The 63,156-nt window shown below is 41.6% G+C and overlaps 1 protein-coding gene and 1 long non-coding RNA gene across 2 annotated transcripts; both read right to left on the reverse strand.

Moving 5' to 3' along the window:
• Window positions 1-10,085: 10,085 nt before the first annotated feature.
• LOC103374595 (uncharacterized) lies at window positions 10,086-11,575 on the reverse strand. Its single transcript, XR_521137.1, has 2 exons — window positions 10,735-11,575; window positions 10,086-10,596 (listed from the first exon to the last, which is right to left on the reverse strand). It is a non-coding gene; the product is annotated as an uncharacterized LOC103374595 (long non-coding RNA).
• Window positions 11,576-33,173: 21,598 nt separating this feature from the next.
• st8sia1 (ST8 alpha-N-acetyl-neuraminide alpha-2,8-sialyltransferase 1) lies at window positions 33,174-50,010 on the reverse strand. The gene is made up of 5 exons (XM_008304709.1): window positions 49,217-50,010; window positions 48,453-48,597; window positions 40,975-41,084; window positions 38,374-38,466; window positions 33,174-37,811 (listed from the first exon to the last, which is right to left on the reverse strand). Exons 1-5 carry the CDS (start codon window positions 49,393-49,395, stop codon window positions 37,331-37,333), a joined length of 1,008 nt encoding a protein of 335 aa, XP_008302931.1. The 5' UTR covers window positions 49,396-50,010; the 3' UTR covers window positions 33,174-37,330.
• Between the last annotated feature and the right edge of the window lie 13,146 nt (window positions 50,011-63,156).

The following is a 63,156-nucleotide window of genomic DNA, read 5'->3' on the forward strand; positions in this document are numbered from 1 at the left end:
TTTAGCAATGAAAAGTGAAAGGAATTGCAATTTGAAATTCACTAATTAAGTTCTGTTTACTAATCCCAGTCAACAGTTTGTTTGCTTGTTTGCAATCATTTGCATCTCTGTGGATTTGACAGACTGCTGCTTCTAAATGTGTTCAACACAGAAAACACGAAGAATCTGAGCTGTGCAGAGAAACAGAAGCAACGTATTGACTGAAATCAACGCCGGATGGAGTAAATTTAAAGTTCTAACTTATTGATCTTTGGAGTGATTCTCATGTAGACGTCTGGCACAAAACAGACTCAATAAATCCTGACATGGAGCCTGCTGCACACAACACACCTCAGCGAAGGACGGTGTAAATCCTTGCCGGAGTGTGCGAGTCGGCCAGGCAGAAAATGACAGCTGACACGGACAACAGCTCGGCTGAACTACATCCAGATATAGTTTGCGGCCACGCCCCCACACCTGCATCCACCAATCACGGAGCAACACAAGCCGTGACTGACGGTCTGCACCTCTGACCTCGCGGGCAGTTACGAAATGAGGTCTGACAGAGTCCACAAACCGGGCTAGAGAGCAGCTGTAGAAGTATCGAGCAAGATTGTCGATGAGTCACTCTGTGCTTAGAAATTAATACAAGATTGGTCAAATCCAGGAAGGATGGCAGCTTTGTGTATTTGTGTGATCACAAGGAAGCAAATAAGAGCTGTGTGACTCCTGCTTCCTGCCTACAAAGCAGCTCAGTATTTACCAAAACATCCACGAAGAAGCACCAAAAGACGAGCAAATTAAGAGAGACCAGACAGCGAAAGACGATTAACTTTTCTCTCTGAAGTGCTTTGACTGAAGCTCCTCTCGCTCTCCACCGGGTTCGTCTGCTCATGTCCTTGACACAGTTAGATCGACGTCACTGCATGCAGCAGATTCCAGCCCTGGACACAATGTCAGTGTCTCACACGCAGACACTTTCTACCTGATCGTTTCCCCCCCAAACTGCCGGGTCAACGGCCGATAACGTCCTCTGCTCAGACTCTGCAGAGAAGCGGAGCAAAAAAAAAAAAAAAAAATGGGGAGCCGAGGACGGAAATAGATGTGGCACAACATCCCTCAGTTCCTCGCCTCAGACCGTTTTGACTAATGAGCCAGTTCTGCAGAGGGGTTAATTCCCCAGAGGATGCACGGGGTAACGTCAGTGCCCCCTTCTCCTTGCCCTATTTCTCGTTTCCGTGTGCTCGTCTGAGTGTATTTTAAAGCTGACATGAAGCGTTCACCCTGCGCCGGGCATGGCTGGTCGCTTTTCTTTTCGGGTCATAATTCAAACCCCTAACCGACGGCGAAAAGTGGACCAGCTCGCCGTCTCGTATTAATAACCCTGGAAATCGCAGCGAGATGGAAACCAGAAACTGGAAACATCAGCACAAAGTCAAACTGCCGGCTTTAAAAGCTTCAAGGAAACAAGCTCGTGGCCACGTTTGATCTCCAGACAGCGAGAATAAATCTGGGAGGCTCTAAAGTAGCACTTTTGCCTTCGCGGTTACCAACGCTGAGGTGCCTTTGAGCTGATCTTTAACCCCAAACTGTTGCTGTGTGACTGCCATGTCGAAGGTTCCTGGAATAGAACGCTCATGCCAAGCAGACACTTATCTTGGACAAATAAAGGTCAGACAACAAAACGTCCAGTTGCAAGGACAGTGTTGCACATGAGACACGTTCGCTCGCTGCCAGGTGGCACGACAGACTGTCCTGGATGAAACTGGGCTATGGTTTACTTCTGTTTACAAAGAATGCCATACAGCTGCATTATCCAGGTCCAGGTTTAACTCATTTTCTGAAAGTTTTCAGAGCATCGTCAAAATTGAACACACTGAATCACACAACTTCCAATGATACCCGTTACCTTAACAACACATCTACAAGGAGTTTGTGTTGTTGTTCTTGGTTTATCGCATCAACAATGATAACGCTCATGCTCGTAACATCTTTAGATGGTTGGATCCTTTTTTGTGTGTGGATGTTCATGTGTGATTTTGTGACGTATTTTGGGATCGTGGACTCCAGGAAAGCAGCAGCTACTTTGGCCTAAACCGACGGGGATTCTGATAAATATTCCATCTTTTGACCTTGTTAACATGTTCAGTTGGTGTTTTTCATATGCAGGAAGACACATCATGAGTAAGCAGTCAGTGGCCTGGCTGAGCATGTTGAACCCATGAAAGTGTCCAAACCACAGATTCAGACTTTAAGGATTTCAGCTATAAAATTACATTTTTATACGACAAACTGCATGGTTTCATTTTGGATCCTGGATTCCATTTTTTTTTCTGCTGGAATACCACAAATACATTTCTAAATAACGTATATTGCAATTTATTTTATTGCTTTACCGTTGCTCCTTTTCAGTCAGCCAATCATATATCAGATCGAGTGGCATTTGTCACCCTGATAACCCAGAAAATGGAGGTATGTAGTGAAAGAGTTGTATTTTAACCCTTTCCTAAACCTAGTCGTGTTATTTTGGTGCCTAAACTTAGTCAAGCTTCCATTAAAGCGTGATATTTTCGAAACTCTAACCAAACGGTGAGTGAAAACCAAAAGTGAACAATGGGTGAAAGGACAATTTATAATGTTCCCAGTCTCTTAGGTTAAAATCCTGCAGCACTTTACTACCTTACACTGACTTTGTGTCAAACTGGAAGCCTTTTCTGTAACATCATAGATGACAAACTATTTTAAAACCTTCAGGTTCGTTGATTTTTGGGGGATTTTATGTATATTTTTGTAGGGTCATAGCTTTAATCTCCATAAATATTAATACTTCTTCGAGTCTTTGCCTTAATATTTATTATAATCAAGTGAAGTTGTATTTTATATCATCCTTTGACATGTTTTGTTGAGTGATTAGTGAGAGAAGCAGGGGCAGTCAAGAGGAAGCTACAGCGTAGAGTTACATCGAAACCATTTTAAAGCAAAATTGGATAATTTTCATGGAAAAACAACAGTTTTTCTCCCCATACTTCTTCAAGTGTGAAAACATTATGCAACACTGTTTGTCTCCATATAGCTCAGCAGTAGAACACTTATTTTTCTCTTTATATGTCTTTAGGATCAACAACGAAATGTGACACTGTTCTCTTGCAGCCCTTCAGGTGCAATAACATGTTATCAATAACTTTTTGAGTGTAGTGCCCCACTGCTATTCTGTATAATTTTTAGTACAATTCTACAGATTGTGTGTCCTTCCATTATGTACATTATCCATCATGTCATACTCGTATATATTCATGTCTATTCATTGTGACTCATCCATACATGGGAGCGCTGCACATAGTCTTTATTATATCTTAATTTTTAGCCTTATTGTACTTTTTATATGTCTTGTCCTGCTACAACATGTAAATTTCCCTTGTGAGGATGAGTAAAGTCTAGCTTATCTTATCCTGACTTAACTTAGCTTACTTATCTTAAATATGTACTTTTGCTACAAAGACATTAGTTTTTAGGGATTTAATAAACAGCCAGAGATGGGCTTTAACTTTGCCAACATTCAGCTGGCAAGACTTACGCTAAGGACGGGACAAGTGTTTAATATGTGGGAGTAAGCTAACAATAAACATCTTGTTTATTTTTTCATATTTTAAGAAATAAGTAGCTGATTGCATTTTTCTAGTAAGTTGATCTACACTAGATGTAGACAACCCTGAATGCAACACAAGATACATCTCTGAGTGGTTATTGAAGTGCTCAAAATAGAGTCATTCATACATTTAAAAGGGACATTGTGCAGTTCAAACACAAATGCCACCATTTGATGCACTCTAACAGGTTGTAGCTTCAAACTACATTGTCCCTCGGAAGGTCAGAACAAATTACAGATGGTAGAGGAAAGGGAAAAAAAAAAAAACACTCAATAGCACAATCCTAAAACTTCCAATCTGAAAACACCTCTTCTGGACAAATAAAGGAAGAGAAACAGTAATGATAAGCAGGCAGCAGTGTCCTCAGGCTTTTTCTGAAGGAAGGACAACAAAATTACAGCAGCCTGCAATGTCACACCACTTACAAGAAATGATTACGTGTGTGTACCTGTGCGAGTGTCGCTACGTGCTCCTGCACTGCAGGTCACAGGTTGCTTTACCTTGAGGGCGTTTCACAGGAGTGTTTGTGTGCGACTGTGCGGTCGCCCTGAGTGTCGGCGGGTTAACACGACCACCTGAGCGTCCCCTGGCACTTTTCCTCTGTCATTTTCACCGTGAAGGTCACAGCAAACAAGACACGACCTCCTCCTCCTCCTCCTCACCCTCCCTATCCATCTTTCCCCTCCCACCTATACTTCCAGTGAGATTCCTGAGTGTGCTCTTCGATTTGTACAAGGTGCAAAGAAAAAAACTAAAGAAAAATACAAAAACTGCATCGATAAGAGGTTAGTCAATACCATCAAAACTGTGCAATGAAAATGATCTGCACAGAAGCAATGAACTCTAAGTCATCTTAAAGTAAACAAACAAACAAAAAAAAGAAAATATGATTAATTCCTTTGCAGAACAGACTGGATTTTCTAATATCCACAAGTGGTTTCATTTTCTTTAAACTTACCACAGGGACAAAACAAGCTACGTTTGGTTGTAATAAATCAAATTTCACATGACAAATGTATGCAAAAGGCAGAAATAATAAAGAAATGTAATTAAAAAATAAAAAAGTAGATGGCAATAAGATATAAGTAGCATACATTACTGAAATCAAACAAGTAAAGCTGAAATAAGAATAGAATAGATAAGTGAAAAGCAATGCTGGCAATGATGCTGAGGAGGCAATACACAATATCATGCATGATAATGAAATAATCACATGAAATATTTCTCATTACATCAACAATGATAATGAAATATCGCACATTAAACTGAAATGTTACACCTGAGAAATGAGAAAATGAATTACTGCACATGAAATAAGATGCTACACATGATATAAACACTGATATTGCACAAACTCCTGAGGAGTACTATGGCAAATAATATTGATATTATTATGTAGATCTGAAAACAAATCACAAATCAATCACTGTAAAATGTTCTTATTTGCCTGTTAACCACAAGATGGCTGCTGCATGTCAGTCTTTCTGCTGCCACCTACTGTACGACGTCACTTTTAGTGCCTCTTCCTCCGGGAGCTTTTCAGTGTATTTAAAGTGGTTTCCTAATAGTTTAAGCCAGATTAAACGCTAGGTTAATAGCACGTAGATAACCTTTTGTTTTATGTGTCCCTGGGTGTCGCGGACAGCGTGTTTTCCAGGCCGAAACATTTTCAAATCAGGGTGCTAAGCCGACTGAAGCCCATTTTCAGCAGTGTTTACAAGCCCCGGATATGCTTTTAATGCAAATCATTCAGCGTACTGATTACTCACCTACGTCCACCTCCCCCACCACCACCACCACCACTTCCCAAATTCCAGTTAGAAATCACTTTGAAGTTCCACCCCTGAGTGGAAAAAAGAACCCACTGAAATATTTACACTTTAGTCACTTCTCTCAACAAAGGATCTAAGCCAGAATTCCTTCTCGTGGGAGCTTGAATTACCGCCGCTTCCTTTGTTTTGATTCATGTGAGGAACTTTTCTAATCTGATTACTTGGGGGGTGCGTTCTGAAGTTCACACCGAAGGCAGACAGATAGTCATCGGTGGCTGTCAGCTCAATAATTCGCCTTCATGCGGGGAGCAGAGCAGGATGGAGAATTACCTCCTAATTCCCTCCGCACATACTGTAGCCTGACATTTATCCATGATGCGTTTTCACACTTTAAGAAGGGCTCAAACTCACACAAACAAGCCCGCTTGCACACCAGATTCTTTTAACACCTCCAATTAAAAAAAAAGAGGCCGCGTCCAAAAGCCCTGTCAAGAGCCAAATCCCCAAACGCTTGGCCCGTTGCCCTTTTTTCGTCATGTGAAACCAAGTGGCCAAACTTCCTCCCCGGAGGGCCGAGGTGGGGATGGATGATGGTTCAAAGTGACTCTTATTGGGGGGAAAAAGGCACATAAATACCTCTTTGGAGAAATGTCCTTTACACTTGTGAGGACAGAGAAGTCAGAGGTCACAAGTATGAATTCAGTCCCATCATCGCTCATCAGTGCAGCATATGACCTTAGGAGGACTAGCATACTGTAAGGGAAGAGCAACAGGTTGTTTTGTGAGGCTACTACTTCTACGTTGCCTCAGAGGTTTGTGTGGAATAAAGAAAAATAATTTGGTGCATATATAATAGAGACGATGCCCTGAAACTACGATTCTGTTTTACATAGCTGACAAACTTCCTTTAAGATCGACTTTTACCTTGTTGACGTGTCTCTATGATGCTTCTTATAGAATGGAAGACACATCATTAGAGAAATAAGCTTTCTGCTTTGAAACTGCAGCGTATCGATAAGTCTCAAAAACACACATTCAGACTTCTGCTTTCATGGATAAAGAACCGATCCTGCCAACTTACGGGGTGCCAGTTTCAATATCATTATTCTTTAGAATTAGTTTCTGGTTCAAACGTTTCCATTGTTGGTGTAGAGTAGTGTTACAGCGTCTGAGCAGAGTTGTAGGTGAGCTGGTGTGCTTGACCTGCAGCGGGTGGGGACTTTGTGTATCTGTATGAGCATTACTTGATAAGGAACCCAGACTAGAGGAGAAATTGTTCATTCTGGTTGGCCTGAGGTCAGGAGGGGTATTCATGATCTTGGGCATCCAGTTTTTAATTTCAGCAACAATGGATATAATCTGAGCAATGGAGAACAATGTTACATCTATGAATGAAAGCCTAAGGAATAGCAAGTACAGAGTAAAGTCATGGTTTTAAACAGGTTTTAACCGTTTTGCTGTTTTAACAATGTTGTTTTGCTAATTACACATAATACATATTAAAGTATTAAATGACATGATAACAGTAAATAAAATAAATCACATCAGCTGCAAAAGTTTGTATTTTTACAACTGATTTGTTCTTTTAAAATGTTTGACTAAAAAAACACTTTACCTTTCATTGTATTTAAATGTGCAAAGAATATTGTAATTTTACAAAAAGAATTGTGTATATTAAAGGCTGAAGAATGCTAAATCATTTTAACATGTTATTTTTACAGTACTTCACTGTGTTGTTAAAATAACATATCTCCAATGACAAAAAAATGTATTACTTTAAATATTGACTGTAAAAAACAAAACAACAAAAAGAGGTCAAAACCGAATATAATGCCCACATCAAAAACCTGTATTTTTTTTTAGAAATAGTAATTTGTTCTTTTTCAGTCAATTACACCATTCTAGTTCTTTTGAATATTTTTTTAAACATATCTTCCCGAGCATACTGTCAGATTTAGTTGTATCTAGTGAAGAAGATGGGACCCAAAATAGACCCCTGGGGGACTCCACTGAAGACAGGAATCTTCCAGCATTATGAAAAGGACCTGCTGACAGTTAAACCAAGCCAGAGTCACATCACTGATGCCAACAACATTCTTCAAGATGTTGTGGTCTGTTACATTGAAGGCTGAACTGCGGTCAAAGAGGATAATGGCAAACAATGAGGCCTGTTAAATGCAGCCGTGCTACTGATATATACAGCTGGTGTACAATGTGCAGTGAAATTGAAGCAATAACAGACGATCGTGTCAATTGTCCAGATGGACACAGAAGCGAGATAAGCCAATAGCTGGACCTGTTCAGAGCCCTGCACCAGTCACAGGTGGATCGATGCTGTGACAGCCCACAGGGGCCTCCATTAATCAGCCAGCAGCAGTCCTGTCCAAGTCTCTGCCCACACAAGAACACTAGGAAAAACACTCACACACACACACACTGCACCTATAGGTGTAATTGCTGACCATCACACTTGGCAGTCGGATCCACAGAGTGAGCCTTTCAGCCTGACAGCTTCTGAACCCAGGACCTGGGCCCAGCAGCAATAAGAGGCTGAAGCCGATGCGTCACTGCTCAGCAACAACTGTGGCCTTTTCTCACAGCTATCAGCCACTGCATCAGACAGAACCAAGATAACTGCACCCAGACCCTTTTCCACATGAGTTTTCTCCCTTAAAAAGACATGGAACTTTGAGTGTGCTGCTCTTTAAACACACCATCAAAGTTTCACCATTAAACCCCTCCTCGTATCAGATTTAGATTAACTTGACATACAGTAAATTACAGCAAAGGGAAAAAAAAGGGGGAAAAGATTTCAATCCGATTCAGTTGCCGCACAAGTAACCCGAGCCATTTGTCCCCGCCGCCGTAAGACTTCATCTAAAGCATGTGTCGCAGTGTTCCCCTCACTGAAACAAATGCCATGCGACATGATCTAAATGTGGACCACCCAATAATCAACACCTCTTCTTCTGGCAGCCACTCAGAGTGACCTGCAAAAGTTCTCCCTCTGTTCTCTCCAAATCTGCTGTCCACTACTGCCACCATGTGGAAGCTGTAAACACTAACGTTCTGGTGTGAGCAAGCGCCACATAAGAGCAGAGCGTCGCCATGGGTGGAGCGCAGTGACTGGTTTTCTGGTCGGCATAGTTGTGTGTGGCAGGAATTGCATGGGTTTAATTGCGACACTGTGGGGACTGACAATAATTTCTTTAAAGTGCGTCAGCGGCATTCTGCTGCGGTGCTGCTGGTGGATAAGAGACTTTTCTATGGAAGAAATGACCAACAGCTATTGTGTTGATTGTTTTGTAAAGGCTTACAGTCTACTTAATGTCTCCTACAAAGGCCTTACCGAAGATCTTTGCACCTAATCCAGCTAACAGCCCTCATCTTAGGTCAATGTGCACCTACAGTAGTAGTGATAAGGCCCCGTGCTTCATGTGCTATAAAAATATCACAAATATTTAGTCTAAGGGTTAAGAATTAAGAGAACGTGTGGGTGCATTGTTGTATCTGTTATGTACATGAGAGGAACTGAATGTTCTACACATGACACAGACCTGAAACAACTTTGGAGCTGGCATCAAGGGGAATAAAGTTAACAGTGAAACAGGAACGTAACAGTAGAAAATGTCCAACTACTACCGCATGGGCATCATCACTGCCACATGCCGAGTACATTTCTCGATTTCAACTTTACTGATGTAATGCTAAAATTCTTTATAATCTTGCAACCCTTGACTACTTAGGCAGCAGCACTACTGGAAGGATTAGAGCAAGAGACGGCGATTGGTCAATCTGTCCTGTCAGCTAAATCGAAGGGGAACAAACACGACAGACTCAGGATGTTTTGCAATGTTTACAACCAGCCTCAAGCTTTGACCGAACTGTGTCATCACCAACAATCGACTTTACTGATTAGGTTTAGTACCTTAGACTGATTAACTTGTCTTGGTTGTGTAATTGTTGTGTCTCTCTGCCCAAAGACAAAGTGTTGTACTACAAAGCAAGATCAGTAGGTTATCAAGATATGTGGAGACTAAAGTCAGAATTTCCAGCGTCACTAAGGTGGCTCTCTCTCGTTGGGAGATATTTCATGAATAACTGCAGGTTCTTCTGATTTGTAAATTAGAGGCAATTTGTATTTTACATAACATTACCAGTTGAGTTCGTCAGGCCAATTTGTACCACTTTAATACAGTTCCTTAAAACTAAACTGTTTCAGCCCCAATCCGCTGCTTTTTTTTTTTTTTAAACCACCATCAAAAAAAAAGGTATCTGCACATTTGATCTTTTTTTCAATGTTCCATTACTGGTACTGTCTTTACTTATGTTAAATGATCTGTTCCTTCTTTCTTCTTTCTTTACTTCCATATTTAACAGTGAAACTTTATAAACTCCAGTCTTAAGGTGCTGTAAGGATTATTTTATCACTATTATTAAGAAACTATTTGGGTAAGTTTGCATCAGAGATATTAACCTCACACTTTCATTTTGCAATGTCAATTCATAATAGACCTACTTTAAACAAAAATGAAAGTAAACTCACCATAGTGCAGTGTCTTGATCCTAAAACCAGTGAGGAAAATTAACACCAGCCTCATTTCTTTATTGGAAAACAGTTTGGCTCAAAGGCAGTGATGTAATCTTTTCACTAAAGCATGTTGAAAGTCATACAAAGACCACATGGTTGATTTATGATGTAACAGAAGTTTATTGAACAAACTCATGTAATAAATTTCCAAAATCTGTATGAATCACTTAAATAAATCATATACAACTTCACTCACTTTAGCATTAATTGCACAAACATTTATACCAGATTGCAACAAAAATACTTATTTAACCTTGAGGGAATCTGAACCAGCGATGCTGGGGGTGGGGGTGGGGGGGTGCTTTAAATGTCACCTTGTATCAGCCAGGTGAAGACCGACCGCCTTTTGCTCTGCTGCTCCTTCAGCCGAGCTGTGTGTCCTGGCAGGGGTCACCTGGAAAACGCTGAGACAACAGTGACTGTGGAAAGCACTTGTATTCATCGCAACACAATCGACTTGTGCCATCAATGACAATGCAGATCAACAAAATACCTTCCCGGGTTTACCTGGATTTTACAATCCGCGGTGTAGACCGGAGCTGAGGGCGGTTTCCTCCGGGCTCAGGAGCGCTCCCTAGCGGTGGGGAGGCAGCGCAGCGAAGCACCGCTGTGGGATAAATAAAGCCCAACCATGAATCACGCACTATTATCAGATTGCACCACATGGCCTGGGCTACACAACTAAAATGTCATCAGGTGCACACATGACAGTCATGCAACATATTTACAAGGCAACCATTCACACCTTTTTCATATTGAAAAGTCTCTGCTCGGGGAAGAAAGGCCACGCCAGTCTGTCACGTACGCCACGTAGACCAGTTCGTTCCGGTTACCAAGTCAGTGCAAACACTTCTTCAAAGTCCCTCTGCTGGAAATCAAGGCAGCTGTCACAGTCCGCATCCAGAGCCGCGGACACACTGCTTGGTGAAAGACATTCATCATACACATGTGCGGATGTTTCGTGCGGAGCTGATTCAACGTCTGCCTTCATGTCTCCGTACACGTTACTCATCAGGTACTGCGTGGTGTTCTTTGGCGCCATTGAGCCCGCCGCTGGATGACTGTGCGCCCGGGCCTCGGCGTGGTTTCCCGCACCCACGGCCTCCATCTCCTGCGTCGCGTCCAGGTCTCCCAACATGTTAGCCAGGTTAGCTAGCCGTACCCGTCTCTGCACCATGCGCTGGTATTTTCGGATGGCGGCGCGACTCTGCTTCGGGGCCTCGTCCTCCTCTGCGGACACACGGAACAGTCTCCACCTCAGTTTACAGCCAGGTTTCATCGTAGCTCTCCTCAGACAGTCGGTGTTGATGTGCTTCGACCTTGCAGCCATCGTTTCTCTACACATTTCTGACCATAAAGTAACTACACAGGAAACAAAAATGGCGGCTGAGTGAGTTAGTAGTTTTCGAAGTGGAAGCAAAAAATGTCCTCAGAAATATTAAAAAGTTTCTTTAAAGTCAAAAAATAACGTTTTCTAATAAGCTACACTTACGTATATGTAAAAAGTTGAAAACAAAAACAAACATTTCCTAAAATATCGGAGCTCTAACAACACGTCCTGCTCTAAGTTGTCTTTCTGCAAAAGTCCGTTAAAACGTAACGCTCACGTAGAGTTTTATAAGAAGAAGCACCCACAATCCTTTGCGCTGTGATGGTATCAGTGCGGCTGACTGACGGTGCTGCTGCCTACTGGTGTGGAATGAGAGAGTACACATAAAATATATAAAAATATTAAATAAATACGTTTCATTTTAATTTAAACGAGGGTTTAAAAATACGTAGTTATAGAATAAAGACAAATATATCTTTTAAATGTAAGAAAAAGCATTTCATCCCTACATCATGCACTACCGTCACAGAGGTTATAATTAAAAATGGCGTTACTAAATAAGCAAGTCATTGGGGAAAATAAAGTTAGGAAATTCGTCTTTAAAACAGTAATAATAATAAAATAATAATAATTTCAGATTTCTCTAAACTACTAGTGTTGAAAAAATACATTTTCCATTAAACAAAGAGCCAAAATGAGGGAAATATTTGTTTTCTAGTTTCATGATTGTATAATTTAGTGGCTTTGTTTATTTTTTCATAATATTGTTTCATTATGTTATATTAGAACACTTTGGCTACAGAGTATTGACAGTGCCGCTTACACTCAATGTGGCCATTATTTTAAAAATAAATAAATAAACAGGATATGAAAATAAATAAGTAATCAAGTTAATAATATCTTGCACCTCGATTTTTTTCTTTTATTTACTTATCAGGACAAAACACACTGATCAATATTTTTAGAAATGTGTTAGCCAGATGGTAATTTTCTTTTTTTTCTGCAATTCTTTGGCAAGATGTCGTGAGAACCATTCAATTATTACATTAACCTATAAAATGTGATCCCATCATTTTAACAGTAACAGTTTATTAGAGTTAATATAGTTTATAGCTAATCCATAATTTTATTTATCTAAAAATGTTGTATTTGACAACCTTTTATCGTATATTCCCAACCACAGTGGCTAATCGTATAAATTCAATTATTTTTTCAATCTATTTAATTTTTTTTATTTAACAACTGACTGTCTTGATGGTGTCTTTTTTTGTTTGACTATGTTGTAAATAAATCTTCAGTGGCATTGGCCAGAGCAGCCACTTCTGATTCTTAACCGCCACAGCTGCACAAAACAGATAACTGCTGTGTGGCCAGTACAGTCTTTCAAGTGAAAACCACTCATCCAGCTCCGTTTTGACCTCCACATAAGCGACTATACCGGTTGCAACAGGTTTGATTTGTTTTTGCAGCAGTGCCAAGTGAACAGTTTGACTACACAACAAACTCTTCTGCATTTTAATAAAATCTTGAGCCTGAAAGAAAACTGTGTCAACGTCATTTTAAACCGTATCATCTATGTGGTGTATAGTTTCTTATTGAGGTATTCAAGAACATCATGCATAATGCTCACAATCACAGTTAGACAGAAACATTAAGGGGACGGTCTTTAATATTCCAATAGCTGTTAATAATTGACCATTTGGAAGGCCTTCTAAGCTTGTGTACCACTAGATGGCAGACTACAACATGAAATGCATCTTCAGAGACAAACTGTTTTTAAAGTCGCACCACAGAGCTGCATATAGATAAGAGATGTCTGGTGTGTCTAAGTACAGATACTCTCTTGTGGATACCTGTTTATCTTGTGATCCTTAATGGCTTTTTATGAGCATCTTGAATGAGTGATCTCCTGAAGAAGGTCTGAGGCCTGTACTTCATGGATGCATTATAACAACCAGATACTGGACTCAGAGATGGTGAATTGCAGTTTTTTTCTCTCTCTCTCTCTCTCTCTCTCTTGGCACAAAAGCCCAAAACATTCCCTAGTTTCTGGGTTTGCTTCTGTGCTGTGCAGGTCACTGCACATAGAGTACACATTAGTGTTTTCCCCTGCTGGCCCCCGCCTGTGTGTTTCTGCCTGACCCAGAGACCTACAATGGGATGAAGTCATTCAAATAAAACTCACTTTTTTTTTGGCTTTGGGAAGCTTTTACAGCTATTACGCATTTTTTTTTAAGTAAAAGAAAGGGTAAAAACGTTTGCAGTTGGAGGTGTCCAGTTTTATAGACGTCTCTGTTATAAGGCAGTTTATTGGAGAAAATTCTTCTGGGCTGCAGGAGAGTTTTATCTGTGCTTCGTGTTGAACATTTTCACAAAGCGCCGCAGTCCTACAAACACTCCATCCTCAGTACAGTTAACACTGATAATGTTGACAGATTTGCCATTTACATTTTACAGGGAAAGTCAAGAAATGGGTCTCCTGTTAAACAAAAAGCAAGCTTCTCATTTCCAGGCACGACTGTGGCTTTCGAAAGCTAAAACAACCACGATATACTATAGAATACCAGCTGTTCCTTCTCACTGTAAGTTATTATAGACCCAAGGGTGTTGGCTGAAACATCTTTCCCCCCGACGACTACAAATGTTTCCAGATGATTTGTTTTAGAACGAGAAGGGTGTTAAATACGCATGCGATAGTTACACAACATGCCTTGATATCGCCACTGCCAGATGTGAGCTGGCCGTGCACAAACATGCTGCATGACTCACATCAATGAGAACTTTTGAGAGTTCAGCCAAAACACTAGTATTACATTTCTTGTATTTTCAGCTATGTCTAGTTGGTTGTGTGCTTTTGTAATATGCGTGTTTTGTGATTTACATTTGACACCAGAAGTTTAACTACACTGTAAAAAAAGACACATGACCTTTTTTTCTCACTGTCTGACATTAAATGTGACTAAACGTTTCCTGTTTTAGGTCAGTTAGGATTACCAAAATTATTTCTATTTGCTAAATGCCAGAATAATGAGAGAGAATTTTTAGAGATTTTTTTTACTACTTTCTTCAGAGTCAGAAGTTTACATACATTTCCTTAGTATTTGGGAGCATTGCCTTTAAACTGTATGGGTCAAACATTTTGAGTTTCCTTCCACAAGCTTCTCACAATAGTTTGCTGGACTTTTGGCCCATTCCTCCTGACAGAACTGGTGGAACTGAGTCAGGTCGCCTTTTCAGCTCTGCCCGTAAATTTTCTACAGGATTGAGATCAGGGCTTTGTGATGGTCTCTCCAAAACACTGACTTTGTTGTCCCTAAGCCACTTTGTAACTAATTTGGCAGTATGCTTCGGGTCATTGTCCATCTGGAAGACCCATTGGACCCAAGCTTTAACTTCCTGGCTGATGTTTTGAGATGTTGCTTAATATTTCCACATCATGTTCTTTCCTCATGATACCATCTATTTTGTGAAGTACACCAGCCCCTCCTGCAGCAAAACACCCCCACAACATGATGCTGCCACCCCCGTACTTCACAGTTGGGATGGTTTTCTCAGGCTTGCGAGATTCCCCCTTTATACTCCAAATGTAACGGTGGTCATTATGGCCAAGCAGTTCAGTTTCAGTTTCAACAGACCACAGGACATCTGGAATTAGTACCCAAGGATGAACCAGACTTGTGGAGCTCCACAATTCTCTTCCTGATATCTTGGCTGATTTCTTCAGATTTCCCATGTTGTCACAAAAGGAAGCAGTGTGTTTGAGCTGTACGTTAAATACATCCACAGGTGTGCCTCCAATTAACTCAAATGTTGTCAATTAACCTATCAAAAGCTTCCAAAGCCATGACATCATCATCTGGGCTTTCCAAAATAGTTTGAAGGCATCTTAGTGTATGTAAACTTCTGACTTTGAAGAAAGTAGTAAATAATTCTCTCTCTCATTATTCTGGCGTTTAGCAAATAGAAATAATTTTGATAATCCTAACTGACCTAAAACAGGGAAAATTTAGCCTGATTTAATGTCAGACAGTGTCACAAAAAGGTTTTATGTCTTTTTTTATACAGTGTATTTAAACATCTGGTTTCAACTGTATGTAAATTGCTGCTACCGCCCTGTAAATTTGATTCAGCTTCATTATGTTTTGAATAAAGACAGAGGTTCTTAGTTTTGGTTCCTCCTTTGTTTCTTCCAGCTGTCAAGTGAGTTTGCTCTGAACCCTGCGGTTTGTGCTTTGATGTAATCCAGTACAGATGAAGGACGTGCTGTAAACTGTTTTTGCTTGTGCATGCCCGACTGCCCTCCGGTAAGGACAAACAGATCCCCCGTTGCAACTTGATCACCTCGACATGAATTAAATGTTATTTACTCCTTGGATGTTGGAGAGCGTACTAAAGAAAAGCATAGATTAACACTTTTACTTTTTCTTGTCTATTTGGTATGATGTTTAATATAATACCATCTATTGTAAGTCTGACTGGGGTTTGTGGAGCACACATGGAATCAGAGTCAATTGGTATTCTTCAAACCTAACCCATAATTCAGAAGAAGAAGGAGGAACTACAAGAAGAAGAAGAACTGCAAGACACACAACTACTAGAGGAAGAGCCACAAGAAGAACTACAAGCAGAAGAACTACAGCAAGAAGAAGAACTACAAGAAGAGGGTAACCAGAAGAAGAAAAACAACAACCACAACTAGATTAACACAACTAAATGGACCAAAAAAACAAAGGATGAGAAGAACTACAACAAGAAGAAAAAGAACTACAAGAGGAAGCACTACAACAAGATGAAGAACTACACAAAGAAGAGGAACTACAGGGATGAAACGATGAACAGGAGGAGCCATAAGAACTCTAATAGGTGAACCAAACAAACTAGCTACAAAAAAGAAGACGCGCAGGAAAAAGAAGAACCACGAGAACTACGAGGAGCTGAACTAAAACTAGAAGAACCAGAGGAAGACGAGCAACTACAAAGAGAATAATAAGAATAACCATCAGGAGAACTACAAAAAGAACTACAACAACCACAAGAAGAAGAAAAACAGCTACTACTAGTGGGGAAGAAATGGTTGACATGCTTTGAAAATAATTGCTTTTTGTACGTAAGTATGCAAGCTATTGGCAGCTTATGATAAATATACTTTTCTTTCATGTTTTTGTTTATAAAAACCCAATTCTTTCCACTATGAATCACTGTATACACACATTTCCCCATTTTGCAAAGCTCACTGGGAGTCAGGACAATTGCAGTTTGGGGAAATGTTTAATTGAATTCCCACGTAGCTGATGGAGTTTTCAGCTAGTAGTTGAAACATTGATGACGCATTTTTTTTTGGTGAAGCTTGGCCTTGTACCCATTGGAGGGCAAAGCGCCAAAAGACAAATATCTCTCCTGGGGATTTACAGAATGGAACTCTGAGAGCATCCACAACAGAACGAACGCTGCCTCCCATGTGCTCATTTCCCATTTCTATGTCCGGGAATCGGCGTTGGGTTACTGGATGTTGTGAATCACACTTCACCGTTGGGTCTGGAAGGCAGACACGGAGCCTCAAAATGCACTTTGAGGTGCAGCTGCCAAATGCGCTCTGAGGATTTATGAAGATTGCTTGCAAAACCATCCTTTTTGTTTTTGAGGCTGCAGAGTTACATGAGATTATCACTGTTCACTTAATAAATGCATCTCCAGAAGATCGTAAAGTGCCCATCCAACAAGCACATTTTTACTAGTGCCACGTTTTTTGGGGTTTTTTGTCTGAATGAACACGAGAATGAGCAGTGACATTTTTTTTTTCAATTGCGTTTGCTGAAATAAAAAAAAAAAAAAGCATCTATTATTTACATCTGCTGATAAGTGGGCAGACTAGGATATGGCACAACACAAAGACTGTGATAAAGAGCGATGGAAGAGAATTCATTTTCCCAAACTCGACAGCGAGCTGAGAAAACCCAGCTGCTTTAGGAAAATGTCAAAATACTTGTGAAATGCCACGACATGTATTGTCTGTACAGCGGAACAGTTTCGAATTGTTTCTCTCTTTCTGGCAACTTTTTTATCAACAATCTCATCGGAACAATGGAAGTGACCTCAGATACACATGGTGCTGCTTTTCTCCACTGTGTCTGTAGGTTGCATGTAGGTCTTGAGAGTGTGTGTTTGCGTGGGCCAGGTTTGCGCAGAGCTGTGTGTGTGTGTGTGTGCGTGATATTTATGGGAGCTGGGCACAGTTCAAGTTTCCTCTGCAGTGCAGTAGCTCTCTGGAGAGAGAGAGAGAGACGGGGGAGAGAGAGGGGGAGGAAAAGCAAAAAGAGAGGGATGGCTGAACTGCCCCGACTGCACACCCTAAAAACACATCACTCACTGCATGCTCACGCAAAAACCACCGGCAGCTTTATCAAGCGCACATTCGCATCATCTGATGTGACTCCGCATGTGTGCGGGCGAGATATGCCCGCCGACTGTTGACGCCCTGAATTTGATCTTGCGAGTTCGTGACCTTGAGTGAGGGACTTATACGATGTGCCACCAAATACATCCTGATCCGTTTTCATTTCATTCGCACGTGAGTTTGTTTTGTCAGATCTCACCTTCTCATTTAGAGGATAGATGTCTGTCCACGCCAGTCTCAAGTAGCCCACGGCGGCCCTGTTTATCGAAAGGCAACAAAGGTCATCTGAATATCAAAATGAATGATTTATAGGATATGCTTGCCTGGAAGTCTAGGCCAGCATTTTTCATCTCCAGTCATGGCGACTGGCTGAAACACTGGAGGTTGGTTTTCAGGACCAGCTTAAGCACCTCTGATGGACAGAGTGTTGTGTGTTGTATTATACGATGCACTGGATTGTGCATTGTCAGGACTAAAAGGAACTTTTGGTCTTCCTGACTTTTGTGGTTAAGATTTCAATTCCTGTCAACCAGGATGTGTCAACAGTCCCAAAAGAAGTGGCTTGCCAGCACCGAAGACAAAAAAACAAATGATTGGCCCGCTCCCAATCTCCACTGCACGTACTTTGAAGCGTGTTTTCCTGTTACGTGTCTGTCCCACTGTCGAACTGTGAATCGCACGAGGGTTTCTGATGCCGACTTTCCTGCGAGACTTCTTCCGTAGTTCAAAGTGGATTTGGTTGACGTCTGGTCCCCTCGCAGACTGAACACAAACAAAAATGGACGACGCTGGAGAAGGAATCCGCCAGGACGTTTATCTCTAAGCGACAGCATCTGTCTGTTCACTGTTGTGGTTATTTATCCCACGCTTTGTTGAGCTGCTGGTATTCTCAGTCAAGCGTCCACATGTGATTTGCAGATGTTCATGGCTTTTCTGACTTCTGATAGAAATAAAAAAAAAATAATACAAAAAACAACTGTAACTTTTCAAACAAGGAGAAATCAACTGAGCAGTTATTCAAACTGTGAATGCAACATAAGTCAAAATTCAGTTTTCTTTCATGGCAATGCTCTGTTTCCAATCGAATGCTGTCAGTTTAGTGTCTCATGTCTCCTTTTGATACGGTTTCAAGCCTTCACTAACCCACACATTCAAGCAACAACAGCTGTGAAACCAGTTAAGTCTCCAGCGTTCTACCCCGTGGGCCTCTGCTTGATGATTAGGATTTGGCCAAGAAGCCAAAATTTCAAACAATCACTTTAAATATTTCCTGGTCAAACTACACTGCTAATAGCAACGGTAAAACTAAATAGACAATTAAAACTATTAAGAAGGTTATTACCATCAGTTTTTCCACTGAAGCATTATGATGCACAATAAATCTGAAAGAAACTATTCAGGCTCAAGTTATTTTTGTTAAAGCTGGTAGATGACAAAACACGAAATGAAAACCCGCTACTACCTCCCCCCGACCCAAAGTTCCATTTGGAACAGTCCACATTTTCAACACCTGGTGGAGCAAGAGGCATTCATGTGCGCGTGTTTATAAGGAAACCGTCTCCAACAGTGAGAACAATGATTAGAAATCAAGACACACAAGAAAGTAGTGAGACACAGACTTGAATAAAAAGTAGTAAGTAAAGCAAATCAACTAAAGTGGGTCCTAAATTTAGTCGATCTACACAAAACCAAATATTTAACTAAACTAATAATCCTGTATCTCTGTGGAAACAACACGCCCATGGCTGGAAGCATGGAGAAATCAAGAATGTTATACGTGCAGTGTATCATAAATTCTAACAAAGAAAAGTGGAATTTTTGGATTTTTTTTAAAACTTCTTCTTTACAACTTTACTGAAAAAGCCTGGCATTACATGTACAACATTTTTCCAAGCACCCACAGGTGTTCCCAATGCCGGGAAAACATTCAATTAAAAGTACAGACATTTTTACGATGTATGATTTTAATTTGTCTCCATACTTCTGAACAAATTTTTGAATAAAACATGTAGAATGAAGGGATTTTGATGGAATATTGCAATTTTAAACTCAGATGTGGTAGTTTTACTACAGAACTGCACATGAAAGATGAGGAGTTCAAAGACTCGACAGTTATTGGCTACAATAAACTTCAATTCTGACAATTTTTGAAAGAAAATATGCTTTTGGTGGGTTTTATAATTTATGTGGTGAAAGAAAAACCCACAGTCACCAGAGAAAAGCTTAAAGATGTTGATTAAAGGTTCACATTTAGTTTATACTGAGCCAGAATTTGCAGAAGGGAGAATATTCATTGCTTAATATGAAATTAATAGCACACAACAACAACAACAACAACAACAACAACAACATAAAGGTTTAGCAAGTGGGCAGCAGGGATCATACCTACATTTGTGTTATTATTAATCAATCCTAAACTAATAAACTAACCAGCTCTGAGAAGAAATCTGCACAACAGGCTCAGATTACTAATTGGAAGGGCAGTTTCTACCTTCAGAATATCAAAGTAAGCACAATTACTAATTTGACATTCATGTGTACAACTGCTCCCATCACAGTTATGTGAAAGCTTCTTGTTTGCAGCACACAGGTTACATATTTCTACATTTATATAACGCACTATATGCATTGAAATTGTTTTCAAATTCTGCCCATCAGTGCAATAATATCACAATAATTAAATGCATTTGTGACACTGTGATATTAAAACTGCATTTTAAAGCAAGAGGTTGTCTGAACTGGGATTCGAACCTGAAATCTGACCTGAACTCCTTCACACTGACACATCCTTAAAAACACCACGATTAAAGGTCAGAACGCTCAACTGAACTAAAATAATGCCGAGTTTAATTCCCAGGCAGTATCTGATTGGCTCACGGTCTTACATTTTTGTTATTTACCAGAAGACTAGTTTGCACGGAATAAACAGAGCGGGCCAAAGGAAAACCAAAGGAAGTGGTGACGTAACACAGAATGACCAGCAACAATGGGTCTCTCCGTGTTGTTTCTCTGGATGCTTTTTAGGTTTTGAACCATGTTTCAGACAGATTCCTGTGACATTTCAAAGTTTAAGAGACTCTAGTGCTCCTTTAAATCAGCTCCTGATTTAGTGATATTTTTTTTTTTTTCACTTTATTGTGCCAGAACCACCATGTGCCCAATAAAAACGGCTCGCTCCGTCAGATCTGATACTTGTTGCCATGCCAACAGACTGAGCAGCGCAGGAGAACATGTCCATCCTTCAATCTGGTAGCCGAGTGGATACCATCAGCAGCCTTTGTGAGGGTTTTTTTTTTTTTACTACGCTGCCTCTCATGTGTGCGTGATTCAATTTTGTTCCATTCATTTCACCGTGTCTGTTTTGGCCATAGTAAAAACTCCCCCAGCCCCTGTACGCCCACTGACCACCTGCTGCACCGATGCATGCTGGGATCTCTCAGCCAGACAGATTGAGCAGATGATCGGCCCAGACAGCACATCCGTGTGTGCATCTGCCGACATGCCAAATGGGCTTAAAATGTCAGTTTGGGAGAAGCAGATTTCTGTGAATAAGAATCCCAGGCAAAGGTTTCTGTCGTCCGAAGTGGACGCTTGGAGCATGCTGTTGTACATTGTGTTCTTGAGTCAGGTGCCACCATGTGTGTGTGTGGATGGCAGTGTGTGTGTGTTTGTGTGCTCCGCTGGTGTGAGACAAATGCAGTCTCTTTTAGCGTTCACCTCACTGTGCTGTGACCCAGGCTCTAGCGGGATGTGGCTAATGAGAGCTATAAATATCCTGGAACAGACCTGGCTGGCGCTCACAAGACCATAACCTCTGCACACAAACACACACACACACACACACACAGAGCCATGCATGCTCTTATTCCTCCAGCTCCTCCCACAGAAGATGACTAGAGAGGAGCAAAAGGAAGAGGGAGGGAGGAAGAAAACCAATAAATTATGAACAAAGCTCCTCGGCAGTCAGATGCAGACCCCCTGCCTGCTCTCCCACCTACTCGTCTTTCCACCCACTTGCCATTATTCTCCCAAAAAAAAAACTCGGCCCGCGAGCCCCCCCTCAGCCCCAGCAATGTGAGTCACGGCAGCTTGTGTGGGAGTCCGACGTTTCTCCATCAATAACTGTGATTGTGTTATCAACAGCAGTAATTTAAAGAGGGGGGAGGATGGATCGGCGGATGGAGGAGGAAGAAAAATTGTAGCTTGAGGAATTAATCAAATGATGCAACACAGGCTGTACATTTATAGTACATTTACACACAAGCAGAGCTGCAACGACGGTCACTGTAATTAGAATTAAGGGGGTTTTGCTCTTTGCTTTTTGACTTCTGGGGTTACAAACAAGCAGCAGGGAGGACGGCCGTGACATTTCAGAGGCCGCTATTCTTACTGAGCCTCACTTTCAGCAGACTACAGCTCCATCTTTGCCTGTCAATGTGCTGCAAAAACCACATTTTTCTCAAGTTAGCGATTCATTTCTAAAGCAAGATGAATGATTGCTTCTCGACTGGTGCTCAAGTAACGATGGCTTCTGCGGTCGTCGTGGGGCATGAGGAAGGACTGGATAAACTCCTATGTAAATTTTTATCTTTATCTTTATTTTACCAGGGAAAAATGTTTGAGAATCAGTTCAGAGAATCAAGAGACGCCAACAGAAACAGATACATATGAAAATTACAGACACAAATAGACACAAACCGTAACATGAAACAAACGGAAACAAGTAAGAAGCATGGGAGCATATGCATGTGAGCAAAGATGTGCATGAGGTGTAAAAAAGTGTGTGTATATATAAGTAAAGTCAGCAAGTAAATAATTCAGTTTGATCATGATTAATAAATGGTTGAAATAGCCTCCAAAAAGTATGAATAACAGTTGACGAATATGCAGAGAATAATGGTGGACCATTGAAAAGTGCATTAAAATATAACTTTAAAGTATGTATATGCATGTTTCTTTTTAGTTTCTGCAGGTGGAGTCCCATCCTGAAAAGCCAGAACCAAGACTGTATTATATCATCAGTGGACCTAAAACACAGCTTATTATAATAATGCTTAAAAAAAAATCTCAATATCTTACACGTCTGGTTCACATGAAGCCTGAATGGATCTTGGGGTGAGCTTGTTTTGTTTTCACATTCAGATATCTGATTGCTTGAACAAGCAAATAATGAACATTAAACATCCAAATTATAAATAATAAATTGCTTTTCTATTAACGTTAATGTTTAGTTGTGCCATGTCATGTCTTCATCTACTTTTATCCCCTATGAACTTCATATCCAAGGGTACTAAATTAGTAATATATTCCAAAGCCAATTCTTCATTTGGAATTTCAGGAAGTGTCAGCAAGTTGACTGATAAAAGCCTGTTGGTTAAACATCATATAATCCTTTGTCTCTTCTAACACAGTGGTAGCAAGGGCCCGGAAGAAAAACACCAGGCAAACTAATTTTGTCCCTTCTGTTGGACAAAATCCAATCTATCAGAGCCGATCTTGAGGGACCCTTTAGATTTGCTCTGGTCGACTCATGGGATGGATTGAGATCGTCACACATTTGTTTTCGACAAAAAGGCTCGTTTGTCCAGTAATTTAAATTAATGTCTGCTAAAATCAGCATTTCCGAGCCACTGTAGGGATCAAGTGGCAAGAAAGGCAGTAACTGGAAGTAACTCATGCAAAGCAGGATGTTATCTAGCTAAAACAACATGTATGCAAAAGGTCGGGTAAATGCCTCTACATGCAGCAGTGTCATGCTCTCCAAGTCACAAGATAGCGTATAAAGACAATTTGTATTCACATAGTTCTCTCAGGGACTGGAGCAACACAGTTCCTTTTAATAGTAAATAACAAACAAGCACAGTAAGTAATAAATTCCAGCATCATCTATGGTGGACTAGATCTATGTTTTAAGACTGCATCCTTTTTCCTATTAATTGGATAAACACACAGTTCGGGGGAAAGAGATGGAGGAGATAACGTGTGAGGTCAGATTCGAACCAGTGATTTGGCGTTTATGCGGCGGTTACACGGTTCATGCCTTCCCCAGCTGAGCCGCCCGAGCGCCCCCGCGACCCAGTTATGACGCCGACACAGGAACTGGGTTAATTTAACGGAGAATTTTCTGTCCGTGTCAAACGCAAAGAAGAGGATGTGGTTATAGCAGAATGAAACTCTTCTACAGACGCGTGGCAAGTAGGCAGAGAAGACGTCCAATTAAAACAAACTATTCCACTTGATGATATACTGTAGCTTGGACTAATCTTATGACAATATCGCTTCCAGGTTGTTTTTCACCAGACGCTGTGACATCAAATGATTCATTCAACCAATGTTTTTTTTTAGTTGCCAACAATGTGCCACTGTGTTCATGTTTTTTCTACCCTTTTGAAGTCCTTTCTTCATTTTAAATTCACTGTAATTTCCCAGAAGTAGACTCTCTTTTTGCCACAAACTCTAAATTCCATCCACAAACTACTTAGTGTCCAATCATAGCTGAACAACCAGCCAGGCACAGCAGGATTTTTCCACACAAGACGTGCAATGGCCTCTGATAAGACATACACTTGGAATCAAACGAGTTTCAGAGAGTGGTTCCTTTTTTTAAATTACCTTTCCAAAACCCCCCCAAAAAAATCTAGAACAAAGGGTTTGATGAGGGGAGTAAACATCAGCAAGTTGGGCTATCTAGCATACTCTAGCATGCACATGCTAGATAGCCAGGCATGCTAATATTTGCAGTAACCTCAATTACAGGAAATTAGGGGCATGATATCAGCTAACTGCATTATTATGTGGGGTTTTATGTTATTTTAATATGTGTACGCTGTAGTGGAAGGTCAGTTATAGACATTCTCTATATTAAAAAGTCTCCATTCTAAAGGGTGTTTCTCTAAAAAACCAAAGCACTCCTTAGATTAAGACGTATTTTGTTTTAACTCTCTGTTACTGCATTCCACTAACTAGCTTTTGTTCAGTTTACTGTAAGGACAATGCTTGACTCCACAGCACCATTCACTCTGCTACATGTGCTGCAGGCGCTGGCAAATGTCCCATAAACAATGGAATCTGAGCCATTCTGCTGGACGAGCTAGACAAAATTATCTCAATTATCTGATGTTCTGTTGAAAAATCATATATGCTGGTACTGATACATCTGTGACATTGATCAGCCGGTGATGTTGAGCAATGATACTGTCCAACGGATGTCAGCAATATTGGCTTGTAGCAGCTAATGCCTTCTTCAGGGCAAAGCGCAAATGAACTGAAGAAGGTAGGCCCATTTATACATGCTCAATAAATCAATTAGACAGCAACACACAGGTGTCAATTATCAGTCAAACAAGTGGCACCAATAGACACCACATCCAAAAGAATTTTACTGATCTAGTCTATTGATTCTGCATATGAAGAGACATCTACACATCTACTACACATCCACCCAAAAGCATCAACAAAAAGGTTAAACGAGAAAACATACATGCAAGGAGTTCAAAATGTCTGCTGTGCTGGAGCCAAGATGCCAGGATAGCATGAGCAGCATCCTCCTGCTCTGGTTTACACCGCAGCAGCTCCGACCAAATTTGTATTGATGTTAAAATGCATCATCCATCCATTATCTATACACCACTCAATCCTCACTAGGGTCGCGGGGGTGCTGGAGTCTATCCCAGCCAACGGAAAAGGCAACAAGCCAACAAAAGGCCAAAACAAAAAAAAAAAAAACAAACAAAACCAAAATCAAAACCAAGGAACAATTAAAAACAACAAATAAACCCAAAAAATTCCCCGAAGGTCAAAAAAAAAGGAACAAAAAAAGTGGAACCAACGACGTAGGACTGTGGGAGGAAGCAGGAAAACCCAGAAACAACACACAACCCACGCGGAAAACAGAGAAAATCCTAAACAGGATGCGAACCAGGAATCTTCTACCCGCAAGGCTATTCTTTTATACCTATATGGACGCTGACTTGCTGTCTTAAATTTGTAGCTTTAGCCTCTTTGTATCATAGCCATCATATCACTCATCCTTGTGTAATCCATTGCTTATATGGAACCTGTTTACAGGCTCTTGGTTTACAGGGAAAAAGCTGGAACATTTGCTAGATTGATAAAACCAACAACAGTCATCACGTCAGCCAACAAAATCCATCCAGTCATCGACTAATGGGAGAGAAAACTCAAGGCCCACTGTTTCAGAAATGACCGCACCACTAAGGTCACAAATCAGTCGTCATTATAACCTCACATACAGATCGAAAAGCTTCACAAGCAGAGCACTAACTCTGCGTATGGCTACTTTAGACCTCCTCACTGCAAATGGCCTTTTACAGTAATGTGACACTGCTGAAAATTTATGCTTGGCATAGCCCTGACCTGCCAGTTCATTTCCTTAACCCTCTTTTAGATTCAGAGTACTGCTCATTGATTAGCCAGTAGAGATTTTAAAATGGATGACTGGATTTGTACATGAGTGGCTCCATTTATTTATTTATTTATTTTTATTTTTTTATCTTTTTACCCACATCGATATTTTTCAGCTTCCTCAGGAGGGCCGCGCCGCACTGCACCTCAATCAAATTAGCAATTTCCATTTACTGTGGCTTGTGTCTGCCCACAGGTGGCACCAAGCCAGGTAGTTTACTCAGATACAGTCATTCCTGCTTCCGACAGGTGGGAATCTCATTGGTCCAGACAGAGGAGGGCAGTTTGATTGGTCCAGAGGCCATTTCACTGCTGCCACTTTATCTTTCTTCTGTCCAACTTTTCACTTCCTCTCTTTTGCCGAGTACCTCTTATTTGCTGAGCCAGCAGGAAAAAAAAAAAAAAAACAAACAAGCAAAGCAACCCGAACGACAACAGAACAGAAAACCAAAACAGAACACAAGACAAAACCAAACAAAAAAAAAAAAAAAAAGAAAGAAAAGGAAACAAACAAGAAGATGAAGTTAACCTTGTCCAGATGTGATTGTGGTAATAGATTGTGAATGAAGTGTGGATTTTACAATGACAAACAGCTTTCTGACTAAAGTAACTGAGGCAGGGAGGGGAAATGAAGCATCGGGTTCACTTAAACATGATTAACTGAGTTTTTTGCCCACACGGGGGCAACCACAACAAGGTACATGTAATAAAAGGAGGTCTAACATTCCCCATCTTTTAGCTTTGTTATGCTCTCCACCAACTCCAACTCTTTAGCCTCTAAATGCTCGGTTATGTTTACCTTCTAACTTCTACCATGTGTCGGCTGTTTGGTGCTGTTCACTTCGCTTACAGTAGCTTTTTGAGGTGTTGTCAGTGAAAACTGCTACCAGCAGCTACATCTGGAAACAATGTCGACGAGGAGCAGTGGGACAGAAAGAAAAACAAAGCAAAGCACCGGTTAACTGCCGATTCCAGCGGTAATCATCTGCGGGTTGTAGCTTGACGCAGCAACTTTCAGCATCGCACAGAGCTCAGTGGTTTAATCCACTATGTCAAATATTGATTTCTGAAGCTCTAACTGATTTATTTGTGCATTCCGTCAGTGCACAAGTTCCCTTATTAGGTTTGAATAATGGCTCCAGAATTACAATCTGATAAATCTGTTCATTTCTAAAGTGGCTTAAGTTATACTGCAGCCCCTAAATCTCATCTCCTTCTTGTCCATTCCGATGGACTGCATGGGCCATCTCCAAATTAGCCTCCGTCCTTTGGAAAGCATCCCGGAGGCTTTCTGCTTGCTTCCCCCTCTCTCTCTGTTGGCTTGGATATGCGATACATTATGGATTGGATGGAGGGAAAAAATGGCAGACCACCAGGGAGAGAGTTGGAGAGCAACACATGATAGCTCTTTTCTTTCACTCGATTTATATTTCTTGCTTTTGTGAGCAGAAACATTTTGTTCTACCAAAGAACCCTTCAATTTTTCTTGTGGAGACATTCGCCAATAGTAATTAGACAAACACAGGGGGAAAAAAAACCCAGCAGTCTCTCATTGTGTGGCTTCTGTGCAACTCCAGCATCAATAAACTGTTATTTACTTTTCAGTATTTGGACACATTTTATTCCTTACGTTTTGGATACTGAAAATGCATTTTAAAGAATCTCACAGAGCACCTCAATACCTTTCACCTTCGTCACTCACTAATTGAAACATTCCTGTGTGCTGCTCACCTTCCATCAGCCTCCCTTGTTATTCGTCCGTGATGTTTCCTCCGGGGAGGGTGTTACTGGTGACGGGCCAATCCCGTAGCTTATAGGAGTGCAGCGCCGCGCCCTAATTGGCCCAGGGGCCCTGCTGTTGGATGTAATGAGAGCTGACATCAGGCGCCGGCGAGGAAACATGTTTGCGTTTGCATGTCCCTAAAGGCCTCTCTTTGGGTTTGTGTCCCCCACCTCTTGCTCCCCTGTGCATTTACAGGCAGCCGGAGAGCTCAGGCAAGGCCACTGTGCATGAATGTGCGCATATGAAGGGCGTGAGAGAATATTAAATATGCAAGAAGGAGCAGGAAGGAGCAGAAGCCATTTAAAAATTGTGCAAAAATGGACTGCACCAACAAGAAAGTAAAGTAAAGAGAACATTTCATAGCAATATTTCTACCTATATTATTGTGCTCATCGACATGCTGCATAGTTTCAGACTCAAAGACAAGCTGCTGAAGTGAGGAGACATCTTTGAGACGATAGACGGTCTTGAAACAACAGCTTCAGACATTGATGCTAATTGCAAAATCTAATTATCTTAAATAAATTGTGAAACAACCAGAAATTGCTCTTCTTGACTCGACCTTTGTTCCCCAGAGAAATCCTTGCCCTCGCAGTCATCTAACACCAGTCACAGGCTTTTGTGCGGCTTAATTGTTGAAGATATTTGGGGGAAAAAAATCTGCATTTTGGAAAGCACATGATGTTTTCTTCTCTCTTTTTTCTGGGCATACCAGTGCAGATCCCGACAAAGGCTTCGCTTGTGAGATTGGTTTGCACTGAGGGATGAATTTACATAAGCTGAGAAAATTGAAGTGGCACAGCAGAAACACTGCTTTAATTTGCTTTCCCGCCGCCAACCTTTCTCGCCGCCTAAAAATATCGCTCGTATTCAAGACGAGAGAAGGATGACGGAGGGGGGAGAGAACATTGTCAGTTAAACGCCGTGAACGGATACAGTAGTGTATTCATTCTGTACTCCTAGTATACTCCATCTTATCGTTAATACTGTTAAGGATTGGAACGAAATCGCTGTTGCCACTATTAAGGCAATCTAGTTCATCATCCATTCTGTATGAACTGCTAGAATCAATCATTTGCAAAAAATCATTGACTGTAAATAAGCTCCAGTCTGTACACATGTAAAGGGCGGTGTCTCGGTGCTGCCTTTGTAGGAGAAGGAGCGTATCGAGTGTTTATTGATCTAACTCCTGTCTGTCTTTCCTCAACCGGAGACCTCCGCTATTTGTAGATTTTTTTTTTTCAAGTAAGCATGTTCAGCGGAGGCAGGAGAAGCGCGAGATAGTAAGATGATATTTTTTGTGTGTGTGTTTTGAGGTCGGGAGAGGAATGGAAGGATGTGGAGGAATGGAATCTAGAGGGAAAACCAAAGGCTCATTTAGAAACTCCAGCATTTTTAGCGGTCACGTCTGTTGGACGAAGGAATGAAGTAATGATGTGTGCATTAGCGACAGCGAGCTGTGTTTCTGCAACACAGTGTCATCCTGCACCACATCGGTTACCATAAAGCGCCGTGAAAGTATTGATCAGCTCCTTGAGTGCCTCCAACTGGGCTCCACTGCTGATACTTAATAGTGCCACACATTTTACCAGAGCACTAAAAGGGACAATTCATCTTGTTGTGTGTACTAATCTGGAGCTATTTGAGAGCGTTAAATAGAAGATTTGCAAGTGTGTAAATGAATCTGTTTATTAAGATGCAAGATGGAGCTGAAGACAAGCAGTCACCTGCCAAGAGTAAATAAAAACAGGATGAAGCCAGACAGCCACTCAGTACTGTTCAGCCTTTCATTATAGACTTAAAGGAGGTGATCTGCAGGTCCAAAATAGTGGTTACAGTTGCTTCTCTGTCCAGTCACTACTCACAGCAGAGCCTGAGTCTCTGCCACACTAAAGCTCTATGAATACAGGTCTGTTTTGTAGCACATCGGTAAAAAAAAAAAAAGTAAAGCGTAGCTAACTTGCATATATATGTGACAGAAAAAGCTGTTTTGAATGGCACACGAAACCTTAAATTCAAGTTGTGTGTTTTAAGATTCTTGAACTGAATGTTGAGTGGGTTCTAGGGGCATACTGTAGAAAGGCCTTCATCCATGTCTAAGTGTTGTTATTATAAGCTTTAATAGTCACAGACACCGTACACGTGATGGAGTTTCTTAATCCTACTCAGGCTTTAGCTTCTGCTACTTTCTATGGGCAGGTTTCTCAAATGCCAGAAATAGAAATATTAAATTGAGTGGAGAAAGAGTGAGGGAAGTGTGTGGTCAGACTGCAACACTGCTTGGATTGAAAAGTAACTGAGATAAAACTGTACAGAAAGAGATATAAAAAAAAAGAAAAAAAAAGAGAGATCTGTTTTTGTGGGAAGCCAAACTACATGATACCAAACAGACACCAAACTAATAATTGAGGTAATCCCACCGACAAACATTATAGTGTTTAATGCCAGAAAATTGCCTGTTCAAGCTTTTCATGGTTAGAAAAGACAGATACAACATTGATAAAGCACTTGATTTAGCTTTTTTAAAAATCATTATTCTAATGAGTGCGAACATTTGCAGTAAAATAAATAAATAAATAGAAGAAACTGTTTCAAAAGCATATGTGAGATCACAGAGGGGACCATAGGAATGAATGGACTTCTGGTCGACTGGTATATGTACAGAGCTATAAACAAAGCAAAATGTTTTTTCCGGCCTAGAATTTGCCTCAAGTACCTTCTGCGAGACTACACTGCTGCTAGGAAGTTGAGAAATCGATCAATTATTATTTAACAGACTAACAAGTTATTTAGTTTAGCTGTGAAAGCTACTCACTCGTACTCATCTCCCATGTCTGTAGAAAAAATGCATTTCCTTGAGTTGATCACTGGGGGCATAGGTTGTATGTAATACGGAATTAGGAACACCGAACACAGCTGTAGGGGCAGTGGGGCATTTGTTTGCTAGCTGATGATTAACACTAAATGCAAATTACAGCTGAGGCTAACAGGAATGTCTTTTGTTCTTTTGGTATTTGGTGGTAAACATTGAATGTATATTAAAGATGGACATAGCAACCGTGACGTGGACTTCTACCGTTGCCATCCTGGCCTCCTTGAACAGCACATAACAAGCAAGGGGTTGATCTCTTTGAGCCTGAGGACACCATACATGTCAATATAGTAGTAACCTGCTGACCACAAGGTAGCCCCGCCCTAAAGAACTCTCTGCTTTATCATCTATTGTCCTCAAATGGGACCAAAATTTACAAAAAGAAAAACAAGCCGGAACTAAAGAAAACTGACACTAGCGATTGATACCATAAAAACGCCAACAGATCGAGAAAGAAACTATAATTTTCTCAATCACTAAAATACTTTCTGACGTCCTTTTGCAACTAAAGAGTCGCCCCCAGCTTGTCATTAAAAAGAATGTAGATTTAAAGTATTTCAGGACTGGCTTCAGTTTTCAGCCCTGAAGCTTCGTCCATCTTCTATGAGGTCTATGGTCATAAACCGAAGTATTCAGGTGTTAGAGGATGACTAAGAAACTCCAAGAAGACTGGGTACTCCAATTTGAGAACACTGGCGTTTGCTCTCTGCTTTTTGCAAATAATGTTTGCTTCATCAAGCCGTGACCTTCAGCACGGCACAGTGTACAGCAGCAGGGATGAGAGTCAGTACCTTCAAGTCTGAGACCATGGTTCTCTGCCGGAAACCAGTAAATTACTCTCTTTGGGATGGGGTAAGTTGCTCCCCCTTGTGAGGGAACTTAGGTATCTCAGGATCTTGTCCAGACGGATTGTAACAGCAGTCATGAAGATATTGCACTGGACCATTGTAGAGAAGAAGAAACTGAGCAGGACGGAAGCTCTCAATGTACTGGTCAATCTGGGTGGTGCCCAAAAGAATAAGATCGTGGATACAAGCAGCCAAAATGAGCTTCCTCTGCAGAATGGCCGGGGCTCAACCTTAGAGACGGGGTAAGGTGCTTGGACATCCGAAGTAAGCTTGAAATAGGATCACTGCTTCCTCAAAAGCAGTCAGCAGAGGTGGTTTGGACATCTGACTGGCATACCTCCTTGGTGACTTCCTTTGGAGGGTTTCTGGGCATGTCCAATTGGGAGGAATCCCCAGGGTAGACTCAGAACTTGCTGGGGGTACTGCAAATCTCAGTTGGGCTTGGAAGGCCTTGGGATCACCTAGTAGGAGCTGAAAAACATTGCTGGGTAGAAAGATGTACTTAGCCTGCTGCTACCGTAACACAACTCCGGAAAAGCAGATAAAGATGGATAGATGGAACAACGGATAAGGAAAAATGCTAAACTTATGGTGGCTCTAGAGGACAATGTAGAGGATCACCAAAATCTGTAAGATTTATCCTCTAAAGACTATTAATGTCTGTACAAACTTCGTGCCAATCCAAACTGACTTTAAAATAGTTCATGGGATAAGTGAAATTTTTGACCTGCTGGTGATGCTAAAGGAAACGTCAACAAAATCGCCAAAGTTGTTCTATCCAGTCTCTTGGGACCAGGAATGTCCAAAATGTCATGTAGTTTATCTTATCATAGTTAAGATATTTCAGTGTAGTGCCATCACGAGAGCCAACACCATTAGCAAGGACTAAAAATATTACAATTCCCTGAAGATGGGACAGTTTCTTTTCAAGTAATCCAGGACCCAAAGCAAACACAAGCCTGCACACAGAAGTTCAGTGGCGTCCAATTTCCTTCACACCTCCCTAATTAAATCTCCATCATCCCTAATATGCTCCATCCTCTTCGCTATCTCGCCACACCAGATAGACAAATTAGGGCCTTGATCATAAATACAGCGCATGTGGAGCTGAATGGTCGAGCAGGGAACAGGAGCTTGGGAGACAGCTGCGCAGCTTTTGCTAACACGTCTTTAAAAATTCATGTCCTTCAAAGACAAGCCATGCAGACTGAGGCTGTGGCAAGCAGAGGGTTTCACTGATGCCATTGCACAAGAGCAGAAATATTCATAACCAACGAGCAAACTATACGGGCAGCCAAATACCTCTGCAGCCACACAAACCGAAAGCAGAGGAAACAGAAGCCTGAGAAAGCATCATTTCACAAGAACCTTGAGCACAGATTCGTGGGAATTTCAAAGATGAAAGACGTGAACAACTTTCTTCAGTTTTAAACACATCTGCTGTGCATTTGTCAAGACTTATCACCTACAAATGAGGCGAATTCCAGACCTCAAACATCAAAGCAATCTTAAAAGAAAACCCACACAGTTGAGGACGTTTTATTTTCCTTTTTTATTGGATTCCGGTGTTCACCTTGTATATGGATATGGTTGTTTTCATTATTTTAATTTTTTTTCTGGTATTTATCCTTCACAGTTTTATCCAGGTGGCACACACACTACTGGTTTACTTTAAACAGCAGTTCTGATGTATTTTTAACATGCTCAGGCAGGGTCGTTCACATCGGATGATCTGAATGAGTGAAGGATGTGGAAGTCGGAGTAGCGCAAAGAGCAATACCTTCAAAAAGGTGTTTTTTTTTTCCTTCATCTTTTTGTATCAAATTCAGTCAATCAAGGCAAATAAAGTACATTTACACGTTTAAAACAAAAAAAGCTCGGCATAACATTAAATATTCAAACTTGTAGGAAAGTTGAGCCCTCTGGACCCATATTCATCCAACTTGGGTCAGACTGTATTTACACGTGATTATTTGTTTTAACATGATTTACTAAAATGCCTAAAGATTGGGATTTGAAGCCACTATGCGCTGTGAATTTGTAAATTCACATCCAAAAATACCAATTTATGCCACCATCCTTTGAACAGTTTGTCCATTTTCAGCAGAGCTTAAGGGGCTGAAAGCAGACAAAAAGAATTTAAAAAGATGCTAAAACTCCTACATGTAGTGGCATTGACTTGATAATACTTTCCCACCAAAACATCGAGTAGTTTCATCAGATTAAAACAAATTCATTTCTCGTCGTATTGAACCCAGAACACATTAAGTTAATCATGTCATTTCAGGCAAAGTTTGCACATGGTAGGCGAAGACACACAGACAGAAAAACTTGGCTTGAAGTAATTACATGTAACATTTGGGACTCTGCAGTCTGACATCAGCATGAGCAACTTGTTTTCCTGCTGCCAAGACTGAAAAGTGTAAGACTTGATCATCATGAGGCTACAGAACTAATAGTTTGACACACACACACGGTGGCAGGTTTCACTTTGTAATCACGCAGCAGGAGGAGCGTCCGCTTAAAGGACGTTTGATCACGAGGCTGCTGCGGTGTTCGAACACGTGACCTTTCCAGGGGCCAGAATCTAACCAATCGGTTTCCCTGCAGCCACACATACTGTCGACTGATGAATGTGTCAAGTTGGCCTTGACAGGAAAGGAAGGACACCACAAGGCCGCCATTGTGTGTATGCCACGCTCTATTTTGGTCTGTTTGGCTTTTCCTTCTCGCTTTACGCCGGCACCTTTCAAAGAAATAGTTTGATATTTTAGGAAATGCGTTTACATGACGTCCCTCTTGTATCCTAAATGTGAAGCTACAGCCAGCAGTGAGTTAGCCTAGCTTAGCATAAGGACTGGAAACAGCTAGCCAGGCTCTCCAAGGTTGCTAAATGTGGTGTAAATAACTTGGTATATCTTGTTGGTTTAATATGTAGGAAATGCAAAAACAGCAAAATGTAGCTAAGTTGAGCAGCTAGCTGTAGCTTCATATTTAATGCACAGACACAAGAGCGAGAAAGCAAACATTCCTGACTTGATATAAAACCTGTGAGTGGAATGTTAATGAAAAATAACTGCTAACGTATGCTGCCCTTGTTACTGATGGAGACAGCGTTGCTCTGATGTGTTCTTCTGCGCTACGTCATAACGAAACCTGTTGAGACCGAATGACTGTGTTTTAGGAACTGACTCGCGGGTTCCACATGAATGCAAGCAGGAAGAACGCAAGTGCAATTTACGAGAACTTGAGCTGAGCTTTTGAAAAACTTTTAAAAGGAGATCTAAATCTAATTGGTCTTTTTTTTCTTTTTTTGCTAGCGGACCGATATTTACATCACAGATTCCGTTCCCTTTTCCACGACAGATCTCAGCTGAGCGGTCACTCAGATAGCATGGAATGAGGGCATGGATCCGAACATAACGAAAATATATAAAAAATCTGTGTACCAAAAGCACATACACATTTAAAAAACATCATGCTTACTTAAAATTCACACTATGTCACATCTCACTCATTCACAATACTGGGCAGGAGACAAAACAAAACCCCAAAAAATAAAAAAAAATAAAGGTGCAAATAAGAAACATCACAAGAGAAAGTAGAAGTAGTAAAATGAATTGGTCAAAGTGTTCAGAAAGTTCAGTTCCCAGTCTTGAAGAGCCTCATGTGCGTTTGGACTGGACGTAATTTGACTTTTTCCACTTTAGAACTTGGCCCAGCTGCGTGTAATTCATTCGAATTTTACACGTCGGGGATTATTGATACATCACGTGCTGTCCAAGGGATCCGAAGACAAGCCAAGAAAATCAAACACAGCATTAGAAATATCCCTCGTTTCAATGATTCTTTTTGCCTTAATGCGTCACAAAGGCACTGGACCTTGTTCATTTTAACAGATTGGATAAGACCATAAAGCACTAACCTATAAACATGTTCTGAACCTTGAGTTTGAGGAGTATTTTTAAGGATTGTGGTACACTCCATGCACTTTCCATGCAGAGTCGTCCTTTGCTATCGACAGTATGGCACAGTCACATCTATCACTCTTAAATAACATTTTGAAGAAATCAAATCAAGTACATTGTTTTTCATCTGCAAGGCCTGCAAGTATATATATATATATATATATAATTAAAAACAAAAACAACCATCTGCCTGTTGCCTTGGCTTCTACATGAGCAAGTTATGTTTCCCTTGTGCAAATAAAAATGCAAAGAATTCAAATAAAAAATAAAAATGGAGCACAGCAGAGGCTCAGTTATTCCTGCGCTCCGATGTAAAGTGATAACAATAATTACATGAATAAAATCACAATTTAACCTATCAGGTGTTCTGCATCTAAAAATGAAAAAAAACAAACAATAAAAAAAAAAGATTAAAATGCCACTTTGTGACACGGAGTCCTCTGTCTTTTTCTGTCACTACCTCAGTTTATATCAGTGTCTCACAAGAGCAGCGCAGGGCTGCGTATGAAAGAGACCACTGTTCCCTTGGCTTGGCACTTGACAAGTATAGTACAGTTACCAAGAGATGACTTCCAGCAGGCCCTCTAAAGAAGTGGGTTAGGCTGTTTCTTATCTAAAGAGCCTGCCTGTGAATGGATTGTACTAAAGAGTCACTCAGTGATGATGAAGATGAAACATCAATGAACGGTGAGGTACCTATGTGTTGTTTTTTTTTGTCCCGTAGCAAAACGTCCATTTCTGATTATACATGACGATAATGTTTTCTCCCTTGATGATGAACCTAAAACAGAATTCACATTATTCCTGACAAAAAAAAACAAACAAAAAAAAAATCACATTTGGCAAACAAAAACAATACGTGGACACTCGGGGGTGTACTCGTGTTCCCTTTTTCAGTAAAGGGTTAAAAATGCAACTTGGCTAAACATTCTCGGGGATATAGTACTTAAGACTCCATTTCTAATGGCTCCTGCTTTGAACTAAAGCTCTATTTGGCACCACAGAATGCCAATCAAGCGCTCGGTTGAAGAAAAGCAGGAAAGAAAAAAAAAAAAAAAATCCTTTCATACACATACCAGCCAGCTTTCACTCCTTCTCCCCCCCTGCCATTCTTTTTTCTCCGTGCATTAAATTTCACGTCTATTCAAGCTACTAGGTACCAGGACGCCATTATCTCTCCCCCGTTCCTTGCATCTCACCAGTCTTTCAGTGCGTTTTATTATTCCCCCCGGTCCTCCACTCCTTCTGTCTCTGTTTAACAAAGACCCCGAAGGGGGTTTGGTCCAGCTGCCCCATATGTCACTCAGATACAGTAGTCAGCATACAAAATCCATCCCCCACCCACCCATACATCCATCCCCACACACTTTCACAATTATTAGTCCCAGCTGATGCCATCCATTAAAGCACACATCCATGCACACACACACAAGGGGAGCTATATGGCAGGTTTTGGGAATGTATGAATATTTTACACTGTGTGTGCCTGCGTGTGTCTCTGTGTATGGTGGCCCTGACGCTGCTGGTCTGGGTGGAGGACATTCTCATGATAATTAGGGATTAGCCGGGGTTACAGCAGGAGTGTTTACAGACACAGAGGATCCTCAGAGGAAATATGCGCACTCATTTATTTCACCGTGACACCTTGCCGCCAACCCAAATGTCTTCATCTGCCTCCTCTAAGCATCAGCCGACCGCTATCTCTTCACTCCTCAAGGCGGTCTAACTCCCTCCTTCCTGAGGGGGGCAGCGCCCCACCCTCATGCGCAGCGTGCCGCTTTTGTGCAGTTGCCAAAGCTGCACAAACTCCTCAGGCATGGCGTGGAACCACTTATAGGGCAGGATGTTGTCGTAGTAATGGTGGCTGACCGGTCGCTCGTCCAGGTCGACGGAAAACGGCCAGAAGCCGTAGACCGTCACGTCCTCGCACAGCCCCAGGGCCAAGCTGACCAGGAAGAGCCCCGTGGAGAGGCGTTTGGCGTGCACGTCGCGGGCTTTCCAAAATTTGCCCACGGAGAGCAGGAATTCGGGGTTGGCAAAGAGCATGGTGAGGTTGGAGGAGCTGTCGGTCAGCGCGTAACTCGCCCGCAGCGATGGGCTGGTGCCAGGCTTCATGGAAAACGCCGGCATGTAGACGTAGCTGGGGCTGTAGACCTTCATGCTGTCCACGAAGCTTTTTCTTGACCACAGGAGGTTCTGAAATCTAAATAACAAAGATCAAACGGAAGAGAGGAAGAGTGGGGGGTTATTTTAAACACTGCAGTACAACAATTAAGATGAACATTTTATAGTCAGTCATTATCTGATGATTGGTCTGTTGAGTCATCTGCTCCGTCTTCCTCTTTCTGCCTGAAGGAAGTGAGCATCCTGTGCGCTTGCTTAAACACAACATAAAATTCATAACGGGTTGACTCACGTCAGACACGGTGGGTAAATTGTTTTCTAAAATGTGCCGTGTACAGTTCAGAGGCAGGTAAGACACGGAAATATGTATAAGAATAACTTTATGATTCCCAAACGGAATTGTGGTGCCAGACGTTGCTCGGAAAAAAAAAATCACCTCATAAATGCAGCGCCGAAAAAGCAATTAGATACAATAAGTATGCTTAAATAGGACCAGGGTAGAACATCACATAGTAATGCTGGTAATGACACTGAGGTAAAGGTAGTTGCAATGTTGTCTCTTTCTATTCATGCTTTGTTCTATCTTCTTTTATTTCAGTTTTTTAAAATCTTGGTCTCGTGTTGCTTTTATATCCGGTTACCTTTTCTCTATGATGCTGGGGTTGGCTGTAACCAGATGTGTTCTGGTCCCCACGTCCTCCACATATTCCTTTGAGAGCGGCGGAAGGTTACACCTACATGATCCAAACACACATGATTGGTTTATTATTTCACAAATGTGCTGCCCACTGTCTCTCATGTCCACAAACTGTACAGATAATGAGACGCTAAACTGGTTTATCTGAAGTAATTCACTCATTTATGGCTTGTTTTCTCTGCTGATTAGATCGGATGTTGCTGGAGAAACAGACGAATGTGAATGATTAAATGGACTGGACGCAGCAAGTCAGAGATATTTATGAAGAGGCCAAGAAGTCACAGCTAATGATTATACTGCAGGCAACGAAGGCAGAAGAGAGACAAACAAGTGAAATGGTGTGGCTGGGAAGAGGTTACGCAACTTTCAGTTTGGCAAAGCCGGCAGAGTCATTGCCATGTTTTAAATAATTAAAAATTGGAGCGACAACGCCTGTGTGGAATTTCCCCCCCACATTTGAGTGATAAATAGTTAAACATATTACATATGTTACACAATTCTCTCTTTCATTAGTTTTTTCCTCTTACATTGCACTTCACTTCTACATTGTGAAATTACAAGATAATGTTCCAGGTATAAATTACGATCACAAAATCATTACATCCGTCAAATCAGAGTTGTTTATGCTCAGCACATGGAGGAAAGGAAGCAGACTTGGGCATGATTCTTTGTTTTTCTGAGAAAGCATTGTGTCCTTGAAATGTTTCTTCCCTCAGGGTGTATCAGTCCTGCCCTGCTTCCCAACTCTTGATGAGTTTCTACTTTGGTTCGGGTTCGATTGTTCTATTTTCCGATGCTGCTGGGTCACTGTTTCTTTCCTTCTCCGGGAATTAAAAACCTGCTCGCCTTAAGCTGCTGGACCGACGGTGCTTGTTGGTGGTGGGGTCTAAAAACTGTTATGTCACAGTTTGACAGAAATCAGGATGAATGATGACGAGACATTTTCTTATCTGTTGGGCAAGGTCGTGTGATAAAATTATCTCTTTTGAACAGCCACATAACAGATTCCGCTTTACCAAGAATTTTCTACCCCACTGGTCACAAAACTGCCTCCAGTATGATGAAACACACCCAACTTCTGGGGGTCAAGTCACCCAAAATGCCCTCATCCCTTCATACACAGGTCAGTGATAATACTGCTAAAAAAAAAGAAAGAAAAAAAAGGCAGAATTAAATAACTTAATGTGTTTTGACAAACACAGGAAAGCTGTGGAGCTACTTTGGAGTGAGCGCTTCCTCAGTTGGATTAATAGGCTCCCCTACTACTTTTATGAGAATTCCCACGACAAAACTATTTATGATCCACGAGCAACTTTTTAAAGCCCACTTTAAAGTTGTGTTTTGGAACATGCTGCCTCCTGGATGTTCACAATTTCTGCCATGAAGCTGGAAGTTTGTCTCTGAGTTCCTAAAATCTGTGGTTTTACCCTCTGAATCCTAAAGCCCACCAGCCAGAAACCATAAAAACAGAAAGAATTCTTGAACTACAGAGATATTTAACCAAGTCTAAGTGTAAAATTGTGACATTTTTTGGCATCAAAATCACAAAAAAATAAACCGTGAAGCCATCGGTGACTCATCTGTGACCATTATGATAAAAATTCAACACAAAAATCACACCTGACATACATTCCTATGCACCTGGTTCGAGGGAAACTTTCTGTTTCACATCACACCACAATGAACTTTAACTAGCACAATCGGGCCAGTCAAGGTGAAGAGATCTTATTTTTTGCTTGTTGCTACTTCTGCAAAGTAACCACTGCGGTGAAGCACATCACGTAGGCTGTACAAGGAAATGAGTATTGATGGCAAGCATGTTTTTAGCTTCCCACCGTTGTATGAACACCATCCACTGCGGTACGGGCATCTAAAAATGCGCTCTTCTTGTCTGTTGGAGCCTGCAGTGTTGTAAATGCTGTTAATTGTAGGGCCCCAAAACTTGCAAATGTTCAAACAAGCACATGTGACAAAGTCACAGATGTGATCAAATGAGGAAGTTGATCACACCTGTAAATCAGTGAATCTAGAATCCTGTTCACCCACGTTTTCTTCTGCAGAAACTGTGTCATTTGCAGCTATTTCCTGATGCTCTCAGTGGTTCAGTTTGAACTCAAATGTCACGCACCTTTCTTGATGCACAATCTGATCTGAATTGTGGCTTCTACAACAGTTCTGCTTAAATAAGTGCAGTTATCACTTCTTCTTTTTTTTTTTAGAGCTGTTCTCCATCTCTCTAAACCAATACAATACAAGTTAGGAACAGATTATTATGTGTGTCATACTAACTCATGTTTCTTAAACCTAGGATGCAGTGTAAAATACTTTTCAGTGCTTCACCACATATTTTTTTATTGCTCCTCCTCTTTTGCTTACTCACGTTTATTGTCCTGACCTCATTAATGTCCTTTGTTTTTTAAATTTTTATTACTATCCCCGCCTCTTTCCTAAAGTCAACACGGGCTCTCATTATCACTGATAGCTGATGATGTTTGGCTGCTCTTCTTGGGCACGTCCGAGTCGGACTTCGAAGAGGAACTCTCACCGCATGATGAAGTCGGCTTGGTCGATGTCCCGTCCGCACTTGCTGTTCCTGAGGATGCCGCCGTTGCCCACCACCGCGCACTTCTTCAGGGGCAGCTGCAGAGGGTTGTCCTGGGCACAACAGACAACACACAGCTTTGTTAGATGCGAACACAGAAAAAAAAAAAATACTAATTTACTCCTGACTCGAGGCAGGTGCATGAGTCACCCTTGGCCTGATCTGCCTTCACAGTCTGCCTAATCCAGCAAAGAGACAGAAAGCGAGAAGGTTGAGGTCATACGACTTATGGCACAGACTCTGTCACTTCTGGAAAACAGAACACTACGTCTGGTGAAATGAGCTAATCGAAAATACCAAGCAGACACAACGAATTAAAAAGGATGATATGTCAACAGTTGTCTACCTCCAACATCTTCTGGACACCAAGTATTCGAACACACCCACATTGTTCGCCACATAAAGATGTGATAATAAACTATGATAAAAAACAGGCAAACTCGATAAACGCTATCTCCTCTTGCTCTTTCAGTATAATCGAATCTGTGGCCTGGGTAATGTCCTTACTTTGGTCTCGAGGCTGTGTCTGTGCCTGATCCCTACAGTCCTGTCAGATGGAGCTGAGCATCTACTATCTATCCATTACTTTCAGTTAACTACTTTAACCACTTTTCCAGGAAGTTTTGCTCTTTTTTTTTCTTCTTTCATTCATTTGTCCAGCTGACCTCCCCGTTCGCATGCTAACTGGTTTTAACGTTGTGTCGTGCTCAAGCGTTACAGCCGACAAAATTCCTGGTTATATGCTTCTTAGTCGAATTTTTCCACCATCGCTTATCCCGCAGCTACTTCTGACTCACTGCCCTCAGTCATGAGTCGCTGCCTTGTCATCATCTAAAGTGAAGCCTTGTTTAGGACAGTATTAAAGTGTGTCAGAGGACACACACAGGCACCACACTTTGAGAGGCAAAGGCCAAAAATGCCCCTTCTCTTCGCCTTGGCCGCATTGAAGACGGAGGCATGGATTAAGTGAGACGGCGGAAACAATTCTGCTCATTATTCCCCTCGGAGTGCACTCACTTGCGAGTACGCACACAACACACAAACGCACACCTCTCTTTGCCTCGGGGTCTCTTTTGGACCGTGACGAGGGGGGTTGAGTCAGAGGACAATACCCTGCTAACAGCACAGCAAGTAGGGGAGGGGGACCAGAAAGTGGGGCTAAAACTTGAGAGGGGGACATTTATTACTGTAACACAAGGCCCAAGTACTTCTCATAAATCAAAAAGCTTTGCACATATCTTACATATTTTGGGTCATAATCAGATTAACATGTTTTTTCAGCGGTTCTAGTCACAAAATGGGTGAAAAGTACAAGTTCACAGAGCTCACGCTTTGTTTCAGAGAATATATTCAATTTAAGTTGATGTAAAACAGAGAAAAGCAGCACATTGCTCTGGATTTCAACATGTTTTTCTACCCTGGTTACCTAAATGGAGATAAGCAGCCCCTCACTGTGGATTTGAATGCATCGTCATAACTTGGAAATCAGCAACATTCTTCCAGAATATCCATAATCATGTGTAAAGTCACTTTTTTTATATGATGAAATAAGAGTTTTGATGTAATTACAGCAGCCATGCATGCTATCTACAGTGCCTAAGGGTTACAGAAAGCCTCAGAAAAGACAAGATGAGGGGAATCTCCTGTTCAGTCCACTGAGCTGGATGCATATATGCCCCGTTTGAGCCACTGAACCAGCAATTAACTGTCAAAGCCCTAATTGGCACATTCCCTGGCAGATGCCCAGATACTGTTGCCTTTGCCAGCCTGGTGTAGCGTTACTGGTTGCCTGCGCTAAGACCTGCAATCACAGCAGTGGTAGTTGAGGAGAAAGAGTACTTATGTGTTTGAGCCTGAACGTCGTCCATCCCACCTAACTACCAGTTACCTTCCTTCTGGGAAACACATGCACTATGGGCTTGTGAGGGGAGTGCAACGGCGCTACTAAAAATAGTCTACGCAAGCGCTTAGATGGTAGCTGGAGACTCGCGCAAGCACACAGCTGTACAGTGCAGCAGTGTTGGCATAAACTTAGTAACACACTGGAGTCCAAGACAGACAAACAACTAGTAGCTACATCCTACAGACATGGAGCAGAGAACAGACAAACCGTTTAATGACAGCAGCGACAGGATTCAGTGATGTTAGAACACCGAGGCAAATGATTAACTTTTAAGGGTCACTTCACCCAAATCACACACAAAAAAACCCCCCAAAACACTTCATTCTCTTCTTTATCAATCATGAGATCAAACACAACTGGACCGTCTGAGGATTACACGCAATATCTGCTTTGTAGATTCTGTCATCACCCAAATGATCTAAACTAACCCTCTGAACCTGTTGGTGCATTTAAAAGGCAAGTTATCTTTAAAAGAATCGCCAAAATAACACCATCTACCAAAGCCAGAAAATGTATAAAAAGGAAAAAATGTGTTACACTGAGTCGAAGCTTAAAATATTGCTCTTTAAAAAAAAAAAGATCACTTTATTTTACATTTAATTCAAAACGCACCCAAAAATGAATCATTTGGATAAACCACATTCCTTAAAAACAACAACAAAAAAAACAACAAATTTGCACACCATGTCACTACCATTTTCACAACCAACAGACAAAAACACTGGGACTATTTGGCTGAACTGCAGGCAGTGTTTACATGGAGTAGATGGGAGATAAGTACGGAAAGAAACTTAAAATGTATGTGGTAGAACACCTTTAGTGTGCAGAGCTATTTTTTTGGTTCCCATGTTTCCATTCCAGGGTTGGTAATGACTGTGGATGCTTGGAAAAAATTGTTGGACACACTGATGCCAGAATTTTTACATTTTTGTAAAATAGAAATGTCATTTTTCTTTTTTATGATATATGGCATTATAATTTTGTAATACTACATGGAAGACATTATTGGATTTCCTCTACTTCTAGACATTGTTGTGCTGTTTCCATAGAGGTGCACGATGTTCTTCCAGAAAGACGTGCTGCTATTGAGTTATTTAGACTCAGAAACTGTAAATAATGAAAAATGGAGTTGGGTCATAAACTTCAGCAGTGGATGCAGCATCTAAAGACCTTCCGTTATAACAATAAGCTTAATTCCTCATTGATGTATTCATTTTATTTGATTCAATTTAAGATTTTCGTCAGCAAAACAGTTGAGAAATTACCTATACAACTGTCGGGGTGAATCCTCGATTCCTCAAAAAGGGCATCTACTGAGTCGTTCCTGTCTGTTCTAAATTAATGGGCGAGCTCAGCCCGGCGCTGTATCTAGAGGGTAGCCATAGCAACAGGGACGCAGCCAGAGCCTATTGATTCTTTGTATGACATCCCCATTCGTAATTCAGTTCACTGCTCGAGGCTACAGCCGGCGGCACACCTGGCCGATCATCTGTTTGTGCAGATCTCGGTATTGATTTCGCGACAATGACACGGCTCATTATTCAGCTCGTTTTGCTGTAAAACAAACTGTCAGACTATACTTACTGTTTGTCAGCTGTAACAATAAAATTATTAATTTGCATTCTGTTGCCAGTTCATTGAGTTGAATTCATTTATCTAATTTCCATGTTTTCGTTCGATCATATCTGTGCTGAAATGAGATTAAAGAAATTAGGAGATTAGGAAACTGAGTGGTCTGGCCCTTTTTGTAAGGAAATGCACTATCTCTTTATGAGGACGCACAGTGTTCAGGCTGAAAGAAAACAACGTGCACTGATCTGTGAGCTTTCATCCATTAAGTGTGGCAAAAAAAATGAAGATGGGAGGTGTTTTTGTCGGTTCATTGAAGGTGTGCAGCACCTACATAGTGTTACGTTGAATCTAGCAAACGTCAGCTTTCTGCCTAAATAAATCTCCCATTGCCAAGTCATAATAATAATAATAATAAGCTTTATTTATAGAGCACTTTTCAAAACAAATGTCACAATGTGCTGTTCAATAAAATAAATTAAAAATTAAAATACAATAAGCACACAGAATAACTGATAAAAGTAGAACGCACACACAAAAAGCAGGAACCTAAAACACATAAAACTTAATAAAATCAGGAAAAGTTATCTGATAAAAATGTATTTTAAGAAGTGACTTAAAAGAGAACACAGAATTACATGACTGATTTCCTCGGACAGGTCATTCCAGAGCCTCGGCCTTTGTTTTCAGCCGGGCCTCTGGGACAGTTAAAAGACCTTTGCCCGAGGATCGTAAGGAGCGTAGTGGAGAATACGGAGTTAAAAGGTCGGCAATGTAAATAGGACAGAGACTGTTGAGTGCTTTAAAAGTGATTAATAAAATCTTAAAATCAATCCTAAAACGTACTGGCAGCCAATGTAAAAGAGCTAAAACAGGCGTGATGTGCTCACGTTTCCTCTTCCTGGTTAGAAGCCTGGCAGTGAGTTCTGCACTCAGTAATCTGTCCAAGGATTTCTGGCTAAGACAAGTAAAAAGGCTGTTGCAGTAATCCAGCCGTGAGGAAACAAAAGCATGTAAAATCGTCTCTGTATCTTTAAAAGTTAAATGAGAACGAATCTTTGAAATATTTCAAAGATGATAAAAACATGACTGTATGAGTTTTGCGGTGTGTTTTTCAAAGTTCAAGATAAAATCTGTTTTGCTGTTGTTCAGCTGAAGGAAGTTCTCTGACATCCAGTTTCTCACATCCTCGATACAGTCATTTAAAGCACTCAACTTCCCAGGGTCAGTGGCCTTAACAGGCAGGTACAACTGCGTGTCGTCAGCATAAAAATGAAATAAAACACAGTGTCTTTGTATTATGTGCCCCAGGGGAAGCATGTATAAAGAAAATAAAACTGGACCTAAAACAGACCCCTGAGGCACACCATACTTCACTGGATAAAATGACGACATGGGGTTGGTTTGCTGCAACACAAAACCTTCTATTCGTAAGGTTACATAGAAACCACTCTAAAACGATACCTGAAATGCCCACCCAGTGCCTCAGTCGGTTTAAAAGAATGCTGTGATCAAATGCAGCACGGAAGTCCAGAAGTACCAAGATGGCGTATATATACCATCATCTGCTGCCATTAAAAGATTATCGGTCACCTTGAGCAGGGCCATTTCAGTGCTGTGGTACTTCCGGAAACCAGACTAGAACTTTTCAAAGACCTGGTTATCCTCAAGTGCTGCTAAAAACCGCGTGGCCACTTTTTTTTCTAAAATTTTTTGAAATAAAAGGTAGCTTGGAAACTGGTCTATAATTGGTGCTGAGATGGATCCAGCCCAGGCTTTTTCAGCAGTGGGGTCACACATCCAGTCTTAAAATAATCAGGGACAAACCAGTATCCAAGGAGCTGTTAAAAACAGAGAGCAGATTGGGTCCAATCGTATCAATTACCTGTACTAAAAACTTGGTAGATATCACATCAAGAGGGCTGGAAGACACTCTTGTATGTAAAACCACTTCTAAAAGTTCAGATAGGGTTATTGGATAAAACTGGCTAAAAATGTCTTTTTTTTGGTAAATAACATCATTAAAAGAGGCACTGGGGGGAATCGAGGCTCTGATTGACTCCACCTTATCATTAAAATAAGATTAAAAAAAACATTTTGCAGTCAGCATCTGAGTTGACAGGGACAGTAGGAGGATCTGGATTCACCAAGTCACATGGAAGGTTCACAGGAGCACAACGTTTCCACTGCATTAGAAATGTAAGGAATGATAATGACTGTTCCAGATATCAGTCAAACCCTCAGAGAAAGTGAGTTACGGCTTGTGAAAAACTTCCGATGCATGAAAATAAAAATGAACTGGGTTTTTTTTGTTTACTGAGAGATTATGGTGCGAGCAGGATGATGCGATTAGAGGTGTCCATAATCAGGAATTAAATCCTGATTATGGACACCTCGTTATCCCTCACTAGATTTACAGTCAGTTATTTAAGTATCCTATGAAACAAATGGAAAACAGCTGGAACCAGATAATCTTTGGCACTGCTGTTTAAAAAAAAACAGCTTGAATGATTAATCTGAAAATAGCCGAATTCATTAATTTCGACGAATCACCTCATCGTCTTCTTCTGATTTCAAGCTGAGCGACGACACAACATGCAAATTCTGCTGCACAAACAAAACCCCCCACTTACATAGAAGTCAGACCCACTGCTGTACATTAATGCACACACACAGGCTGTGGTCCAGCTCCACCACTCTCACTTCGTATTCTCACTTCTTTAATTATTCACCCTCATCTCCTCTCCCTTCCCCCCCTTCCTCCCTCCCTCCATCCTTCATGAATGAACATGCATAGCTCACACCCGCAAATTAGGGTCAGATATTCATCACATTTTCCCATCCAGGATATTACACTGCAGATCTTCGGGGGCCTCAGTGGCGGGATTCAGTCTTGATTATTATTGAGATCTACTGCCCCTGGATACAAAAACCATGGCAACAGCACTTGCCCCCGAGTTTCTCATTTTGTCCCGTTTCCGAGCACAAACACATAAACACCCTCATCCAAATGCACGCACACACACACACACACGCACACACTTGCAGGCATGGATGTCTTTAAAAATAGACCGGCAGTCCTTATCTGGGTGCGCACACACACATATGCACGGAGGCACATATACACACTCTGGGTACTTGTTTGAGCTACGCTGCAGAGCTTTCTCAACATAGGAAAAGGAAAGGGGAAATAACTTGGCAGCACATCCTTCCATCCTCATGGTTTAAACACCCATATCTTAAGCTGAAGTAGAATAAACACAGCAGGACAGATCCTTTTGAAAAGGTAAACACAGCGTGGGAGCCTGATTCAATGTAAAACAAAAAAATATATGAATGATCCGCAAACACTTTCTTCAGAATCTGTCCTTATCTGCACCTTCCCATCCTGCTGGTTCAGGGGGGCAAACGGTGACTGAAAGCACGCGGTCGAATGAAAACGAAAGGTGACTGTGGGTCTTGTGGGTTCCAGCTTTCATTCACTTGCTTTAAGCGGCCTCGCTGCTCTCCAACCTGCTCCTCCTCTCGCATCTCCACGTCTTAACATCGGCTGTACCGGTAATCCCCTACCCCCTCCTCTCTTTGGAGGATGTCTGTCTGCTCCCCCTCCTCCTCCTCCTCTCCTACTCTGCTATGGATCAACAAGGATCTCTGTTAAAAACCCACAGTCTCTAGAACAAGTGTCCTATTGCGCTGAGTGGGAGAGAAATCGCTTTCCGTCATCTGGTCTCGGTTACTCCTCGAAAACACAGCTGCCTGGTCCTAAAGTCATGTTGCTGGGGGATTTCACTGAAATCTGTGGCTCTCTGAGGAGGAGGGGGAAAAAAAAAAACCCTCCAAAACCCAACACTGAGTAAAAGACTCACACCCTTCTGTGAGTGATGCCTGAACAGACTCCAATGCAGCCATCATATTGGGAATATGAGAGAAGCTTTTTATGTTAACTTACCTGCACAAAGAGCGAGTAGGTCTCGTTGGTGACCGTGTGCTTGTGGTAAAACTCCCCATCGTACCAAAGGACCTTTCCTATCGGCGAGTTCTCCTTGGTCACTGCAAACATCTGCCTCGGGTTGCAGCATTCCCTCAGCAACTTCCTGCACAGGGAGGATAATAGAATAAGTCCGATCCCTGGACGGTTTAAATCAGATTCAACAGGGCAGCTGGGATTCTGGTATGTGTCAGGCCTCGCTCATTGCTTAATTATTTAAGATGTGTATTATGATAAGAGAGCTGTGTGGTCGGTTATGGGATGGGAGAATGTTTCAGGCTATGATTAAATAACACTACACTGGAGTTGCACTGATGTGAACACTCAAAAAGAGGCTGATCGTCCTCATAAGAAAACATTAGCGGGCAAAAGTGAGCATCGCATCCTCCAGCTGGCCCCGTCCCTCTGCTCTGCAGGTGTCACTTTCTCTGATTATCCTAATCGGCTTTGCCTCAGAGGACTGTCACATCCTCAGCTGAATAAGATTTAAATAAGACTGGCACAGTGTAGAGAACTGCTGATTTGAAAACACAAATGAAACAGGTCTGTGTGTACATTAATGACTGTGATCATCCTGCACAGTGATAGTTTGAAAGCTTTAAGAAGGCCTTCAGTTGTTTTGTTTTTTTAATGCTCACTTATTAAAAAGCTGCTAATCTAATTTGACCCACTTTGGGAGTCTTGGCAGCAAAAGGCCTCACTAAAAACAGAAATCTGAGTCCCACCTGTATAAATCGATGCCCGTCTGGTTCCTCTGCCATGCCTCCCCCTGCCTCAGCACCTCCTCCACTATGTCTTTATCGCGGGGGAGCCTGTAGACCGGGTACACGTAGAACCAGCAGAGCACCAGCAGGCACAGAACGGCCCAGATCGACAGCCTGCCCCGGTAGCATCGCACCAACATCTTTCCCCCCTCCACTTCTGCTCTGCTCAAAACAAGCCGTGCGTGCTCATCCGAAGCGGTGGTGGAAAACGCAGCAGCAGCAGCAGCAGCAGCACCGGGCTCGCCTCAGACCCCCGTCGCATCCCCGCAGATGGGCTTCGGAAGTATGAATGGAGCCGCAAAGGTGGTTTCACCCGCTCGCTCGGCTCAAGCGTCGCTCTGAAAATCCGCTCTTGCGTCTGTCCCTGCGGCGGTAAGGGTGCGGGGCTGTGGTGCAGTGTGTCGGGCTCTGCGCGGATCTCTGCTCCCGGTGCATCACCACCATCATTACAGCCCTGCGGAATGCGAGGAGGAATCGAGCGGGATCCTTCCGAGACCGGCGTCCTGCTGCATCCCCCCCCTTGTATGAGTGTGTGTGTGTGTGTGTGTGTGTCCCCCTCCCCACCCTCCGTGTCCTGTCCACCTGGAGATCCCACCCCCCTCCTTTTTTTTCCTCCGCGGCCCTCCTCGGTAAACCTCCCCGGGCCTCCGCTGTCCTGCTGCAGGGTCTGCGGTGCAAGTGAGCCGGGCCAGTCCAATTGAGTCTCCCTCCACCTCCCCCCTTTCTTTCTCCTGTCAACACCCCCCTCTGCCGAGACAAAGTGCTTCTTGTGCTGCTGGAGGTGCGTCAATTCCGCTGAGTTAGCACTGGGGGGAGGACGAGACGTGACTTTCAATGTAAAAGCATATGCAAAGTCAGTCACAGCTCTGTTATTTTTTAATCACACCTGGACATTCTTGGCACCGAGCAACTTTACCAAAAAGAAAAAATGTTGTCTCTTTAAATTCGTAGTATCTAATTGCTGACAAAAGAAGAAAAAGCACACTAGCGCTTTTTTTCAATTAGCTGTAGCTAGTTGTTCTCCAGCTAACCTAAGCTAGTGTTACAGCTAAGACTCCTCTGTTAAATGTTTTAAATGTTTAGAAATTATATATTTTAAAGTGAGAGCCCAGTAAAAGTATCATAAATACAGATGTTATGGCTACATACATGACAAGTACTTAATAAAAATGACAGAGCAGCTATTTGTGTATTGCATAGCAACGCTAGTTAGCCACATAGCATCACTGTGCAGTATTGTAAATAAAAATAAAGCTGAAATGTTATTTGTCCTACATAAGACAGATTAAGCTCTTTAAATGTGCAATAAAACATTCTATATTTTATACAGGCAAAAATAAACAAAAGTAGATTTGATTTTGTTCCCTGTAGCGAGCAGATTATATTAGCTAAAGCTTGTTAGCTGCCAGCTGACCTAAGCTAATGCTACAGCTAAAACTAATTTATTCAAAATATGACTTTCCACCCCATTTATTTAAAAATGAGAGCCCAGTAAAAGGATGGTAAATACTCACATTATGTCCACACAGGACATTATACAATTTATGCTAACAAAAAGAAGAAGCAGCAGTTTGTGTATTGCATAGCAGTACTCGTTACCATATAGTATCACAGTGCAGTACTGTGGATAAAAAAGTAATTGAAATGTTATTTGTCCAACACAAAACGGGTTTATCTGTTTACATTTGCAGTAAACCATGAAATATTTAATCATAGGCAAAAGCAGAAAAAAGTAAACTTATAAGGAAAATCACAATAATGATTTGTCTTTTGTAGCTGAGACACTTGAATGTTTTTACCTTGTTTATTTAGAAATGTTAGTTGTTAAACATATAACAAATTTATCACTAACAGATTACCAGTTCTATGTTTTATTTCCAGAAAAAGTAAACAAAAGTGTAAAAACACAATAATTTGTCAGTTGTATGTAGGTAGCAGATTTTATTAGGTGTAGCTATTTCGGTACCAGCTAACCTCAGCTAATGCTACAGCCTAAACTTTGTTAAAAACATGATTTATTAGTTTTATTTTTCCACCTTGTGTGTCTGATGTGCAATTACTGGCTTCACCATCCACCCAAGTGTTTATTGGTCTATTACATGTTGGTTGTCTGATATCTGCCTGTTATCTTTTATAATCTCCCCTTTCCCATCACTGCCCTCCCAGAAGTTTGCGCTTCCTGTTAAAGGGCAATTTTTTCCTCCTACTGTCGCCAAAAAACTGGTTCAAAGACAATCTTTGGATTTGTTGGGCTTCTCTCTCTTTAATATAATATTACAAGGTCTTCGTCTTACTATGTGAACTGGCTTGATATGACTGAAGTTATGCATTGGTGCTATGCAAATAAAAGCGAATTCAGCTAAAAAAAAAGAAAGAAAGAAAGAAAGAAAAAGGGTTGAGAAGATCAAATTAAATCAGTTTTAATTTGGTAAAAAGTTTTGGTTGTTTTTGTCCCTGGTGCTGATTTGAATCTGCTTTTGATAAGTATGCCAGGAGAACTTTTATTTATTAGTATCACTATGTGGCTCAGGGTGCCCGTTGTCTCATAAACCACCCATTGCAAAAAGTGCCACTTTTAGATTAAAATGTTCGATTGATTTGCATGCTTATAGTTGTGAAAACTGTGTGCACCACTTTCTTTGTGCACATTTTCTCAGCCCTCACATGTTGTTTTGACTTTGACCATTTATTATGAGGGACTAAGGAACAAAGATCAAGAATATTTATTGCCATTGCATTTCTACTTAATGAAACTTTGTTGGCACCATAGACTGTATAAAAGATGGACGTAGCTTCCGTGACGTCACCCGTTGGCTTCTGCTCTGAGAAAATGAAGCCAGGGTTTTGCTACTTCCTGGTTGACATCTTGGATTTTTGGAGCTATTGACGCAAAAATCGTCGGAGGGGGGGTGGAGCCATAGGAGCAGTGATTGGTCAGACGGATTGAGGGGCGGGCCCTCTCTGCCCGCCCACATTTACCGCCTTCTGCTGGCTTCATCTGTATGGTCGCTGCCGACTGTCAATCAAGCCAGCCACGCCCCTTGCCCCGCAAAGTGTTGATTTTTTAAAAATTCAGTATTGATTTATTTTCAGATTGGCCACCTGATCTCTGGACTTGACCATGAAAACGAATAAAAAAATAAAATCCTGAGCTGGAGGAATGCAGTATTTCATGATCTGTGATCACTTCTTTTCCAGTTCATTTCTATGGGAGCCAGGGCTTTTTGGAGCCAGGACTAGCGGACGTAGTGGTATTGCAGGTTTTTGACACTTGGCTTCATTTTTCGGGGCCAGTTGCTACGTCCATCTTTTATACAGTCTATGGTTGGCACTCCCCCCTACTAATGACCAGATAAAAAGTAGTTCTCAAAAACGACATTCAATTTGAATTAACATTAACAAAATAATACTAAAATGAATAATAACGTTCATATTCTTTTACCATATTAACAATATTTGTATTATTAACCAATATAAAATGAGGTTTTACAGCCTGTTTACTAATTTTACACTTCCTGGATGCGGGGCGCCACATGAGTGGTGTGTGGCTCGAAACACTTTTCGTTATCATGTGACCTTGGCCTGGGCTCTGATTGGCAGCTGCAGATTTTCTCACGGGGCACACTGTCCACTTTTGCTGTAAGCCAAGTAGTATTGTCTTGATGTTCTTACGACTGTGCTTTAAATACATATGTAACACCGTCACATGGCCTGTCCCGTCGCTCTTCTACTAGACGACAGCTACAGTCGTGACGGCTTAATGCATTGGCCATGCTGTCAATAGAGAAAAGGCTGGCCACAGAGGTGAGTGACCGAAAAGTCATAGAGAAGTTTGCTGAGCAGAAAGAGAGAAGAGCCAACGTGTTGTTCAAATAGCAGGGCTCCAGACTGCATTTGCAACCTTTTTTTGAGGCTGTGTGAATTGATGAGCATGAAGCTGTATTAGTGTCGCTGTAACCGGCACAGGAAGCTGCTGTGTGGACCACAGTGGTGGAAAGTAGTACTTTTATAACTTTGGTGTAGTGCGGTATTAACGCTTAAAAATAAGGTCTTGTGAAAAACGGAGCGTTTTTCCGCTTGTAGAAAAGACCGCGTGTAGAATAAATGTAACTCGGTTTAACCTTGGACAAATGTAACATGAGAACGCTCTAGTTTATTAATTTTGAAGTCATTTTTGGTGACACACCTGTCAGAGCACCACAGTCACCAACAGCAGCTCCCACATCCTGCTATGTGGGGCGTTCAGGGAGCATCAGTAAATCGTAGCATCTATCGATAACAAAATGTTCAGCAAGTCAAATGTTTTGCCTTTTTCCAGGTGGGAGGTGCAACAAAATGAGAAAGTGGGTCGTACTGGTACTCCCATTCCTGTAAATTGATGATGTTACTCATGTTCTAATTTCTGATTTTAAAGAAAAGGTCATTTGCAGACTGCGCCCCCCCCACTAAAAATTTTCACCAGCCGCCACTGGTGGGGACTGTATGACTCTTCTGGTCCTCCTGAAATCTATGATGACTTCCTTTGTTTTGGTGGTGTTGAGGACCAGGTCGTTGTCTGCGCACCACCCTACCAGATGTTGGACCGCCTGCCTGGACCAGGTCTTGTTGTTGTCCTTACAAGGCCTACCACCGTAGTATTGTTGGCACACTTTATCAGTTTTGGAAGAGTGGGTGGGGACACAGTTCATGGTGAAGAGGGTGAAGAGTGCCGCACTAAGCGCACACCCCTGCGGCGTGCCCGTGTTCACGGTTATAGTGCTGGATGTCAAGTTCCCCATCCTGACATTCTCAGGCCTGTTGGTCAGAAAGTCCCATGAGCTTAGTGTGGTGAAGAGTCCAAAATTGGTGAGTTTGTGTATCAGTTTATGGGGATTACAGTATTGAAGGCACTGCTAAAATCCACAAAGAGCATCCTGATGTAGGTATTTTGCTGCTCCAGGTGGGTTAGGGCTGTAGGAAGTGCAACTGAGACAGCATCCTTGTTATGACACTCTGGGTGATTTGTAGTTTTTGGGTCACTTGTAGTTTTATCTGTGTTTTGCTACAGTGTTTTTTCTCCTTAGTTAGTGTGACTTTTGAATGAGTGAATTATGAGCAGGTGGTGTCGCTTATTGGCTGCCTCGTCTGATTCCTGCCACACGATTGGCCAGGGGGCGGGTCCTTAATCTATTTGAACAGCCTGCACTACTGCACTTTGTCTCCTCATCTCTCCAGCCTTGCCACCACCAGGAAACTCCAGCATGCCACATCATAGTTGTCTGATCTGTAGAGGGATGCAGCAGTAATGAGATAGTTGGTGTGCTGTGGATTTTGCGAACTTTGTGAAAACCTGTAGAATACTTGTGAATTATAGTAGAGCAGTAGTAGGAAGGAGAAGACCTTTTTCTTTGAACCCTTTTTCTCCTCTTTTGTTTGTCATAGAAGGTAGGTTAGTTAATTGTTATTTATTTATCTTTTCTTTATTTGGGGACACTAAGGTTCAGTTAGAGTTTCTTATGTTAGCTCATGTCTCCCTCTGAAGGAAATAAAAACTGCTCATATTGAGCTTGGTATACTGGTTGCTGGACTTTCTTGGAGTGGGAAGACAGGGAGATGTGGTCTGAAAGGCCAAGGTGTGGGGCTGCTGCAGCTTTCTAAGCTCCCCTGATGTTTGTGTACACCTGGTCCAAGAAGTGATTGTCTCTTGTGGGGAAGATGACGTGTTTTTTTGAAGCTTGGGCAGCACTGTCTTGAGCTCGACATGGTTGAAGCCTCCTGCTACAATCACACCTCCCTCTGGATAGGCATTTAGCTGAGTGTTTACATGGGCCATTGTTTTTGATGCCATTATTTTCAAGTTGCTGCTTCACAGTCCAGGTCTAATTGCTGCTGACTTGACTCTGGCTGCTGTGGAATCAGAGGGTCTCCTCAGCTTCAAACTGACTCCAGTGTTGTGAGCTGCTGCCTCCCCCTGCTGGACTCTGTCTGCACCCATGCAAAAAAAAAAAAAAGGATTTAAAAATGATTGAGACGTTGCTGCAGCTGTCGGCCAGATTACCACACCCTAACTCCACACTACAGCCACTTTATAATCTCATTTTAATCCAGACATATTGTGCCATCCGCATTCTTAAGACTACCAATCACTTTCTACCATCAAAGACAGCTCACACTTTCCCCTAAATTATGTTCTATTCCCTTTTATGCAGATTCTGTGCACATGCAGTAGCCTTCTGAGTAAAGTAAAGCTCTGCTGACCTCTTGTGGGCAATGTCACTGTTGAGACTTTAATCTACAAAATAAATGCATTGAAAAGTTCTCCCCCTCCCCAAAATCCATTTTTTTCTCTTGTTGTAGGAAATTACTCAGCCGTTAGGAAATAAATAGGGCAGGACAATTAGTTGATTTGACTTAAAACAGTCTAATTAGCAAATCACAAAGTCTACAATGTGGGATTTACAACATGCAGCTATAGTCTGACCCAAAGTTTAAACTGTCAAAGTTTTAGAAAATCCTCCACCACCTGTCAATAAACAATAAAAAATAAATAAAAATCTACCACTCAGTCAACGCTGAACTGATTTACATTGCAAATCAAATCACAATGTCAAAGAAACTGAATGTTTCATATTATTTATTATATAAATCTACTTAATGAATTTGGATATTAAGGCTTACAAGAATATTTATAGTTTCACTTTGAATATTCACTCAATGGAATGTTAGCTTATTTATATAAGCACCATTTTTAACGACGTCAAGGCACTTCACACAATAAGGTCAAGAACCTTATTTTGTTCATGGTATATATTTATTTAGGGTGCTCGTGGCTACTTCATACATGATCGTGTGATAAAGGTCGCTGTCTGATTAAGTTAATAGAACCCCCAAAAGCACCAATTAGGCGAGTGGGTAACCGTTTTTAAAAGTCACATTTCTATTTTGTAAGCTTTGAATCCATTTGCATGTTTTGATCTCTCACTTGGTGTTGCTTAACAAAAAAAAACAAAGAATACAAGTTCAATGAAGCATGTCTCTGTATTTCTTTATCCATAGCAACAAATGTGTTTGTCGTTTATGAAGCGAAGATTATTGTTGTAACTCCACATTGCACAAAATGAACTTCTCGTCAGAAAAAAAAAACTCCTACATTTTCCAGATCTATGAAAGTGATCGATTTCTCTTGAAATGGCTTAGATGAAACCACTGCTTCCTCTAGAATGTGCAGATCTACACCTCAAAATAAGGAAGGTTTTTATCTTGCCACAAAAGAACTGGCCATAGGCTGGAGGAAATGCCAGTTACAAACGCGACCGATATCCACAGATCCATTTGAATCAACAGGCTAAGAATCTCTCCAGACCGCAGGCTGTCATCTACAGGGCCTGGTTAGTATTTCAATAAGAGTTTTCTGTATTCAAGTGATTTACTTCCAAAACATGAAATATGGATGTATCTTTATTAAAATGTTTAAAATGTTGCAGACAAGGGCTGCAAGGTGACTTGGTGGTTAGCACCATTGCCCCGCAGGAAGAAGGTTGCCAGTTCGTGTCCTGTTGAGGACACCGGGATCCTTCTGCGTGGAGTTTGCATGTTCTCCCCGTGCAGCGTGGATTCTCTCCAGAGTTTGCTGGCAATAAATAAACCAAACAGAATAAACCATTTTTTCCCAACAGAACAACTCTGAAACTACCACAAAGCCACAGCAAATGTTAAAAGATATTAAATCCACAAGTGCATCAGCTACTCCTTTAACTGAAGGCAAACATCAGTCTGCAGCAATAAAAAAATGACTCAAGGGCTTTGCTCCATGACCTTCCGAGTACATGAGGAAGAACAGTGAAAAGCAAAAAAACAAAATAGAAATAAAAAATGAAGTAAGCAGTGCTTTGCCTATAAATGAAACAAAACACACAAGAATCCCAATAATCACAGGTAAACACAGCTTCATACTACAGAGACTACTGCCACTGTTCCTGGACTTTTATGACCCTTTAGTTAAAAAAAAAAACCTATTATCAAACTCATATTTGGGAAATTTCACCCTTATATTACTCTCACAATCCAAATAATACTAATGAAATCAGTTTGCTTGGTTTACAGGAATGCAAACACAAGTATGTTGAAAAAAGACAACCTGAAGTCTGGATAAAAAAAGTGACGTTAACAGTGATCTCTACTCGTGTACAACTAAATAAATTGTAAATTCTATTACTTAGATTCATTATATCACTACATACTCAGATTATTACCAGAGGTAAATGTTAAGTCAAAAGTTCTGTTTGTATAATTAGAGACAGAAGCAATCAATTTTTGAGGGGAATTAATATACGTACTAATATATTGATTATGTGAATTCGTAGTTCAATAATGCCCTCAATGTCCAATAATGTAATTCCTCTAAAACCCACACACCTTTATCTCCACCTGCTACCTGCATCCAGCTTTCCATCACCATTAATTTGAAAATGAATGCATCGTTGAATGCATGGCTGTGCAACAAAACAGCAGGATGACTAAGTTAGTTTATCTAACATTACAAAACTGCTCTGCAAGGGATGAAGACCAAAGTTCTCCAGGACTGATCAACAACAGCGGACTCCTTCGTTCCTCTAATCTGCCTCGGTGACGTGGTTATCAACAAACTGTCTGTCTCGGCGACGGGGTTATCAAAAAACTATTGGGATTTAGGGGAACTGTGTGTGTTTACAAAGTTCAAATGTGAACAGGAAGATATCTTGAAGGGTGCCAGATATTTATGCTTGCAACCTTATAACATTTCATCAGCCATCAGACTCCACAACACCACGAAAGACTCAGCCTCCCAGATGCTGAACACTCGCACATCAATTATAAGTAAGGATTAAACAACAAGGAGCCCTGCATTATACGGTTTGAATGCATGCAGCGGAGTATAAAACACATGCTAGCATTCAAACTGTATAATGCACGGCTCCAAGTTGTTTAATCTGCTTATACCATGGTCCCACACAGCCAGCAAACACACAAAATGTTTATTTAATTAATAGAACTTGCTAAAAATGCCAAAGTTTTTGGGACTATTTGATGCAGGTCTCGATACTTTTTTCGTGTTCTCTTCTTCTTCTTTCTTGTTTTCAATCTTGTCCAGTTCGTCTGATGTTAAATCTTTATGTCATTGCTTTTGCTGTTCTTCTCCTTTGCTCTCCTCCTCCTCTTCCCATTCTTCTCATGTTTTGTTTCGGCCAAAAAAATTTAAAATTAACCTCGAAATCCACGTTTTATCACGTTTCTCATTCACATGTCAAGACACAGCTGATTTGCGCGTTGCTATGGTGACGCCCAGAGTGATTTAACTTGCCGAACTACGTGTGCGTATACACGAAAATAATGCACGCTAGTTAGCCATAAAATTCTCGCTTACCATGGTATAATTTGTATTATTCCACTTACTCAGTTTTCATCATGTGTAGGTATTTGTGGACCTTTGCGTTTTTGATGCTAAATCTTTTGTTCATGCTTCCGTGAACAACAAACTGTTGTGTCCTTTTGAATTTCTCTTGGAAAGCAGAGAACTGTAAAAGCCAGAATTCCTTTGATGATGTTGACATCAGCAGTAGTCCAAACAGTTCTTAAATACCCCACTGGTTAAGTTCTACTCTACCGTGTTGACACATTCTGCAATTAACGAAACAAAGAGCGAAGTGCAGCTTGTTTCAAAGCCCACGACAGCCGAAGTACGACAGCGAGAGACTCTTCAGGAAAGAAGACTACAATGACCAACCTGATTTAACGAAAGAGTTTTGCCTCCCTGAGTCCCTCAAACTGCGACGTGTTTGGCAGAAAATAAAGCTCTGCTGAACCAGGTAGAAGAGCTAAAGGCTAAAACTCCACAGAGCTCAAGAAAAGATCGTCTCTCTGGAGACACACAACAAAGAGCTCTGTGGAAACAGTGTGATTCAGAGGAGCAAGATACAACAGCTCTCTGATCACACTGAGAACAAGGACGCAAAGATCCAGCAGCTCTCTGAGACTACAGCCAATCAGGATGTGAAGATCCAGCAGCTCTCTGCCTTCCTCAGATCTGAGGATGATGAAAACAAAACTCTGTGGGGTCAAATTAAATATTTGACCACTGAACTCGAAAAACAAGTGGAAGGACTTGTATCAGAGAGAGAGATCAGCATGCAGAGAACAAGCAAAAGAAGATGGATCTGGAGAACCAGGTAACTGGTATGGCCCTGCAACTGCAGGAGCAGCAGAACGTCATAGATCTGCTGGTCAACACTGCAAATCAGCTGGAGGCGGAGTTCGTCACGCATCAAGAGTCGTACAGAGAACTCCAGAGCGAGTGTGAGACACTGCTCAGAGAGAACCAGAAGAAGAAAGAAATGTGTTCGCTGCAGCAAAGTGTCTCTGAGCAGACTGGGCTCATTAAAAGTCTGCTAGTTGAACAGCACAACATGAGCAACACCATCTCGCTCATGACAGAAGCTGCCTCAGAGAGGACATTCCAGCAGGAGATGGAGGAGCTAAAACAGCAGCTCCACCAACAGAGCTCTCCGAATGCTGTGGATCACGGAGATCGGTCCGAGATCATCCACCTGGAAGAGCAACCATTGAGCTAGCACTTTTGGAGTTTTTCTTTGTCGACAATCAGAGTGCGAGAAAGTACTCAATTCTTCGGTACCAAAATAACACTGACCTTTTACTGGTTTAAATACTGTTGACACTTCATTAACCATGAGCCACTTGGTAAGAATAAACAGCAAAAAGATATTTCTCGGAGCGGAGAGTTGCTAACCAGCTGCCATCTTGTTGCCGTCCCCATGTGACTCCGAGACATAATACACTTTTTTTTTTAGAGACTTGGGACTTGACCAAGAAGGGCCCAGAGGTTGAAGCCCTGTTGGTTTGAAGGCCCGGCTCTTGGTGAAGGCACCACAGGAGTTGATACTTGTGGAGTGTCATTTGTTATTGCACTGGCACACTCGTGAGTTAGTCGTTCGACTGCAGCTTGACTATGTCCTTGGCTGCAAAATGCCACTTCTTTGAATCTGGGGTCAAGCAACGTGGCAACCGTGAACACCGTGACCGTTTCCAGCTGACCAAACTTTTCCATCAAATTATTCTTTAAATTAGCGGCAAGCTTGGCACCAATGCCATAAGACATTTGGCTACACTGTCCTGCAATAAAATGCTTGAGCATCTTAATAAGGGGAATAGCTTTGGACCCTCCGACCCTTTTCTCCTCACACAGTTCTATTGTGGTTTGGTAGAAGCCACAAGACTGTAAGGCTCTGTTGATTTGCCTCATACTCCTCTGCACTTAGAGGCCTTGTATCAGTGGCAAGGGAGGCCAAAGCTGCCCCAAGAGGCTCCCTGAGCTCATACAGCCTCTGCAGCATGGTGAAAGTGCTGTTCCATCTCGTTTCAACCTCCTGCACCGGCTTCAGAACAGCCATCCCCATACTTGTCTGGACTGAAGTCAGGTTTTCTTTGGCAGTTGTGCTTGATTTAAAGTAACCCACAATTTTATGGGCCTGGGTTCTGACCTCCAATTCTGGGGTTTGTGCTAAAGATTTTTTTTTACAACTAGATTCAAAACATGAGCAAAACAATAAATATGCCTTATACCTAGCTGGTTGACACTTTCTACAATGTTGTGGGCCCCATCCAGTGATCCTGTTGGTAATGCCCCACTTGGCTATGATGCCTCTTGTTGCATCAGCCAAGTTGGCTGCTGTGTGTGACACAGAGAACTTTTGAACACCTAAAAGGATAGTGTTAAGCTCTAATGTGTCAGACAAATAATGTCCTGTTACTGCAAAGTATGCATCCATGTTAATGGATGTCCACATATCTGCAGTGAGACTAATTGCTGTGGCCTGTTCAGCCTCAGCAATTAAAACCGATTCTGAAGAAGTCCAACCCTGCAAGTTGACAGATTCTTAGGTTTGTTTTGTATGAAACCCAGAAGTTTAAATCTGTGTTTTTGGCCTAATCCAAACATTCATGCTTAGCTGTGTCCGAAATCACCCAGTATTACCCCATATAGTGCATGATATAGTGTGTGTAAATGGTGTTCGCCATTTTGTAGTGCTGTCCAAATGTTAAGTTACAAACCCTACATAGTGCACTCAAAATACCCCACAATGCACCGTGAAAAGTAGTGTACAGCAAGTGGTCACTAACCAAACAATATGGACCATCATGCATTGCCCGAAAGAAAATGCAAACTAGACTAACAAGAGCGCGAAAACTTGTCATTACAATGTAAGCAATTTCCCGGTTATGTTTTGTTAAATTTTATTTTACCCGTTTCTTCAATTCAAATAACTTTATTTATCCCCTAGCGGCAATTCAAATTCAGTTCTTAGCTATGCAATAAACTGTGAATTTGATGTGTTTGCACTATGGTGCTGCGGCACAAATCGCAGCTCTCGAGCAACGTAATTGATAGTTTCAGTAGTGTCCCAAATGCTACTTTGCAGAGGTGCTCCCTACATAGTTCACTATATAGCGGTCCCAATCTTAGGCTCAACGACTTGCGTTCCTGCTCAGTAAGTGAGTTCTTCAGGCTGGCCCACTAGCTAATGTTCAACTCCATGAGAGCTCAGGGGGTGACTTCTCAATGCTTATGTGTGCACTTACTTTAAATCTGCAGACTTTCCTGTGGCACACATAGTGAAGCTAGTGACATATTAATGCTGTGACATTTGTCTATAACAGGATCTTGCTGCTGTGGTTGTTCACTGCATGTTTGTACAGTTGCTTGTGTCTCTGTCCTGCAGTAGACTGCAGGCGTTGTCTATTGTATGCGCTGGACTGGTGTCTCTTCCTCTACATGAGTAGTGTTGGCTCAGTGGTTAAGGCTCTGGGTTACAAATCAGAAGTTCAGGGTTCAAGCCACAACACCGCCAAGCTTAACCCTTTATCTGCTGCAGGAGTGCTATAGTGTTGCTTTGACCTCTGACCTCTTGTGCAAAAAGACTGCATTTGGTTGTACTTTGTGCAGTGATGATAAAGTATTTCTATGTCCACTTGTAATCCAACGGGTTTCACGTGGAGAAGACACATGGGTTTCACACATATACACCACGAAAGTGTCCCAAAATCACGTCTCCCCCATGAAACTCCTGTGATTTTTCTGTATAGGTGATCAGTAACACCTTTACTGTTGTCCGAAAACTTGTAACACATCAGTGAGTCTCTGACTGACACGTTCTTTCTTCACCACAAACACGCACTTCAGTTTATTTTGATCAGATCACACACACACACACACACACGCACACACACTAGCCTGCTGCTACAAATACTCACTACAGCAGCAGATTAATCCGCTGGGCGAAGGGCATTTTTAGTAACTTGAACTTTTTAACTTGGCCATCTGTGCTTTTTCTCTGTATGTCTTGTACCTGGTTATAAGGGCGCTCAAGGTAAGACAAACATATATGTTTAATTCAAACTATAAGGGGCAAAGAGGCAAAATAAAACAAAGGAGGAGAAAGAATTGAAAGCAGCCCGACAGCTTTTCTCTGAAAATACATACAGCAGGCTGATAGAGGTGAGTGTAGCTGAGAAATGTGGGCTGCTCTGGACGCCCGCTGCACCCTATTGGGAATCTTGGAGGGCAGAGTCAAGGTTGGAGCAGCGGGCGGAGGGATGCCATGGCAGGCCACTTGGCTGAAGTCATGTGTCAGCTGTTCTCTGTGCCCGGTGTCCAAACAAAGGTGCCAGTATGGAGGTTTGTCCGCGGTCCAAAAAGAGCGAGGAGGCCGGCAGCACTGCTGAGGTATATGGAAAAATACCTGTATCATGGCAGATACTGACACCATATTGTGATTATGAAGAAGGATTAAATAACAATAGTGTATAAGGTACTCTTTGAATAATTAAAGAAGTGATGCTGCAGTGTAATAATACTCCCGCTTTAAAAA

The sequence above is a fragment of the Stegastes partitus genome, unplaced genomic scaffold (assembly GCF_000690725.1).
Source record: "Stegastes partitus isolate 25-593 unplaced genomic scaffold, Stegastes_partitus-1.0.2 Scaffold2297, whole genome shotgun sequence".
Lineage (NCBI taxonomy): Eukaryota > Metazoa > Chordata > Actinopteri > Pomacentridae > Stegastes > Stegastes partitus.

Excerpts from the sequence above, each read along its gene's own strand:
- st8sia1 (XM_008304709.1), bottom strand. The coding sequence starts at position 49,395 with ATGTTGGTGCGATGCTACCGGGGCAGGCTGTCGATCTGGGCCGTTCTG. Across the intron at positions 41,085-48,452 it reads CCTACTCGCTCTTTGTGCAG|GACAACCCTCTGCAGCTGCC; the intron begins GTAAGTTAACAT and ends TGTTGTGCCCAG. Across the intron at positions 38,467-40,974 it reads CAAGCCGACTTCATCATGCG|GTGTAACCTTCCGCCGCTCT; the intron begins GTGAGAGTTCCT and ends TGGATCATGTAG.